This window comes from Arvicanthis niloticus, chromosome X (genome assembly GCF_011762505.2).
Source record: "Arvicanthis niloticus isolate mArvNil1 chromosome X, mArvNil1.pat.X, whole genome shotgun sequence".
NCBI classification, from domain to species: Eukaryota; Metazoa; Chordata; class Mammalia; order Rodentia; family Muridae; genus Arvicanthis; species Arvicanthis niloticus.
The window spans coordinates 91118600-91190688 of NC_047679.1; the positions used below are offsets into that span (position 1 = coordinate 91118600).

At 41.1% G+C, this 72089-nt stretch overlaps 1 protein-coding gene across 4 annotated transcripts; it reads right to left on the reverse strand.

Moving 5' to 3' along the window:
- Positions 1-1908: 1908 nt before the first annotated feature.
- On the reverse strand, positions 1909-60278 carry Amot (angiomotin). 4 transcript variants are annotated; one of them, XM_076918720.1, is made up of 15 exons: positions 59847-60278; positions 52115-52178; positions 45746-45894; positions 42662-43595; positions 35950-36418; positions 32134-32278; positions 31709-31801; positions 26929-27074; positions 17372-17521; positions 15608-15798; positions 8811-8933; positions 7854-8086; positions 6487-6761; positions 5895-6098; positions 1909-5587 (listed from the first exon to the last, which is right to left on the reverse strand). In XM_076918720.1, the coding sequence occupies exons 4-14, from the start codon at positions 43531-43533 to the stop codon at positions 5916-5918; spliced, it is 2880 nt and encodes a 959-aa protein (XP_076774835.1). In that variant the 5' UTR covers positions 43534-43595; positions 45746-45894; positions 52115-52178; positions 59847-60278; the 3' UTR covers positions 1909-5587; positions 5895-5915. The 4 variants fall into 4 exon arrangements, with proteins under 4 accessions (XP_076774835.1, XP_076774833.1, XP_034342005.1 ...); XM_076918718.1 differs by having other exon boundaries at positions 5895-6761; XM_034486114.2 differs by lacking the exon at positions 45746-45894 and having other exon boundaries at positions 5895-6761.
- Between the last annotated feature and the right edge of the window lie 11811 nt (positions 60279-72089).

Sequence of the window (72089 nt, forward strand, 5' to 3'; positions counted from 1 at the left end):
AACAGATTTTCAGCTGTTGTACCAATGTTCTATATAAGCTTTGTACTTAGAAACAGTCATTTGAGTTCACCTTTGCACAGACTGTCCCTGTGCACACAGATCCTTTCACCTGGAATGTTAACAAGGCCCCTAGTCTGTCAGGTTGACACCTAGTTTTCCCTCGAGTCATCCCAACAGCCATTTCCTTCCTTTGCACTAGTTCTGACTTGCTCGAATTTTTTGGTATTTCATGTATCCCATTAAATTTTTAAGTGTGCACACACATGGGTATGTGATTTCATATCATTTCCTAGAATCACAGACTGAAAATTGCATATTCCTGTTTTTCTTTTCAACATGCTAGCATCAAATGAGTATGTACTCAGAAACTCACATATACTTAATTCAGAGGTAACTGGTAGATGACAACAAATTTGTATCTAAGTGAGTACTCGTGATATGCTATGTAATGTTGGTAAGTGATGTGCTATGCAATGTTGGTGTTGAAAGAACATAGATTTGGAGGTGGTAGGGAGTAGGTCCTATTCTTGAGGATTCTTCTCTTAATTATCAGGTAATTACCAGTCAACTCCAAGATCAGAGCATTTACAATTTTTTTTCAAAGCAATTGAGTAAGCAAATGAACAAATCAAGGGACAAGGGCAACTAGAGGTATGAAATGGGATTTCTGATCTCAGCAGGGAATGCCTACACCAAGGGGTGTGAGGAGCAGGGAGATATCAAATTGAATTTTCATACTACCTAGAAATGCTCCTGCATATGTAACATCACATGTTTTGAAGAGACCCTTGAATCACAACCTTTTAAAAACCAGGGACAAGATCCTTGTGAAAGCTCTGGTTGGCAAAGCTTTGTAAAGAGGTAATTATTTTAATACCATCTTCTTTGTGCTGAAAAGGGGGCTGGTTTTAATCTGTATTATTTTCAAATAACTCATCATAAATATGAAGGAAATGAAGTCCCAGCTTCAGACTTATAGTTGGATAAATTCGGCATTCCTGATCATTCTCATTTGTAACATCAATCAAAATCAATTCCATTTTGAGAATGTCACTTCAAGTTACTTCTGGAGCTTTTCTTCCCCAGTTAGGATTCTAACTCACTAGTAAACATGAGGCATAGAAAAGGCAGAGTAAAAACAGCGTTATCACTTTTAATGAATGCCCGACTTATGTGGTTTTTCCCCTCATTATTTTAATTACTTAATTTCATATATGACTACAGTATGGTTTTTTTTGTTTGTTTGTTTGTTTTTTTTTGAGACAGGGTTTCTCTGTGTGGCCCTGGCTATCCTGGAACTCACTCTGTAGACCAGGCTGGCCTTGAACTCAGAAATCCGCCTGCCTCTGCCTCCTAAGTGCTGGGATTAAAGGTGTATGCCACCAAACTACAGTATGTTTTGATCAAATTCACCCCTACTCCCCAACCCCCAAAGGTTGTGACCTTTTCCTCCCAACTTCCTGTGTTCTTGTTTTTCCTGTGTTTTTGCTCTTATTAGTGTTGTCAGTATGTGCATAGATGTGCCTGGCCTTTATAATGAGCCCACGCCCCATACAAAACTAATTGGCACAACTACTACTGTTACAGGAATGGGATCCCAAAATGGGGGAGGGGGTGCTTCCAAAACGCTAACCCCAAAATTAGCTCTCTGCTTGGGATGTCCATCGTTTTAGCTTTCAGAACCAGGAAACAGAAAGGTGCAGAGCTCTTACTATAGCTTGCTTGCCTTTGTATATAAAAGAATTAGAGCATGTGGCCTGCTCTATTGTCTGAAGATGTTTTAATCTCATCCCATACTTTGAGCAAATGCAAATTCTGCTGCTAAGTGCAAGACAATTCCACTGTCATGAAAGTAATTATTAGCATCACACAAAGCCAGTAAACACCAAAGCATTTCCCACACAGTGCTGCATTTTAAAATGGTTAACTTTATTGAAAGATAGGCACAAAGTGGATTTAACCTGCTTAACTTTATTTGATCTAACTCTCTTGTTTACAGAATAGGATCACAATCACTACAAGACCAGGTACATTAAGCCAAAAGTAATTCTTCTTGAACAATCTGCCAACCCCATCTAGCCATCTTTAAACACATGCCATTGATCACAAAGACGGTCAGAAGAATTTGAAAACTTCTGGTAACCCACCCTTACTACCAGTAGAAAATGTACATGCTTTCAACCATTGTCGTACTGTCAATGGGTGGCACTCAAGAGAAGAATTTCTGAAGATTGTGGCAGGCAGAAATCAGTGACATTGAACCCACAGTGAGTAGTTCCCTTTGAAAATATTTTCTGTAAGAAGGAACATATCCTAAGTAACATATTCCATGTATGAGTGAGCATGTAAGATAACAGACTGTATGGCTAACAGACATGAGCATTTATTCAAGTTAGCACATACATCTATACTTTAAGCTGCCACATTATGTAGATTCTTCATTTTTAAAAGTAGCTGGGAAATCAGTTTGTTAGACCCACTCAACAGTGCAAAAGTAAAAAGAGAACATGACAGGTATCTTGCTATGTTTCCTGCCATAGATGATGGCAGATGTTTCAAGTTTCTACTACCCCATCACCCTGCAGCTCAAAAACAACACTGAAAATTAAAACCTTCATTAAGACAACAGTCACAATACATGACTTTCAAAGGAAGTTCAATTACTTCCCCCAACAATGTTAGTAGTTTTTTTATCAAGTATAGTTCCCTCAAATGAAATTTTGCTGGACATGGGAAAATGGGGATAATAACAGAATGAATTAAAAGATCCTCATAGACCACCAGACAGTAAACAACAAACATTCCCTCCTCTTCTGGAAAGTCCAGGAAGAGGCCCCAGATGTTACATCCGCAAAACTGTGAAGACATGGTTACTATGAGATTTATCCCATATACTAAATTTTTAAACTGGTATGTGGTAGAACATTTTCACAAAAGGTGGAGTCTATACAGACTATACCAACATAGTCTTCTTCCATCTCTTAGACATACAAGGTCCTTTGAGCAAATTGCCTGTGACAGAAAACTGTGTGACAGGGCACAAAGGTTCTGCAAAGTTCACACTTCAGCAAGGACTTCCTTTTCTCCCCAAACACATGATTCTAAAGAGATGGCTGCCACAGGGAGGAATGCATCTCATCTGTTACTTTACAGTGTGGGATTGTAATCATGGCTCGCAGAGGCAGCCTAAATTCTAGCAATGTGTTTTCGTCATGAGAGGACATGAAGTTTCTTTCATTTTCATTCATTTGCTTGGACAGAAAGAAGCTCTCCTGGTGTTTGCTGCCTGATTCTTCTACTGTCTGAAGGTATTTTTTCCTTGTACTTTTAAATGTCTATTTGGCATTCACTCTGTAACTGAGGACCAATACACTGGAGATCACTTTGCTATTAAAAATGTGAAAAAAAATACTAGTTAAAAGTTGTTGTATTGCCTTCCCTCATCTATAGACAGACAGACAGACAGACAGACAGACACACACACACACACACACACACACACACACACACACACACGCAAATAAATCTTTTGGAAGGTAATTAGGAACTACACAAGAATACAGGTAAATATAGCACTCTTATACTCACAGAGGAATACATAAAATGACCCAAGACACCCTATTTTATAGTGAAAAACAGTTGGGTTGACTTTTCTTTAGGGGTGCATTTCATGTAGCTCAATGACTAAATGGGATGAGGAAAAACCCCAATTATACAAGGCACTCCAGCAGAGACAAGATAAAAATTGAGACACCCAATCAATCTATTCATACCAAGAAGATTTGTATAATGTAGGGATGCCCTAGACTATGAAGATGTCCTTTCTTCAAAACAGACTCTTCTTTTTTATAAGCATTTCCCAAAATGGGTATGTACTTGGTAGAACAGAGAGATGTGCTGTGCGATCTTGATCTTGAAAAAGTCACTGAACTTTTCCAACGCTCAGATTCCTCATCACTAAACTTAATGCTACATTGCTAAGTAAAGTTCCTCCCAACCGATATAGCCCATGGCATAATACAGGAAGCCCTTGTATCAATCTGATTTCTAACTTAACACATCTCTAAACTTCTAGCCCCCCCCTTACCTAATACCCTCCCTCCCTTAACCTCCCTATACCCCTGAAAACTGATCTTAATGGTACTATCTGCAGTTCTATTACCTTAATGAAGGGCAGAGACAAGGGACAAGGACCTGTGACAACTAACACCCTCTGTGTCCTTGGAGGCAGCTCTATGGCAAGGCCCTCTGTTGGTCCCGCCCATGTATACATTCCCAGCTGCTTCCCAAAGGGATTCCAAGATGGAGTCAATGGTAGTGAGAAGAGGTAGTTGAGGAGATTGCTGCAATCAACCTCGCTCCTGATTGCAGCCTGGTACTTTGGATTTCCTCTGTTATTTTTTTTTTTTGGAGGTGACAGTTGCATGCCTTTGAAGGCACACGCTAAGGATTTGGGAAAACAAAAAATATTTCCAAGTATTTGCCAGAAATTCAACACATTCAATCAACATGGCAACAAAGATGTTTCCTTATCTTGCAAACTACCGGCAAACAAATCCCGGCAAACCAGCCAGTGAGTCTGCACTGTGAGGGAAAAATGCTATGTCAGTCAACTGGACTAATTTAAGGTAACTGAGCCATGTTTATGACTATACCCACATCACAAAAGTCTGCATGCAGCATCTCACGCAGCCCTTCATCAAGGCCTCTAACATCTAATCCCCTACAAGAGAGGCAGTCATGGATCACTGTTCATTTACCTTCCTACTGTCTGAAAGCAATATATTAATTATCCAAATGCATAAATTATTCCAGAGCATATATATGAATGTATCAACCTCCAGGAGGGAACCGAAAGAATCCACTTCCAAAGCACCATTGAAATGGAGAGAAATACCATCAATACGAGGGGGGCAGGGTAACTGAAAACAGGGAGAGAAAATTGGTTCCAGTACCCTTCTTCACCCTAATCCTCTCTACCTTTTCTTTAGCTTCCAAAGCTCCTAAAGCACTTTCTTTTCTCAAGCCCAAAGTAAGAGCTTTCTGTGGCTGTTGTCTAGGTAGTGACTAGACAAAGCAGTAAGTCCTCAAACTCTCCCTGAATTTCCACTTCGAAACTACATGGTACAACCTGCCTTCTACACGTACTGTATTCTTCAATGAAAAATGACCTCAAATAGGGAAACGTATTCAAAACATCAATGGATATCACTACCTGTTAATAGTCCATGAGTTGTACAAAGCCCAACAATAAGCTTTAGAGCACATTCTGCTTAACCTATCTTTTTGAGGTACTCCCTAAGGATTGCAAAATAGATTGGAATTCATGTCTATGGTATTACTTATGTACTACCAGAGTCCAATAAAAAGTCCCTTTAGAAAAATCATCCCCGCCTCCCAAACCCATCTTCACCCCAGATTAAACAAATGAAAGGGAAAAAATATGAAAAAGAACTCTTGCTGATAACTCCAGCTCTTGAGTGTGGTGTTTAGATGAGATATTCCACCATCTCAGCATCAGGCTCTTGCCCCAGGATCTGTATGGGTGTCTTCCTTTCCAGAGTACTGGAGTGGAAAGCAGGACCATCTAAGTGGAAATGAGGGGTTAGAAAAGACTTAGGCACAAAGTGAAAATTAACTTTCGAAAAACAATGTTAAGAACCATCACAAAACTGATTTCTAAATGTGACTTGTAACTAGACATGCCCATCATTTACTTTACCGAAAAATGGCCTCTGCTCTTGACCACTCCCATTTTAGTGAATGACATAACCTCTTCTTTTCTCTCCTCTGACCATGCAATGTTCAACTCTGTCAAAATGGCAGGCCTTAACTAATAGATGTACACATAAGAACAATACCAGAAGATGCCTGCTACAGAAAATTGTGATTACCTGGCTTATCTGGATTGCACATCAGATTTGGGGTAGACAAACGGCATGGTCCGGAACTGGCACCTGGACTTGCAGGACCCTCAGCTTGAACCAAAGCTGGAGTTGGAGCTGGAACTGGAGTAGGAGGTTCAGACGGAGCTGGAGTTGATGCCTGAGTCGGAGTCGGAGCAGAAGTCTGAGCCGTTGCTGGAGCCGGAATCGAAGCTGGAGATGGAACCGGAGCCGAAGTAGCTGGAGCAACCTGAATAGCAGTAGTGGCGGCAGCAGCAGCAGCAGCAGTAGCAGCAGCAGCAGCAGAAGCAGCAGTTGCAGCAAGAGCAGCAGTAGCAGCGGCAGGAGTTGGAGAAACAGTAGCCGAAGTAAGAGATGCAGCAGCTGGAATTTGAACAGCAGCAGCTGGAGAGACAGGAGCAGCTGGCGGCACTACAGCAGCTGGAGAGACAGGAGCAGCTGGAGCGATAGAAGTAGCTGCAGAGACAGAAGTAGCTGGAGTGACAGCAGCAGCAAGAGCAGCAGCATTTGCTGGAGATGGGGTGGCAGGAGCAGCAGCTGGAGCAGTAGCAGCAGCAACAGCAACTGGAGCAGCAGCTACCATGATAGTGGTGTTGGTGGCAGCAGTGGCAGTGTTGGTGGCAGCAGTTGCATTGATGGCAGCAGCAGGAGCAGCAGCAGCAACTGGACCAGCCATTGGAGCCGAGATGGGTGTGACAGCTGCAGTTTTGGTCGATTCCGATCCACGTTCAGTTTGAGTGCTGCAATCGCGACTGCCTGTCTTTGAATGAGCCGAGAGTAGGGGAGTAGATGGAGGCACAGGGGAAGGTGTGGATGGGCCAGGCTCAGCACGGTAGTCTCCACCCAGAAGAATGCCTAAAGATGAAGCAAGAAACAAGAGGATGGGAGTTGATTTTCATCTAGATACTGATTAACTATTTACTCTTGTTAGAGTTCAGGAAAAGAAAATATTTGGCATCTCATTGAAACATGATTGCTTTTGCCTCTAGGGAATCTCTGGGATCCTCTATCTTGCATTCCAGCTAAAAGTTGCTTTTGGTCCCTTCTTATCTTTATTATCCAATATGCAACATAACATTAAACCTCTAAGTGTCCTTGGTATCTGTTAGAATTCTTTTCCATTGGTGATTGCAGAAGACCAACTTGTCAGAGGTCTTTTGTGTAGCAGTAATATCAATACCCCACATTATCCAGAGAGATGAAAATACCTCAGTGGCTTGGGGAACCTGTAGATACCAATGAGAGTAATTTTCGTTCTGTAACCTATGGTACCAAACATGATCATAACTCTGAGAATATCTGCTCTAACTAAAGAATGCTGCAACAGTCATTGGATGAAGAAAGGAGTTAAAAACAACAAAAGATTTGAAATATATATATTTGTTTGCTTCCTCTGGATCAAAAATGTGTCTCAGTATCTATGGTACTCCTAGGCTTTAATCAGGAGATAAAATGGACAGGAATCAAACAAAAAAGTACATTCTGTTCTCACATCTGAACATCCTGGTAACAAAAGCTGCCTCCTGACTCCATTAGCTTAAAGAGAACTTTGGGTCCTCTTCTGTCGGGGAGGAAGGAACACAGTGAAGCTCTAATTTCAAATATTGCCTGAGATGAAGTCCATTTGGGTTTTGAGCAAAATTCCCATATGGCAAAAGTCAAATGCAAGATTTTTTTTTTTTAGATAAATTCAAGTTAGGTTCTTTTCCACCCTTAAAGAATACTGGATTCTCACATTTTTAGGCTTTGGTCGCAGTTACTGTTCTTACTCAGAGACTTCAGAGGTCCTGCTTATACATCTAGTTCCATCAGAGGAAGAGATTAACCCGGAACTATCCTCTCTAGTACCTGGACCATTGTCTCCTTTCCTTGCTGTGTATAAAAGAGTCAAGACACTTTCTAAGTATGTCACTGTGCCACTGCTTCTGTTCCTTTCACTTTCCTTACCTAGGCTCCCCTTCCAGCTCTTGTCATCTCGCTTCTCCTCCATAATGGGTACACCAGTCAAGGTAGATGAGTGTGCAAGCAGGCCTGATCCAGCATTGGAAATTGACATCAGAGACTTTGCTGGCCGCATGGATGAGAGTTGTTCTGTCTTGCTCGGCTCCTTTCTAGAGCGCTGTTGCAGTACCTTGATCATGGCGTCCTTTTCAATAATCTGGGCGTGGAGGGTCTTAATCCTAGCAGTCAAAGAAAAAGCACATACAGAAACTTGGTTGCTACTTCTCTATTGTGATCTCACTGCCTACATAGATTTGCATTCCTATTATCCTTTCAATTAAGGGTTGGTCTAGTTAAGTCTTAGTTGGAGGCAAGGGTCAGTATGTTAGGGCTTTAAAGAAAAAATAGCACATCCTCTGGACTGCCAAGTAGATGTAAGAGAGTATATAAAAATTTTATGGCCACCCTAGAAGATCAGAGTCAAATATTGACAAATAGAAAGACCATGTAGGAAAGAAGTCATAATAACAGTAAGTTCAGTAAGAAGATGGAGTCTTCTACTAATAAAGCATGACTTCCAGGTAATAATAAATGACAGTGAGTATATAAAAGACATTGGGTGCCATATTCCCCAGATGTTTTGTTGACAAATTGTCTGTATTATAGAATTGAGGTATTCTTGCCAAAGAATACGTCAGAGCAGATTGCAAATGTAAAACAATTATAAAATCCAGGAAAAGGCAACCCGGACCTGCAACTCTGTAGTTGGTAAGAATGTTCATTATTAAGGTCATCACATCAAACCTTAGGTAACAGACTGGCAGGAGTGAAGAGTTGGGTTTGGGGGGCAGGCTACACAATCAAGTTCATCACTTATGAATAAACATGCTTTCCCTTCTCTACTGATGTAGCTAGTCTCAATATCAACTTTTCAACCCTTCTAGATCCACATTCAGATTTTACCTTCCCTCCATGTCCAAGCAACGCTTGTTGGCCATCAGGATTTCTTCCTCTTCCTTCTGGATGCGGGCCTCTAAGGCTGTGTCATAGCTGGTGTTAGGAGAGTGGCTAATAACTGTTGTGTCTCTGTGGGAGAAAAAGGACAGTGCTGATAATGAGCAGGCATTGAAATCAATAAATGTTATTCTCTAGCCTAAGTCAATGGAGGCTTTGCTGAAAATTCTTAAGTCAACATTGATCTCAATAGGAATGTTTGATTTGCCAGGGACTTGCTGGAAAGAGCTTTTAGCAAGTATGATTTCAGGAATATGTCCACTTCTGACTTCATTCTCTTAATTCCCACAAAATGGAAAGATATGTTTGAATGAAACCAGAGGATTGCTAAGTAGGCTTTGTGGCAGTTGAGTGTCATTTACATATGGGGGCTAGAAACACACAACAGTCAGAGATATATAAACAACTAAAGTCAGTTACGGCATATGAACTAACAGAAAGGGCCTTTGACTCTGTGCTGTTTGGTTCTTTATCTAATCTGCACCAGAACCATTCTCTCAGTGAATGCATGGGTTTTAAACCAACTCAAGTGACTGTTCTCATGCCAGAGTCTCAGCGGTGCAAGGGATCATCGTGTTCCACCTGGAATTGTCTCAGGCCATTAACTCAAAGACTGTTAACAAGAAGAAACATGTGTGCAGAGAATAACAGAGACAGAAAGGGGTGAGAGGACAAGAGAAAAAAAGACAAGGAAGGAAAGGAGATGAGATGAGGACTAAGAGAAAGAGATAGATATTACAATTAAAGAAGACATATATGGAATTACAAGGGTTATACAAGAAATCAAAACAACAGACTGAAGAAAGAAGTGGCCCTACTTCACTTCAGTCCTTCCAGATCCCAGATACATTGTCTGCTGGAAGCTAAATAGTCATGTTCTCTTGGCATTGAGATTGTGATGAGTACAGATTTGGGGTAATACAAGAACAAGGGAATGACCCCATGGTAAGTTAGCTTTAAGATTAGGGAAGTCTGGCAGGCCTCTATAAAAACCACTGCTGTCCCAATGCCTGCAGCTCATTTGCAAAGTTGTAACCATCTATTGGAGTTGGGAAGAAGGGGGAGGGATATAGCTTCTCTTATCATTTGCCAAAATCAAACTAGTTTAACATTCCAAAATTGTATATTTCTCCAGAGCAATCCATTTGTTCACAATTCTCCTGGATTAACAACACCTTTGCATAGTATTTGATATGAAGGCTATTCCTAGAGACAGCCCCAGGATCAAGTAGTAGCTTCCACAGGGACTCTGCCATTAACAATCTTTCTGACCTCCGAAAGTTAGTTACCTGCTTTTATGCTTACTCTTCTTTATATACAAAATGACAACTGAAGTGACATTTGCTTCCCTTTATATGAATTAAAATGATTTACGTAAAAACATATACCCCTGGGCACAGTTATGGCCCATAACAATGCTTTTAAAAAAATATATTGAAAAGTGTGTAGGTAGAAAGAGAATAGCAAAAAGTCGGTATGCGTTTGAGACAGTCTTCCCCTTGGTGCAATCCTGGAGGCCATTCCCGCTCTTACAGAGTGCCAAGGGAAAAGGAAGGCTAACACTTTAGAGCCAAGCCTCTTGAAAAGTGCATGCTGTCTACAAACACTGGGGGTTTGAACGTACAGTTTGTCATTGGGGGAAACTGGTGCTGGCCTACAGCCACTTTCATTGCATAAAAGACCAGTTTGGGTACACAGAGCCCTGCCAGCTAATTGATATGGACACTGTGAACTGCTCAGGAATGGAGCCTGAAAATGTGGGGCACTTAGTGAATTCCTACAGGGCTGCCAGAACAGGCCTCAACATCAATCTTCCTTGGAGAAGACTGGGGCTATGAAGCCAATGGCTTTGCAAATGCAAGCTAGTACAGCATTTGAAGGAACTACTTCCACAGCTCTGAGACTGCCATCAAGAACACCAGAAGATAATGGCTGCAGGTTGCAGACAGCTTACAAAGCTACATGCCCCTGAACCTGCTATCCCATCCTCTCAAATTCTTAAAATAATCTCTCTTCTTTTCTCTAATAACATAATCCCAATTCTAGTGTTCTTAAGGTTGTCATCCATGGCTTCCTAAATAAAACACCCCATGGCCATTTAAACTTTACCATGACTACTATGGTGATTCAAGCCTACAAATCCTAGCACTCGGGAGGCTGAGGCAGGAAGATCATTACAAGACCATCTTTATATAGAAAATTTCAGACCAGCCAAGGTCAGGGTGAGACCCTGTCTCTAAAGATCAAAAAATAACTATAAAAAAATCAATTAATAAATATGCTTCTTTTTTTTCTAGCTGGTAGCATCCTGTTGCTTATTTAATCCATAAACTTTACCAAAAGTGGAAGATCATGGGAGGCTAGAGAAAAGAAACATGTGGAAATGATTAGGCCCTAGGTGTAGGAAGCTTGCAAGGGTAGACAAGGAATAAATAATTAACTACTACAGGAATGAGTTTGGACTTTAGTCCAACAGGCACTGAAAACCATTAGAGCTTTTTGTGGGGAATGAAAGAGTATGTGCCAAGCTCTACGACAATAGCACTATCTGTTGCTGAAATATAGAGATGGATCAGAAAAAAAAAGGCACTTGAATCAAGCAGACCAGTTAGGAAGGTTATTGCAGTAATCCCATTAGAGGATAACAAAAACCCAAACTGGGAAAGTGGAAAGGGAAATGGGAACAGGCTGGAGGTTGTTGATGTGATTGGACTTGGAGACCATGTCCATGGTAACATTAGGAAGATAAAAGAATGAGTGAGAACTGTACTTGTAATTCAAATCATGGAATAGTGTTTGCTGTCATGGGAAACCAAGGAGAGGATTCTTCCAAAGTGCTATGACAGTTTAAATTACGAAGCTGCTAGAGTAACGCCTTGAGAACAGCTCTATGATAAGATCCAACAAGTTGTTGGAGATTTTTAAGTTTAATCTCAGAAATGAAAGCACTATTATTACAGCATTTTTCTAACCGCAGAGACGGTTAGAAAACAAGGTAACTACAATACAGACTGAGAAGAAAGCAAACTCAGGAAACTGAGAAAGGACATTAAGGAAGGAACAAATAGCCACGTCTGGTTTGAGTCTTCCTCATAGCCCTCAGTTATTTTACCTCTTCTTTTTTCTGGATTTGCATTGCCCAAAACAAACCTGAAACATTCCAAGTACAGTTAACAACCCAATTCAGTAAATCTAAACGAATAGATGGCAGGGTTGAGGGGTTGTTATCGTATTATCTTCTTGCCGCTCCACAGGCATAAATTCACCATTTATGAGCTCAAAACTCAAAATCTGTATTGCCAAATCAGGTCTGCTGGGAATGAACAAGGACTTCTTTTTTTAGGGATTTCCATTCATCATATTAAGTACCTAGATTCTCTAGAGACACAGTAACTTCAGAGCCTGAACGCAGGGAATGACCCTGCAATTATTGATAATGTCTCCAAGTGCCTAAGAATCTCCAACTGATCCTTCATTCAACAGCTAGTGATCGCAAGCTCACCATTATTGAGCTGGGAGACAGTTAAAACTGATAAATTGTTTATTTAAATCCTGCCTCTTGTGCCCTTTAGTATTGATCTATATGATATAATACGTCCGTGCCTGAATAGACTAGATAACAGCACCTACACTTAAAGTATAAGTAATACATTTAAAGTTCTCACTGGAGCCCTGCCTGTTTGAGAAATAAATTTTCTAATAGCCTTTGTGTAACATAGTATTGTATTTTATTTTATACAGGATTTTGCATAGCCTAAGCTGGCTTTGAACTCACACTCTTCCTTCCTGTCCCTCTTGTATAATGAGACGACAGGTCACAACAGGTCGGTGCTACCACTCATTTCAAGTACTTACTTGAAATAAGAAAAAAAAAATCAAACTACCTCACTAGAAAAGCCAAGTTATCAGTTTATTCTTCTTTCTCCCCTTCTTTCTTTCCACTTCATTGTATACAGCTTACCTATATATCAGTCTCACTGTCTATTCCTGGACACTTCTATCTTGTAGCCCCCTATTCCTGCCTGAAACCACTATATGACCAGCTTTCCCATGACAAAAGGTTATTTAGAATTAAAGCACTACAAAACAAACTACAAGGCATACAATATGCCTTCTAATGCAAGAAAAAAAAGTTTTAAAAATAAAGTTTGTATTTTATTATATTCAAAGGTCACACACTGGAAATAATCCAAATATCCATCATCAGGTGAATGGATGAATGATCTATGATACATCCATGACACATTATACAGAAATTAATAGGCATGGGCTATTAATAAGTGTATCAACTGGGATGGATAAAAATTATTATGCTGAGCAGAAGAAGTAAAACAAAGAGTGTAAACACAGTACAACTCCTTTTATATTGACACTCTAGGAAAGAAGTTGGTAATTTTATGACATGAACCTGATGAGTCACTGCCTAGGAAGGAAAGCATCAAGTTTAAGGGCCACAAGGTCATGGGAGAATGTTAACTTCTATTTTGAGTGTTAAAATGTCATGCTAATTACACATTTATTAAAAACCTTGCTTTTTCTCCCACATCCTCCTCTTCTTTCTTTGCTCTCTCCATTTGTTTTGGTTTTTTTTTTAATTTTCCATGTCTACATTTAGGTTGGCAGATGGAAGAGAAGGAATGTGAAGAGCTATTGGCAAGAGAGATAGAAAAGCCTATGAGGTTAAGAAATAATGTTTTCTGGATGTCACCACACAGAATGAAAATAAGGAAACCAATCTGTATAGCAAAGGAAAATGATATTATTTTTGGAAATATAGTGTAAACCTTTAATAAAAGGGTCACGGGGAAATCATCGAGTCTAACTCACTTATGTTACAGGCATTTCAATATAATCCATATCTCATTTTCTCCTGTTGTCTGAATCCATTATAAACAGTCCAGATCAGGAATGTTTGCCTCTGGAAGACGGTGTTCCTACTTGCTGGGAACAGGCTGTGTTCTAGCACATTAAATAATAAATATGCATATTTTGCTGAAACCAGTAATTATGTGGACACGTTCTACCTAGTGATACAGAGCAATTTAATTTAAGTCAACACATATTTTGGACATAGATGTGTAAAGGAACTCTCAATTCTTAATGATTTCCAGAGGGAAAATGGATGTTTTATCTTTATAAAAAGGCCCTTGGGCCAAGCACCATTCTAGCTTTCTTATACTTTACCCTGGAGTCCATTCTGTAGGCAGCACCAAGATGCCTCCTTCAGACATTTTCTCATGCCTTGCACATTTATGAGCTACATCATGCAAAGCTTTTGCACAAAGCAGACAAAATTGCCCTGCATCTCTCTGGCTCACCGTAAGCAAGTTTCCAGCATCAGGCTTTCACAAATACCTCTGAGCAAGAGCTGCACTTCTTTGGAAGCCTGTAGGTAACACGACACTAAATTCTGCTTCATATCTGCCTCCAAGCCTTGTGACCATCTTCGGACCAAGATGGAGATTCATTGGACACTATTATGACACTGGCTTTTCCTGAGCATGCTTTTCTCAGGAAACAAAGCCAGGGAAAACTTTAGCTAATGAAGACCTCAATATTAAGCCAAAGACAGCTTCAGTCTATTAAAGGTGTAGGGTTATCTGGAGGATGGAAGAAGTCTTTCTGGAGAATCATGAGCATCTTCGCAATGTGCCAGTTCGTTCATTCAAGATTTTTCAAGACAGGGTTTCTCTGTAGCCCTGGCTGTCCTGGAACTCATTCTGTAGACCAGGCTGGCCTTGAACTCAGAAATCTGCCTGCCTCTGCCTCCCAAGTGCTGGGATTAAAGGGGTGTGCCACCACTGCCCGGCCTAGTTCATATCTTAAACACTGATTCCTTCCAATCACCTATTACTACGTAATATCTAGCAAGTACTGGACTCTACTGATGTCCCACATTTGCAAGAATATAAAAAGACACTGCTGTAACTAATAACTTTCTGGATAGAAGCCTATTTGGGAACAATATACTCTACATACAATAGAGCAGGGTCTAAAACACCTTCAATACCTAAGTCTACACCTAAATTCTATCCATTATCATCCAAACCAAACCCATCACCTGATTATACCTGAGCTGTTTCTTTCCCAGCTAACTGTTATGAACACAGGCATCATAGAAAAACTATTAAGAACAACTGCTTCCTATAAAAGCTAGTAATTCTTTTCGTAATATGCAAAGAAGGTGCCCAAGAAACCATAAATAAAACTCTTGCCTTCTTCTCTCTCTGGTACCAGATAGAATGAGACTACTTATATGTGATGAGCTCAGGAATACAGAGAATGTAGCCTTCAAATATAGACCTTCTCAAAGGGCAGTGATGGACTCATATTCGGCGCGTACCCAGGAAGAGCCAGACCTATCAAATGACAGCAGTTACTCCTGAGTGACATTTACTTTCTGAGTGGAATTTCTCTAGTGGGGATTTCACTTTTGTCCTGAGACTAAACAGCATGCACATGTGGCTGAAAGGATCTATAGCTAATAGGGAATGAGGTGTCCAAATACTTAGCCAAGCCCATCTGCAATGTTCTGGCTCACTCCTAAGGCAAACTCAATTATGATTCTAGAAAGCCCATAGTTTTGAAATCCTTAAACTTCTGTCACCAAATCCATCCAGTGCACGCAGAATTAGAAAAAGGAAAGCATATGTAAAGAGAGAGTAAAGCACGGAAGATGACTAGATATTGGGAAATCTCTGAATGTGCTAGCATACCTGGTTTTCCCATTCACATCAATGACTTACCTCTGCGCAGCCACAGTTGCAGCAGCATCCAGAGCAAAATGTCTCATCACATTCTCTTCCAAATACTTTTGCTCCCACTTTGTCATATCTGCTTCCAGGGCCAGAATTCTCTCCTCCTTCTCCCGGAGGAGCTCCATCAGTGAGGCAGCATTGTATTCTGAAGCATTAGTGGGCTGAGAGTTGCCCTGGCGCTATTGGGGGAGATGCCAAGACCCCTCAAGTTAGTGAAAGAAAAACCATAGTGCACAAGTCCCCAAGATTGATTATCTATCTATGCATCTATCTATTCATCATCTATCTGTCTGTCTATCTGTCTATCTATCTATCTATCTATCTATCATTGCTGACTTTCTAAGATAGGATTTCACTATTTAAACTTGAACTCATGAATCTTCTGACACAGCCTCCCCCACCAGATCCGGTTGGAAGAGCTTCTACTTTATAAGAAAGGGGTTTCTCCTGTTACTTTGTTTCTTTTTCTGCCTGTTTGCATAGTAGCAAAGATCTAACCTAGAGTTTCATGCATGTTAGGCAAGCACTTCATTACTGATTCCTATTTCCAGGTCTCAAACAGAGCAGTGTTATGAGCACTGATGAAATGTTCATCACTAAGCTATTCCAATCCTCAGCTCTTAGTTTGGATACGATGCTTATCAAAAAGAAGGAAGGAGAATTTACATCTCTACATTGCCATGTTGTTCAGAAATTAGATTTTAATGAAATAAGACCTTCAGTCCTTGGCTAACAGTAAAGACTTTAAGGAAAATGGGAGTTTTTTTAAATTTATGATTTGGTTCTAAAACTGACCCTAATTTATGAGATCTTTACTGAGTTGTTCAACATTTGGGAGGCAGGGAGGTGGCCTTGATTTTTCTTCTCCTCTAAACCTCAATAAGTTGCATGACCGACCAGATGATTTCTAAAAAGCCCTTCCAGCTGCAAGTCATGGTGTACACCTGCCCAAACTAAGTTGTAAGCCAGTCTGGAGTATATCAGACCCAATCTCAGAACAAAACAGAAAAACTGCCCAAGAATCCCACCAGCTTAGATTCAAAAATATCAACACAATTTAGGTGTACAGCTGTTTCACTTCATAGAGTCTTTTTTTCTGGTTCCTGTGAAAAATAAAATGATGCATTTTGCTGGAATAGAAAACTAAGGAATGAGGTAGGCTATGCATTTGTACTGGCAATGCCTTTTACTGTAACATGGCGAAGTGGTGAACATGTAAAGATGGGCAAGCATTTAAGGATCTTTAGAGTCTTTGCCAAACACAAAATCAAAAATAAATTAACAAATAAACAAACAATCACCCAGGAATAATGGGATTTCTTTTCTTCCTTTCCATCATTCCACAACTGGTAAGTAAGACTTGGGAAATAAATGACACTTATGATCCTCAAGAATTAAAGAAGTAAACAATAAAGTACTTAGCACAAGATTTATACGTCCCTCTCCCCAAGATTATATAAGCAGTACAATTGCTGGAGAGACAAAATTCTGATTGGTGGAGCAGCCTGGAGATTCAGCGGAGGTCTTCAGTGATTCAGCTATGATGACTCATCAGCCATGCTGAGAGAGGGAGGACCTTTACAGCTGCATTTGAGTCACCTATACTTCTGTAAGCAGCCCCCCTCCCCCCCCCCCGCCAATATTTCTGAAAACAACCCTAAGAAACTTACTGCTTCATGACACCAGACTTGGGTAGAATAATTTCACAAATCTATCATCTCTGCCCATCCCCAGGATGTCACAAAGAATTACCTGCTGGATTCTAAGGGATTCCAGCTCCCTCTCCAAACGTGTCCGGAGTCGGTGCTCCAGTTGCTCACGCTTCTCACACGCTGCCTGGAGCTGCACAAGGGCCTGCTGCATCTTCTCCACTTTATCTACATACACTTGCTTCTTTTTCAGCTGGAAATCCAGGTCAGGAGATTTAGGAACGGAGAGGAAAAACAGTAACAGGGTCAGTTATGGCATTTCCAAATCCAGCCTTGTGCTGAGATTTCTTCCAGATTCAAGAAGAAAGAACAGTGAGATGGATGTTTGGGATGCGCATTTTGCTTGCCATGCATATCTTCTCATACAAATAATGTCAAGAGTGATAGGAGCCTCTCTTGTATCCCTTCCTTCTTCCTAATCTCTATGTCTTCAGCAAGGCTTCTCCCCTCAAAACAATACCTTAGAATGCAAGATGGTCAATTCCCCACTTATGGTTGCCCTCAGCCCTCTTCTTTACTATAAATGAGAATGTTGGAGGGAACTTTGTCTTTGTGTGTAGGAGAGAGACAGAGATACTCATCCACACTCACACGGTCATATGCCACAATGGGAGTATTGAAGTCAGAGAAGACATTTTGTGAGACTTGGCTTTCTCCCTCTACCATTTGGGTTCCAGGGATCAAACTGAGGTTATCAGGTTTGGTGACAAACCATTTACCCATGGAGCTATCTCACCAGCCCACAGCCTCTTTAAAATACTGTCTCCTTCCAGGGCTGAGGTTAGAGAAAGCAGCTACTAAGGACATAAAGACACCAGAAATGTCTTTCTGAAAAATAGCCGTGGTCATTTTTTCAAAATAGCCTACAATGGCTCTCTTGGAAAACTGTTTCTCAAATTGGTGATGCCAAAAACTGGTTCAATTCACTTTTGGTGTCCTCAGGACACCAAAAGTTTTTTTTTTTTTTATTAAAAGACTTTACAAATTATTTGGGATTTTCATTTCCAACATTGAGGCTGATCGACTGTGAATTGTATATTCTTTAGTTTTATTCTGGAGACAAGGATCCTTTAATGAATAAACATATATCTCAGAAAATTATTGAGTCAGACATGATTCTTCACCTTTGCAAGTCTATAAGCCATATACCTAACCTAGTTGAGATAACTGGGGAGAAGAATATGCGTTCTTTGTACCCTTTTATCTTGCAAGCTAAATCCTGGCTCAGCAGCAAAGATCAAGGAAGCAATTGGACAGCCTTAAATAAGACATTCATACTCCAATATCCAATGAGGTTGGAAAATTGGGAGGCAGCCTTACCATTTTGCTTGCAAAGAACAGATTCTGCTTCCTTCCCACACTACCTGTATAGCTTCCCTCGATGATAGTAAATCAACTGTAGTCTCTGTCTAAAATAAAAATCCTCCCGTGGGGTCCTCCTACCATTAGCTTCCCCTCAGTCACTGAGGTTAGAGATACCTCCACTGAGATTAAGAGTTAAAATATTATTGCTAACAGGTATTTTAAAAACATAAATCCAGGTAGTTGACTGCAGGGAATTCCTAAGCCCTCAGTGACTTTAGAAGGTAGCTGCAATGGAAGAAGTTACTCATTGTACCTATATTGTTCACAGCCACATAGACCATATCATTGGTCAAGCCAATACATAGGACCTATCAAATCTTCTCAGTACAGAAACCAGGTAACTCCTTCATGGTAATGAGTCGAAACCACAGTTGTTTTGTTTCTGCTTCAACAGCACTACCACTTACTGGTGGGGAAACAATATTTGTTCAGAATCTTCCCATATCCAGGTCAGAATTACTGAGCTTTCTCCAGGTAGAAGGAAACATACCTTACATTTTCCTATCACCAGACAGTTGGCATAGCCTTTGACCATGACAAAAGAAAACATTTTAAATTGTTTCAACGTTCTGTTGGCATTCTCTTTCAAAACAGGCCTCATTCAATCTAGCACTGTAAACCAAGAGAGGTGAATTTATGTCTAGATGTTTTGCTCTTTATGAAAATTTCCTAAGGTGTACAATGAACAAAGAAATCATTGTATTTTGCTTCTCAATAAGCTCAAACCTTTCCTTCCTGATGAGACAAATGAGAGACTGAGGTTGGGGATGCTTCTGCCTTGCTTTTTGTTAAGCTTTCAGTACTGGCAAAGAAGGAATCATTCTGTCGCCTTCACCTTGGGGGTTTTGTAATGTTCGTGAGCTATTTAGAGCTGAATGCATTTATTTGTGAATCATGCTGAAAACCCTATGGGAGCAGTGCAATGGTGATGCAGAGAATGTGAACTATAATTACAAAGGCTTACAGCAGTTATACTTAAAGGCAATTAAACAGACAGCATGCAGTTCTTTGCCTTGATGGCAAAGTACAGCAAAGTGAGCTCTGAAAACTGAAAAGCAAGCAACCCAGGATCATGCCAATCTCTCTACATCCTGCCTTTCTCAAAAAGGAAAACTAAATATCCCATGAAAAGCACCCTCAGAAAGAGGAGTCACTGAGCCAACCCTCTGAATGGGAAAGGCAATGTGGGATCAGTGAGTTCCCCGAGTTTGTTGGAAAACGGGTGTTTAGACAGATTCTGCAGAGCAAGCCAAGAAAAACAAAGACCATTATTGCTGGCATAGTTCTACATCTTTTTTTTTTTAAAGAAAGATTATAACTCACCCACAAATACCACAAGCACCTGGGAAGTGCTTATCCCCCTAGATATGTCACAATGGAAAGTGACAATTCTTGGATGCTGCCCATGCTAGGCTTTATGCATGTAACTTACAAAACTCAGCCATCTTCTACGTTATATACTCCACATTGTATAGATATTTCTAAGTACTCTGGTCTATGTGTTCTAACTTCATTACTCTGTTAGATTTTATGTGCTTTAGTTTTACTCTCTTTTCAGCTATGTATGCCCTTAAGCTCCTCAACATAGATTACTGGTTGGCTATGAATGACAGCTTTCCGACTCTGCCTCAGAGTCTTGATTTGTTAACAAACAAATGTGGGCAATAGGAGGAGAAGTTCATGAATCAGCAAAGCTAAATGACCAATATTATGCCAGGCCTGTAGAATGTGAACAGTTGTCTTTTCACCCATTATGCAACCTACACTACACTGCCCTCAAAAAAAAAAAAAAAAAATAGAACGACTTACTATTTAGTGCCAGCCATGATATTTTATGGGGTGGGGGTACCTAATCAATCTCTGAAGGTTTTCAAAATTTCAAACTGTATTCCACAGATCTGATATTTTGTAGGGAGCTGCTGTTACAGATTGGTCGGATCACCTATCTTCTCCTCTATTGTGTATTCATTTATGTATTTAAGGTTCTACATAAAACACCCGAATACATACATACATACATACATACATACATACATACATATGAATGTGTATGTGCACGTGTATGTCTGTGTTTTTCATAAAGAACTGACTGCCTATCTTATACAACTCAATCATCTTGTTTGTTTGAGACAGTGTTTTTCTGAACTGCCTAAGCTGACCTCAAACATAAGATCTTCCTTCCAGAATGCTGGGATTAAAGGACTACTCCACTATATCTAGCTTGACATTTATCTTTTTATAACAGACACTATCATTGTTATACATATAACACTTATGGGTCCCATAGACCCTTTGGAGTTTCCCTCCTCATTGCTTAGGAATTCCTTCTCCCACAAAGTTTTAAGAAGTTTAAAAAGCCCTTCTAAACTAGTTATCTAATTTACAATAACTTCTACAGGTCTTTAAACTCTCAAAGTTCACAAATCTAGGAGTCCTCTTTTCATATTTAACAATGAGCTCAGAGGGCTAAATAAAATAAGAACTTAAATAGGGTCCTAGAATATTATATAGTTATAACTATGGAGGTTAGAATCTAAGTAAATGCCTTGTGTTTTGTGTGTGTGTGTGCATGCGTGTGCGTGTGTGTATAGATGGATCACAGAGAATGTACTTTTTATAGAAATCTAGATTATTTATTTTTTGATGTCTTCAGTGTTTAAGGAAATGAGGGTTCTCTTGATAAGTTTTCAAATCCACAAGAGTGGCTCTTGTCTTTGTTTGGAAAATGAGTTCAGGACCACGGATGAGTCCTTCTGAATGGCTAATCAAACCCCATACCCACGGGTTCCTAGAAGAAGCCATGCAAATCCATCATTTCAACCTAAATCCCTTTGTTTATCCAGTGAATAAGAGACCATTCCATCTATTTAAGTTCTTAGTTAACCCTGGTTCTCAAAACTTGATGAAGATTTTTTCCCTTCCCTTCCTTTCCTCTAACCCTTGTTCTCAATTTGTCTCCTGAACCCATTATTATTTGCCTTTGCATTCATCTTCAAGTCATCTTCTCCTCACCCCAGAGGATCTGTCTAGGACAACTTCCATTTTTGTCTCTCCACCAATAGTCCTTAAATATTTACTTTGCTTGGCCAAGTCATGATCAGGGTATCAAATCATTCCTATTCAGGATAAATTTTCAAAGGAGAATCTTAGTCAAGTGTCATGGTGCAGGCCTGTCATCCCTACACTTTGAAAACTGAAGCACTTATCTTTCTCTTCCTTCCCTCCTTCCCTCCCTCCCTCTCCCTCTCTCTTTCTTTCCCCCAACAAATGCACAGACACACAAAAGGAATCTTTAAAATTCATAGGAAATAGGAGAAAGAACAGTAGGAAAGTAATCTGATAGAGAACAGAGCAAATCCTCTAAGTCAATCATCTTTTCCACTGCACTTCTGTAATAATTTGAACCCATTCCCAAGAATTTGGCAGATCCCATAACCTCTTCTGACTCAGGAGAATCTGATCCGTACCAATGAATACCATGTGATGGCATCTCTTCCCTCCTTTCAACAACTGTGGGTGTCTTTCAAACTGACTGGTTTTTTTTTTTTTTTTTTTTTTAAAGATAGCGATATACAAAACTAGTTTTAGAGCACCTTAAGCTAACTGTTTATTTCAAGCCTTTATGAGGAAGTTCCTTAATCCATCAGTTTCCCATTGATTTGCAGGATGACAAGTAATAGTGTGTGTGTGTGTGTGTGTGTGTGTGTGTGTGTGTGTGTTTCCCTAGATTTCTTTCTAACTGGCCTGCCTAATCTGTACGTACTTTAATATTCTCATTTGTGAAAAGGTCCTAATACTTGAAAGGTCCCTAGAGGATATGAGACATGTCTGTTGTTGGATATGAGACATGTCTGTTGTTGTGTTTTTCCTCTTTTTTTAAAAACTAGTCCATGTGCATCCCTACCACTGAGCCACATCAACCACTCTCTAAAAATACAAATCAGAGATTAAAACTACAGATGTAGGTAGAAGGAATGAATGCTGACATATACAAACTTCTCAAGGACACTGAAGCTGATGCAGAAGTAAGGTCAGTGTGCCTGCATTATATTTGCTTACTCTCTTGCCTTCCATTATCATCCTTTCTAAAATGTCATGTCTACAGTATATTTTCTCTGCTCTACTCCTGCATACGAGGAGTTTTACGTTGCCCTGTGAGCTTTCAGTAATTGTAGTTCGATCTGATTTAGTTTTACCCGGGTACACTGCTCTAAGTCAGGGTTCACACTGAAGCAATTTGGTAACACTAGCCTGCTATTAGCAAGCTGCCTCTGTCCATTTCCAAAAGGTTATGGTAAAACACCACCTCTGAAAATTTGCTACCTTGGGAATAAAGAAATATACCAGGCTTCTACCTTGGGAATTTAAACTCATAGTGATAAAAAATGGTGTGTAGACATAATTTCTTCTTTTTCAACATGTTGGCTAAAACAGCCAACAATCACTATGAAGAAATCCCACTGTCACGGGCATGAGAAGTGTCATCTTTTGATAAAATGCCTTTCAAATGAATTGATAGTTCATCATTAGAACATCCCAGGAAATGCCTGAGTGCATATGTACTGCATCCTATCAACCCTCTAAGTGCACACATAATTCATACTCTTAGACTTCCACTAACTTAGAACACACTCTAATAACTATATAAGCTTAAACTTCTTAATTAAACTTAAGAATTCCTACTCTTAGACTTCCACTCAAACTTATAGCACATTCTAGCTATTGTATAAACTTAAACTTTGCCCATAGAGTCCAACTGGGTCAAAATTATTGGAGAGTATTAAACATACAAGTGTGTATACAGATATCTTCCTCTATTACCGGGAAGGAGGAAACTGGTGTATTGCCTGGTAGATAGCAAAAATTATCTTTTAGAATAAAACAGACAAAAAGCCTAGCAAAAATCTAGTAGTGAGGGACATAGAAAGATTGGAAAATGCAAGCCCTTAAGAATGCTGGTGGAGATAGAATAAGAGAAGTTAGGTACATTGGGAGAAGTGGCTGAGGTGGCAACAGGACTTCGAAGGTGACATGAGGATCTCAACAATAACACTGTCTAAACCATCACCAGTCACTGTGATTCTGAACACGTGAATACTTTAGCCTTCTCTTCAGTCTGTATAGTGCTCATTCCAGCCCCAAATATGGCTCACTGGCTCTTCCAGCCAGTCCTCTCACCTCCTGCTTTCTCCTCTCCTACACACTGTGCTCATTAAGCAGCTTGCCCTCAGCATCTTCCTGTGCTGGATTTGCCAAGTCTATTTTTCCCACCATCCCTGAAACAATTACCCAAGCCACTGCTTCAACTCTGTATTCTCCTGATGTAGCAGTCGGCCAGAAGCCCGGGCTGACTTGAGTTTTGTGAGAAGATATGCCAGACGTCCATGGAAACTCCCCAGTGAGGTTAACTTTGAGGGGATGGGAGGAAGCTCTCTGTGAATGTGAGAGTACTGTGGTTGCTTTAGGACACAGAGCTCTTTTGACTTGTTGAATCAGCGCCAACTTCAATAAGACCCATGTGTCCCAAAAGGTAAGGGAAAGGGGGAGTAAGGAATGCATCATTTGCCTCCTCTGGCTGTCTGCTACATAGGATGTAGAGTGATTTTTAAGGTCTGTAGCACAGTGACTTGTCAGGCAAAAAGAATCTATTCATCCCCACCCTGATAAAAATATCTCTGTAGGTGTCACGAGACCATACTTCTTAAAGCAATCTGCATTAACTTGGGAAAGATTGCAAGTTATGGCTTTAGGAAAACAGTTCTTGCCTGAGGTGGCCCTTCTGTGGAATGCTTATGAGGGTGACTGCTGAGACCCACAGGAGGCTCATTGGCTTAGAAAAATGAAATGACTGTCAAGGAATGTACCCACGAGAGCTTTCAAGAGGTGAAGGTCCAAAAGAACTCAAGGGTCCTTGAGTCAATACAGTTAATTCCCTGTCATCTTGATGTAATGAAAACTAATTACCTGAGTGCCCCTGAACTAAGAAACCTGAAGAAAATATTTCCCTCACAAAAGGCCTGTTTCGAGAAAGCTCTTGTAAATCTGATTTACTAAATAAGTAAGAGAACAACTCTTTTTTTCCTGGAAAACACTCCAAAGTTCTAAGCAATAAAGAAAACTCACAAAGCCAGACATGAAACACACAATGTGTATTTTACACAGGACACTGGTGCATCTTCCAATGTTATCTCTTTGATTTCCAACATGGCCTTCCTTGAGCCATGTCCACCAAGCATAAAAAGTCTTATCTATCTCTACCTTCTACTCTGCCACTCTGTTTTATGAGACAGGGTCTCACTATGTAACTTGGTCTATTCTGGAATTCAATATGTAGAGTGAGTTAGCCTTGGACTCAAAGAAATCCATCTGCCTCTGACACCCAAAGGCATGTGCCACCATGCCCAGCACAGAAACCACTCATAAGATACAAATAGTCGCTGATTTTGTGACAGAACCACATTAAAGATCCTGTATCAAACTATTACAAAGTTGGTGAATCCTAATATTCTATGTCAAGCAGTTTTAATCCTGAATAACCAAGGCCTCTTGCGGGACTCAATCACATCCTGAAGTAACAGTATGTTTTTAAGATAGAGGACTGAAGAAGTATTATGTTGATTCTCTACCACTTGACATTAACACTTGGGTAAGTCAGGATGAAGAATATCATGGATTACATGGTATTATCTCCTAGGAAACTGTTAACTCACAACCTAACTCCAAACAGTCTTTAAGGCTCAAAAAGAACAGCAGAGCAAATCTGTAAGTCTGGAGACCTCCAGAAACCATGACCATTCTTAGTGAAGGTCAAGTAGTAGGCAATTAATGGAGGCAGGGACGACATTGCTCCTACAAAAGTTATACTGTCTTTAGTCTTGAAAATTACACTTTTATTTTATTTTAGGTTCATAAGGCTTTCAACTTGTAAAATAATGGAGGGTATTACTTCTGTTTTCCAAAAGGTTTTCACTGTACAACTTGGGCTGGCTTTGAATTTGCTTTGTAGCCCAAGGGGTTTTCTAGTATAGATCCATGAAAGGTATTATTTCTCTTAAAACAATTCAAATTTCAAAATAGAATTTAACAAGCTTTTCATTTTTTTTTAGTCCATTTACACTTCATCATCACATCTTTGTTGGAATACACTCATTCCCAAACATTCAAAACATTTAAGAGTTAATTTTACTCTAATGTCATCACAACCAACATCCAGGATTAATTAAGGAGCAGTACAGCAGCAAAGTTCCCTATTTTTCATAGTAAGACAGTTTAGTGTGGCAAGAGAGCATCTTCTACATGGATGCTAATCAGATACATATTTAAATCCTATTCTTAATAGTTCAGAGGCCCTTGTATTTGTCAAGGGACAGCTCCATCAACTCACACAAAGAGCTGACAAATTCAACCACACAAGAACATTCTTTAAAACTGGTCTCTAAGCCACAACAAAGATCTTTACCAATGCATTCTCCTGACATAAACTATAAACTCTCCTTGGGTCTTATTTTTGTCCCAGACCTCTGAAGACTGATTCCATCTCCAAACAGTATTGTAAAATTCAATAGCAAAATATGTAGCTGTCAAGATTCATTTCTGACCTAGGACAAGGGACAGGCTTGACTTTCCATTGAGTATGGGGAGAACAGGACTATTACAATTAGAAGATCATTGGAGGATTTTAAAATATCCAGAATCATTCTATAGTCCTTTGAAAGGAAATGTTTAAGGCTTGGTAAGAAGAGACTTAAAGCAGGGCTAAGGTACTAGGGAGAACTTATGGTATGGAAACAGTTTATTAAATAAATGGAGAATGGAAATTGCCTCCTTTGTAATGACTTCATATTCTGGAGTATGTATGTATATCCCTGTGTATGTACATTTGCATAGATACAATCTATGTCTTTACAATGGAAAAGTCACTAAAAAGTTGTTCTAATTGTTGGTCACAGTCAGAAGCAGAGTACTGTTCATAAAGAAGAAACCACTGAAGAGTTTCTGTCAAGTAGGATAAATAAAATATATTAGAAATAAACAGGAGAAAGAGACTCTGAAACAAAGAAAGTAGAATCCAAACAGCATTCAATCCCTTATCTCTGTTCATAGAAAACTGAACAGCCAAAATCTGTCTCTGTTGGAATTATTGTACACACTGCATATTTAAATGAATGAGAAACGCGGTGCTACGAGTTCCAACTCTCTTACTCTCAGGCTCATATGCTACCTGAGGACACCTACCTCTTCTTCCAGCTTCACCACCTTCGCCTGGGCATTGCTCAATGCCTGGTCTCGGATTTCAATGTGTCGCCTTTGGTCTTCATTGGTAGAGCGGACAGTAGCCAGCTCAGCTTCTAGCTTTTCCTTCTCCCGCTGATTTTCTTTATCTGTGTAGACATGAAATGTCAATAGTGTCAATCCAGAAGCTGAGTCCAAGCCTTAAGTGGGCAAAACTGATAGATCATATATATTACTTGACAGTGTGCACACTCCTGGCACATGGCTAAAAGAATCAAACTTTATAACATCTAGATTTTGCCACTGGATTGACTACTAACTTGTCAGGTAAATAAGAATCAATGGTAAGAAGATATAAAATGTCATGGGAAGAATTAAGCATTACACAAAGAGGAACAGACATGTATGCAGATATACACATACAGGACAGAGTAAGTTCATCTCCTCAGTTTTGTTCTTACAAATTGCCCTTATATTGACAAAAGAGTAAGCAAGCTGAACAAAATTTCTGTCTGTTTCCTATGACAATGTACCAAGTACTCTAAAACCAATACTTCATGAAACAGATACACCTTTAAATCCTACCCCCTTAGCAAGGACATTTTCTGAGATAACGACCATTAGAAAACATGTGCTTTCTAGGGAAAGCCCAATCTAAGAGCATGCCCAATCAAACTCACTTTAGCTCATTGTCTGGTTCTTGTGGAAGCCCAGAGTTTTTAAAAGGAGAATGGGGGAAAGCTGGAAGTCATCTGATATTTTTTCCTACCCTTTCTCCTACAGGACACATTGGGTATGGAAGAAGTGTGAGAAAGAACAGGGAAAAAATTCAGAATCAGAGAAATATAGGCATTCATTTTACCTAAGTAATGCTTAGAACTTTTATAGTAATTAATATGTATTTTGTATATATATGAGCATAAACACATACACATATTTACATGTAGAATGTATAGGCATATATCTACTCATGTATGTATAGGCATGTATCTATGCATGTGTGCATGTATATTCCTGTGTATGTACATTTGCATAAATACAATCTGTCTTTAAAATGGAAGAGTCACTAAAAACTTGTTCTAATTGTTGGTCACACTCAGAAGCAGAGTAACATAAATAAAAATGAAAGAAACCACTGAAGACTCTTTGTCAAATAGGATAAATAAAAGATATTAGAAATGAACAGAGAAAGAGAATCTGAAACACAGAAAATGGAATCCAAAGAGCATTTGATGTCTCATCTCTGTTCAAATAAAACTGAACAATTAAAATATGTAGTAAAATATGTCCCAGGAGATGAGGTAGCAAAATGAAATGGCGTTCATCTCAGCCCTTGAAGGGTAGTTCAATAAATATCACAGCTCTGAGCATTAAATCTATGATTCTCCATTTAAACAGCGTCTTGATTCTAGTTTCTAATCTGCCTTGATCTTCCCTACTTTAACCTGAAAAGCAGTTAGGTCAGTGACCAGCCACGTCTTAATTTTTTTTTAGTAGAATAATAGAACTTCTGGTTTCTAATACCACATGAGAGGAACTTAAAAATTGAGAGTCCAAATTATCCGAGGTTTAAAAGGCTGAATTAAAAAAAAAAAAACAATTGAGGAGAGCTCTATAGAGAGCTCTCAGAAGTGAAGTTCACTGAAGGAGCTTCTGCCCTCAAAGACAGGTGGACAGGGGATCACAATTTACCAAATTAGAATTCCATGAGCAGGGACCATGGAAACCTGAAGCTGATTAGGAAACTCTGAACTATATAATTGATTAATTGCTGGTGGCTCAGTGTGCACAATGTGAGAGCTAATTCCTGGGAGAGGCACTTAGACTGGAACACCCACATTTTTGGAAGTTTTGCCCCCAGGTCTTCAATGCAGATTCTTCTAGAAGATCAGAAAAAAAAAGTGTCCTCTTGTTATTTGCAGCGGGAGGTGGGGGGAGAAGAAACAATTATGAAATATCCCAGAGCATTTTGTTCTTCTCAACGAGGCATGCCCTGCAAAGAATCTTTAACCAGAACCTAACTTATTGGACAATTTTGGATACTAACCAGTCTGGAGAAGGGATAACATTTTAACATGTTCCAGTCTGGAGAAAAAGAAATACCCTGATTCTAGGCCCCTCTGATCCTAGTACAGTAAACAAAAGTAGGGGCTGAGCCACACTTGCAAGGCCCATAGTCCAAAAGCACAGAGTCACTAAAGCTAAAATCTTAATCTCAGGGCTAGATACCATTTAACTTGCCTCACGCTTTATGCCATATCAGGAAGGAATATTGCCCTTAGAACAACAATGCAGGACAAGTGTTATTCAAATACCTGTCTACTGCAGTTCTTAGCCACTATCTAATTCCTACTACTCAACAACAACAATAACCAAATTATTTTTAACTAAAAGACAAAATACACAGCTTTTTCTGCATCAGGACCACACCCAGAGAAGTCAAGAAGGTTGGAATGATCAGATCCTAAATCTGAAACACCTATGAATGATATGCTTACATCTCTAAAAAGAAAAAGTAGAGACGACATGGAAGGACAGGGGAGTTATGTAAGTAGAAAAACGGACATCCTATGAAAGGATAAAAACACTCAATTATGCAAGCACAAATAACAATACTAATCCATATTTCTTAAGGACCCTATGAGATAATGTAATGTATTTAAATGAATGAAACAAAGAATATGATAATCACCACCATTAATGATGAAAGAGTCATAGAGCTTCAAAATATGTCTTTTAATTAAATGTGACTGATTTTGTTATATTTTAACTAATATGACAGCTAAGTGTCACCAGTTCTGTAACAGTAGTAATTTCGTTTCTGAATTTAATATTAAAGTTCAGCAACCTTGGCATATACAGTATGTCTCATGTTTTCCAGGTACCTCTCCTGTGACCTAGGACAACCCTCATGCCAGAGACTCAAAGTTGGAAGTGGAGGTGGTCTTCCTTTGAAGACCTTGAACATTATCTCCACAATGCCAGCTTCCCACAGATGCCTATCTGAATAGATGTACCTTGAAAAGAAATGAACATTTACTGGCCACTCATTACACAACAGGCACTGTGCTAGCTTAATCCTCGGAACAAGGATATGAGGCATTATTCTTCACTTCTCTATTTTGCATATGAGGAAACAAGACCTGGAGAGTGAACCCGACTAACTTGCAAGAGCTCCTGGAAAATGAGGGGTGGGTTCCATACTAGAGCTAAGTAAGGTACCCAGCTGCCTCCTGGCTTGAACTGCTTCTGTCTCACTGAGGTTGCTGGAGTGAGTGCACTCCCAAGGAAGGGTTTTTAAAGAGCCTTCTTTCTTTCTGTTACAATTCCCATCTTTTAGGGCCCCTTGGATGCCCAAGGGCACAAGAAATAAAGGGGTCAAAAAGGCATGCATGCTCTTCTCCACCTAGTTTTAGAACCACTGACAGTATGACACCCTGCTATTAATGTAATTCCACTTAGTAACTAACTGAATTTTATAAACCCATGGCAGAGCTCTGAGAGTACCTGAAATACCATTTCTTCACACAGAGTAGTACAAACTAGAAGATCCAGGGCAAGAATCCATATGTCTTGTTTTATTCTGGGAGGCCGCCACCGTCTTCCTGCCACCGAATTAGCTTCCAGGGTAACAGTGACACCACAAAAGCAACTTCACAATTTACCCTGGGTTCTGATGACACCAGAAAAACAACATTCCTAGCTCTTAAGAGTCCTGACAAAGGAACAGGAGGCTCAGGGCCAAGAGGAAGAAAAACTGTTGTGAGGCCAGAGTACAACAGAGCAGCCCAGGCAGGGAAGGGAATATTGTAAATGAAGATCAAACAGACTTGTAAAAGCTAACTGGAAACTGCACAGAAGGACATGAAAGGGTCATTGGGAGTCCCAGCAAAAATAGAAGAGACTGACAAGTCCCCAACTAGGACTTCAGTGGGAGTTGCACTGAGGGAGGCTGGGGTGGTGGTGGTGGGGGGGGAAGCCAAGCTTAGGCATCTGTAGAAACAAGGACAGTTCATCTGTTCTCAACCCAATTCATTCTCCCAGTGGACTCCATCTACTATGAAGTTTTTATTGCTGCTTTTATTATAGCAATTGGAAAGAATTAGGCATTGTCTAGCTGGGTGGAGACCATTAGGGACTCGATAAAGAGGAGGATTAATTCATTGTTACAGTCTGAGGAGTATTTCCAAACAAAGGAAACACTATTATGAGGAAAGCCCAGCTCTGCCCAGTTCCATACCCTCCAACTCTGTAATCAGAACCATGAGTTCAGGTCATAGCCAAGGCTTTTCATTCTCTGGCTATCGGACAATCTGCCACTGGGTAATACTATGACACAGCAATAAGTGTTTAATAGGTGAACCCATGGTATAGGCTGGGGACTTCAAACATTAATCATTATCCACTATGTTCATCCCATCTACCAGAGCCAGCATATGGAATCGCCTACAATAATCCCTTTGGCATTATTGAGGACAATATTCCCTAAGGTCTTTTCTTCAGCTAGCCTTGACAATGGCAGGAATTCTAATGGGTTTTATCTGACTGAGGATGGAGAACACTCCTTTGATGTGACTAGAGTTGTGACAGAACCGTCTTGATCTTTCAGGCACTAAGAGGAAAAAGATATTCATTCTCTCCTGGTTGTTCTAGAAGGCTAAAGAGAAGAGCCAGGCAATATTTTCATAAACTTTACCTCTCTCCATACCTGCAACATTTTCAGACCAGTTACTACTACTATGCACACATTCATTCTGCCTGCCTCTGGAGTTTGCAGACTTACGTTTGGCAAAGAGCTGAGAGATGGTCTTCCTGGTGTCCTCGGACCCCTCGTACTCCTTCTCTGCCAGCTGCTTGTTGGCAGTCTCTAGACGGTCTGTGGAATGTGAAGACAATTAACGTACCTGCTCTTTGCCTTCTAAATGCTGGCCTTTGGCAAAAGTCAGCATCTTTATTTTATTTTATTTTATTTTATTTGACAAACGGGTGGGTGACACAGTCCCAAATTTTCAAATGTGAATCTTAAAGTCATACTAGGGCTACCCTAAAGCAAGGGCCACATGTAGGGGCACGTGCTTTGATCCCCACTGCCTGGGAGGGAAAAGCAGGGCAACTGTGGAATGCAAGGCTGACATGGACTGTGTTGTGAGTCCTAGGCCAGCCTGAGCTATGGAAAGAGACCCTGTCTTAAAAACACTTGTTGCTCACCTCGCAGATCTCGGTTGAAGTCGTGCATCCTTCTAATCTCGCCTTCCAGCTTGTTCCTCATGGCTTTCTCCAGAGTCTCTCTTTTGGAAGATGACTTCACCAAGTTCTCATATGCCTCTGAGACCCGCTGGATCTCTGTCTCCACCTTAACAGAAAAAAGGGAAGAAAGATGCTATTCATCAGTTTAGAACCATACATGCAACTCTTCAGCGGCATCTTCTTTCAGATTGACTCTAAGCTCAGTAAATGACTCAAATGCTTTCTGGGATTTCCTTAGGACAAAAGCAAAGTCTCTCTTTCTCCATAGAATAGATTTCATACAGGATTTTAATTTCTACGTTATTTTCTGCTTCTAATTCCTACATTATTTTCTGGTTTGGAAAATATTATTATGTATTATCTAGCAATAACTTCCTTTTGAAGCCCTCAAAGGACTTCTATGCGGTTCTCTCATTTTGTCCTGACATCTGTCTAGGCAATTTGCCCAATTTTAGTATAAAAGAGTACTTAAATTATCTATCCCAAGCGTAGAGAGTAGGTAAACTACCTATCCCAAGTACAGACCAACAGCAAATATAAGCCCTAAACCCCCCAATTGTCAGCCTCCTTCAGTATAATTCAATTCACTCTCACAACTATTTAATCAAGGGTCAAATTGTTAAGAAGATCTGATTAAACTGTGATCCGTGCAAACCAGAGTGAGAACATGCACATTATCCGTGCCTCCAAGGAACTTTCAGTATAATTAAGTGAGAGAATATAGGACAAACTACAGCTTTAAGAAAACAAGGAATAACAATATAAAGCTAAAAGAAGGAGCAAAATTTTTCCTGGTTGGGGGAGGGGAGAAAATAATTTCAGGGAGAGATGGCATTTAGAGTCGGATCCTGAAAGCTGGATTGGATTTCAATGGGCAGAGGTGAGTGGAAGGGTATTCTATTCTGAGTAAGCAAATGCATTCCCAGAATGACCAGGAGTCTAATCTGGCTGGACACTGTGTGGTAGCCACAGGGAGGCTACAGGGATGTGGCTGTGAAGATGGACCGAAGTCAGGTCATAAAATGGTTTTAAATGTCAGGCATTTGGATTTTATCCCAAGTCACCATAGTCAGTGGGGAACTAGTACAAATTTCCAGCTGAAATTCAGGATCTGTGTTGTTTTATGACACCTCTCTGCAAATCTTATAAAATGAGAAGAAAAAAAAAAACCAAAAACAAAGACTCTTGTCCAGAAGTAGACAGAACCAGGAAGAAAACAAGAAATTAGACTCCTGAGTCTTGCGACCAGTACAGCTCTGGTGCATGTGTAATAACCGCAGAGTTTATTTGCATATAATTTGTATAAGACAAATAAACCCCATGGCCTATTAAGCAATTTTCAAATTAAGTCTGACTCCTCCAACCACTCTGCATTTCTTCTCAGTTTTCCACTCTTCCTGAACAAAGCTCAGGGTGCTTGGGGGGGGGGGGGGTGAAATAAACAGGTGCCCCAATTGATGGTGGGGGAGGGGAGGGAGGATTTCAATCAACTCCAATTCCAGCTGCCCCCATCTTCAAAATCCTGCTGGAGACAGGACTGCCTGCAAACAAATGAGGCTTACACCACTGAAAAGAGCAGACTTGAAAGTGTTTTTCTCCTTGCAGATGGCACCAAGATAGCAGCACAGAAGGTGAAAACTGGTGAATGGCATTTAGAGACAAGCTCCTGCCGGGCCTGCAGGCTTGGTGGAGCTTTTGCATGAAATTCAACTGCTGGAGAGGAGAAAAGAAACACTTCCTTTTGAAAGAGCAAGCAGGCCGGGTGGTGGTGGTGTGAAGGAAGCAGCCAAGAGCAAGTGAGGCTTCCTACTTAGACAGCCCAGAAGGCCACACCTAAGAAGACAGTCCCTTTTCTCAAAGTGCACAGCCTGCTTGTGAAGGATCTGGTGCTAAACGTTCCCCTTCCCCTCGTGGAGAGATACTGTCCCCTTGCAAAGAGCTATGTGATGAAGCCACAGAGAAGGGCAGATCCACTGGTTGGGCGTGTCTGATGGAAGAGGTGAAAGAGAGGGAGAGGGAGTGCCCATGGGTTTCCAGACTTGCTCATTCTACTTTCTGTGCTTTACTTTCTGTTTCATTTTTCCCTCTAGCTCTACCATCTGGTGTGCATCTTATTTTCCCTGCTTTATTTTCTTCTTCTCCCCTACCTGTCTCTACCTCAACCTTGGCTTACACAGTGCTTCTGCAGCCACTCCAGCTATGATGATTGTACTTCCCTGACGGATTTCTGCCCAAAGAACAAACAATCAACAAAATTCCTATTCTGCTACCTGCACTAGTTTCCCAGCCCAGCTCCTGGTGTCTATCATCAGGGAGCCTTTGGCAAGGAAGATCTGAGCTCAGTCACCACGGGTGATAGTGTCAAAGAGGCCAGGCCAAGGCAAATTAAAAGTAAGAGGAGGTCTACTCAGCCGAATGGGGTTTCTAGTCAATGAACAACATCTGTAGACAGCATGAAGGTGATGTGAGTGAGGGGTATCAAGACAAATAATAGCTTTCAATCCAGTCTAAGAACCACCTGACCAGATTTAAGGAAAGTGGGAAAGAGTATATATGTGTGTGTGTGTGTGTGTGTGTGTGTGTGTGTGTGTATCACGTAACTATGGAAAAATAAGCCCTCTTCTCCTTTAGGTAAAAGATCTGATGTCAGTGAATTCTCAGCATCATGATGGTCCCTGGACCTTGCATTCCTAAAGACAGAGCTGCTGAACAATACACAAGAACCGTCTCTCTGTCCCCACCTTCAGCCTCACCTTCCCGGAACAGTTTGCAAGGAGATCATGCCACATGAACTCCCTGATGGACAAATGCTTCAAAAAAACTGCACAGCCATAACTCGCTAAGAGCCACTAAGGCAAGAAACTAAGGTTTGGGCCTTGGGGGGTGCTGTTAAACAGCTGCAGCAGACAGTGGATGTGGGGGAAACAGGGAAAAATGGGAACTGGGGACACCTTTTTTCTTCCTTAAATTTCCTCTGCCTATGGCTGTCTGTCACCTGTCACCCAGCTGTGATGCTAAGACCCTTTGTGTGTGCTTCAACACACACACACACACACACACACCAGAGAAAGAGAACAGATGTTGAACTGGATCTGTGGTCAAAGAGCAAAGCAAAAGCAGGGAGGAGGGCCAGTATCAAAAGAATTAAGAAGAGAACTCCCACAAGGAAAAGCACTGTCAGCCTTTTCATAAACCATACAAAATCTCAGCTGGTGGGATTTTTCTAGTAACTATGTACTATGGCTTTATATTTTTGAGGCAAAAATCATGTGGGGAAACCATAATCAAGACAAAAGGCCTTTAAATGCTCTCAGGTTTTTTCCACAAACAGAAATAAATTCTTTGTGAAGAACTATCTCTGATGACTTTTTGAATAAAATAATAAACTAAATTTTCTAGGATTACAGATTCTGAGAAATCAATAGTATATTTCTTTTAATAAAAATGTAAAATGTTACTCCTCTTAAAAGAAAAAAGGGTGCCAAAAAACTTCCATAGTGAATATACATAATAGTACATAATACATTGCTCACTCATTTAAAATTCCTATAAAAATTTCACCATGAAGCTCATTGTTTTATATAATTAATATATGATAATAAAAAGAGAAAAAACTTAGTTATCGTAGACAGACAAAGAGTTTTTTCTAAAGTTTGACCAACATCAGAAGAAGAATCTCAAGGATCTACCCACACAGATGAAACCTTTAGACAGGCATTTAACAAGTCCCACTAGTAAGAATCAAAGACTTGAACTGAGCCTCTTGGGGAGCCATACCTTTTGCAGTCTTGCCACTTTCTCATAGCATCCATCCAACTCCTGCCTCAAGTTGCGATTCTCATCAGAGAGTATCTCAACCATCTGCTGAGCTCTAGAGACGATGGCAAAAGGGTCAGCTGGCATGGGCTGATAAGAAGCAGACTGCTGAGCCCGAGGCATAGCTGAGTAGGCTTCTCCTGGCTGCTGTTGCTGTTGCTGCTGCTGCGCTGAAGTCAGACTGGGCTGGGAGTGACGGTAGTGGTCCCCCTGATGACTCTGATTCGCCAGAAGATGCTGCTGATGCCTTGGCAGGTGAGCAGAGTGATCACCTTGGTTGGAGACCAAGGCGTGTTGACCAGGAGACAATCTAGTGGATGGTGGAGACTGCAGCAAAGGCAAGCTGGAAGCCCCAGCTGTCAAGGAAGACGTCGGGCTATGAGGCTGAGAGTTCCTGGCTGACAAAGACAGAGAGATGTCCTGTGTTGCCCTGAAAAACACAAAAATTCAAACTCTGATTAAATTCACCCCCAAGGCACAAGGAGTTATCCCCCCCCCAAAAAAAAAAAACAGGGAAAATGAGAAGCAGGCAGAGTTAGATCCCCACCGACAACCTCTAGAGTTCCTTCTTACCGAGACATTTTGTTGACTCTGTCCAACTGCTACCGCTCACTAGCTATGCTCTTCTTGGATATGAAACCAGATCACTTCTGAGGTAAGTATGAGACTCTTAAGATGACTATCTCCACATTCATTGCTCACTCGTTTAAAATTCCTTTTGTACAAAGTAATGCTCATGTGGCTGACTGAAAACTGAACCTGTCTGAAAAAACTGTATGTATGCAACCCATCACATGCAGAGACTTAAATGTAAAAAATGTTTACTGGCTTTCTTCAAACAGTCATTCCACTGCCTTTCATCTTCCCACCTGTGACTACCTTGGAGAATTCCTACACTCAAGAATTACTGAAGGATATGAAGACATTTCTTGAGTTTAAAGACACCAAATAATTACTGCTCATCCCACTTTTAATAATACAGGAGTATTATTATTATTAATCCCACAATTTAATAATACAGGAGTCGGCACTATGAAGGCTTGGCGACACAATCAACACCATCATACTACTTGATACACTGAATCACAACATTCCAAAATTAGAAAGGCTTTAAAGAAATTATTATAGTGGACAGAGTGAAACAAAGACCCAGGGATGGAAAAAGATGTGCTGAGGATTAGGATTAAGGCGAAAACACAGGCCTGAAGGGTGTAAGGCCCCGAGTCCTGTCCTGAAGGAAACAGAAAGAGACAGAAACAGAGAGATTGGGGAGAATTAAAGTGAGTTAGCAGTAAAATCCCAGTCCCATCTTATGGCTCCACTAATTTCTGAGCAGCGCTGCACAAATCTCTGACTTATTGCTTGTAGAATGTTTCAGAAAGAATACTTTGGTACAGTGATTTTGGATACCTAATTACCAAACACAAAAAGTCTCTAAAATCCCAATAAAGGAACTTCAGAGACTTTTGTCACTGTGTACTAGCTGTGCAACCTTGTTCAGTTACTTAATATAGAAGTTTGAGAGGCGGTTCAGTGGTTACGATGTGACTGCTCTTTCAGAGGACCTAGGTTTGATCTTGGACCCACAGAACAGCCATGTTCCATCAGATTGTTGCATTCTGGTGGGTATCAGGCATGCCTGTGTAGCAGACATATATGTCATATATGTCATATATGTCAGCAAATTACCCAGACATATAATTTTTTTTAAGTTACTTTATCTTCTGGGCATGGTGGCACACGCCTTTAGTAGCAACACAGGAAAAAGCAGAGACAAGAGTTCAAGAGCAACCTGGTCTACATAGTAAGTTCCAGAGAGGCAGGGCTGCAAATGAATTGCAAAAATACTGAGACCTTGACACGTTTTGACTCTATAAGAATTATAGCTTCTTATCTACCAGTGAGATACGTTGGCCTTGTTATTATCTTTGAGATGAACTAACCTGTTAATCTTTGTGCTAATTTGCATAAAATTCTTGATAGAAGTTGGACAAATAACCAGAAGCAATTAACTTTTCACCACCAGTCCAAACACTCTAACACATTTCTCTTCCATACACTCCAGTCACCAGCATCCAAAATCTCCTCCCTGTACAGGCTGTTTACAACAACCAAATCATTGCAAATATTGGCTTACTGACTCATCCAATGACCTTGATACTCAGAAAAGTATTCAAACCTGTTTAGATGCTAGGGTCTGTCCCACAGTCCCATATGTGGCTCTAGCATACACATATTTGTCCAATTGTATACATATGTCACTGGAAATAATTGTTTAATATTGAAGAAATCATACAAACAACTTGTGTATAGAAGACATGGCAAGCTATTAAAGACTACAACTGGAAAGCTGGTGCCATACATAACTTTTCTTTCCAAGAGCTGAAAACACTCAGTTGTTCTAAAGCCAGGGAGCAGCTTATGAAAATACTAGGTGAAGGGTTCCCATGTTTCTATTCTGTGGACCTTCAATTTCCATACAGGTCAAAACAACTACATGTTCTCTTTCCAAGAGCTGTTTTAATTAACTTTCAATATAGAGTTAGAATTTCCTGGGATTTGGGAGGAAGCAGAGGGCTTTGAATCTCGTGGGCAGAAAGAGGGTCTTAAATTTCATAGTCTCCAATCCTGCTTTAACAGTTTTAAGAGGAAAGAAATCACTTCACTATCTTATGCCTCTGTTCTTGGGATATGGAAGCTTCGGAGATGTTCTCTCTAAAAGACTGAACACACAGTTTCAAACTGAGCACACGCTTTGAAACTGGGTTAAAGGGCCTTTCTCTAAACAGGGAGGCATCTACCTCCCTCCTTCCTGAGGGTTGAATGGCCTGTCAAGGCCTGGACAGTGCACAGCTTCTCAGGGGTCTAGGGAACCATACTGAAAGGTTTCCGGAAGGTCTCTAGGGTCAGATAAGCCCAGGATGAAGATAAGCAAAAACAAAGCAGCTGGCCCTTGATTCCCCAGGCTACAAAAGGAAGCAGAACACTGTGGTGTTGAAAAATCCTTCAGTCCTTCACTGGCAGATTCGCAAACAAGCAAGGGCTTGAGTAGTTGGGGGGCAGGGGGGCAGAGTAGAAACCCTCCAGGCAAAAGACATCCATCTGGGTTCTAGCATCTGCCCACCATCAAAAGTCAGGACAATGTTAACACTGGAATGAGGTTCCCTCTGAGAACAGGGGGCTCTGGGAAGAATATATGTATTGGGGAGAACCATGGCAATCTGTCAGGGGAAACAAAAACACACTGAAGAGTAAATAATAAAAGAAAGAGTAATGACAGTAATAAAGGGGCAGACAGGAAAGCAGAAAGGAGAGAATTCTACAGGTTCTCCCACCCCACAGCAGCTGGAATCGCTCCTCACTGACATAGCTTACTGGGAACAAGAAGCCACCACCAGGAGACAATAGAATCACATGATCCCATGGACAATCTGGTCTGCCTTTCTGCCTGTTCTCCCAAACTCTGTGTTCCTTCCTAAGACTCATGGGTTACTAGTGTTCTACCAAAGAGAGGACTTGGCTATCTATGCTGGAGACAACTCCTCCAAAAAGTAAGACAGGACATATTCTCAAAGAGAACTTATAAAGACAAAAGGGGAAAGTAAAACACACACAAACACACAAACACACACACACATGCAGAGCAAACACAGACCTTTCCACCCTGCTATTTCCATGACTAGGGTCCCCATCCTCCTCTGTCACTCTCACACACACACACCTGCCAATAGGAGTGCAAACTCACACACGTGCAAGCTCTCCCCGTCCTCCAGCATACACTTTCAGAGCAGGTGCCACCAACAGCCTATAAGCCAACTTCTCACCACTGAAATGGTGCCTCTCCCAGGCTCTGTGACAGTGAATGCGAATCATGGAGCAGCTTGTAAATAATTCCGAACTGTTCCAATTGCACAAGGAGCTCTGTTCTGAACTACAAATTTAGGTCACCCTCAGATTCTGCTCAAAGAGCATTTCAAGAAACCTCAAAGCTGGGCATGATTTCAACAATTGAAAAGGGGGTGCCTGCTTTAAAAACAGAAATAATTTAATTTTTTTACAAGCACTTGATCAGTGTCTAAACCCAGGATGGACAAAAGGTTCAGCACTTCGAAAGACAAAGATTTAGACATTAAAAAAAAATTTTTTTCACATGGTTTGGCCTTGTTTCCCATCTGGAGTTCTGAGCATTTATACTATTTATTTAGGTTTTTTTTTAAGTAGGGAGGAGGGCATGGGAATGATGAGGTAATCAAAAGAAAATCAACATTTCATTGACTTTTTGAAGGCAAATGAAAATGACATCTTCTTTTAACAGAAGTTTGTTAAAAAAAAAACTTTTCATATCTATCTATCTATCTATCTATCTATCTACCTACCTATCTTTCTATAAGCTACAGTTACTTGGGAAGATACTCACTTGCCATAAAGGACATTAAGGAGGAAATGTGTCTCTACCTAAAAGCAGTAGACTTTTGGGAAGATGTTGGACGGCCTCCTTTTGCCAAAGATCTGTGCCACTCCCTGGACCCAGTGCATGCAAACAGTTTGTCTGATGTAGACCCAAACTCCACAAGGAACACTTCGAACTAACGACAATTTTATTATCCATTTAGAATATCAATCACACTGTTCCTGTCCTATAGCCAGTCAACTGTTGGCATATGTCTGTGTCAAAATACTTCCCAAGGGCGGTGGGAGGAGTTCAGAGGTAGGATATTTGTTTAGCATGCTCGAGGCCCTGGATTAGATGCCTAGCACCTTGGCCAAACCCAAAAACAAACAAACAAGACAGAAAACAAAAACAAAGGCAGGTCAGGAAGGGCTCTGTAGTTTCAAGGCACAGAAATGGAGTGAGATTCACAGCTAATTTAGAAGGAAGGAGAAAATAGACCTATCTTCCTATAAAATGTGTGCAGCTTAATTTCTTTGGTTGTTTAATCAGTATGAGAAGGAAAAGCCCCCTCTTTGTCTCATTATTTATTTAGGCAGATCAAAGAGCTTTTCCATCTCACTTCAAACACTGTGGGAGTCATTTCAGATCACAAACAATACTGGTGAATGAGTTCAGAAAATAGCTTTCCTGGGAAGGAGGGGCCATGTGCTGAGCGGGGCCTTGGCTTCAGCTCCACACCACAGCCAACAGACTCTTCCACAAGGCAACAGATCAGACGTCAGCCCATCTCCAGGCCAGAATGAAGGGGAGACAGTGTTTCAGATGCTTCCATACTGAAAAGCAAAACAAAAGCCCTGGGCTTCCTTGACATTTTCCTAGCTTGAATGGATTTTCACTAAGCTATGCAGTCAGAGGGTGCTTCGGGCTCTCCCTGGATCTTCCATTTCACTGGGCAGATGGGAATAGGGTTCTTGCACTAGTTGAAAGCTGAATGCGCCTGTTCTGATCCCATTTCCTGTTCTGAGAAAATTATCAAAAATTAAGCTTTTGTTTTCTGGAAGCTTCTGTCTTCTGGAAGCTTCAGAGGATCTTGCAAAGGGTTAAGAAATCACCCTGAGTTAAGAAGAGAAAAAAAAAAAGCAGTCCTAAACCGGTAAAGCAAGGGGAGGAGGTTAAAATGAATTGCCTCTGGAAAAAAAAAAAAAAAAAAAAAAAAAAAAAAAAAAAAAAACAGGACCTGGGGGTGGTGAAGAAGAAAAACCAGGAAACTCTAAGTGACTTCTCTGACCTCCGCCCTACCCCACCCCAAGTGCCTTATCTCCTGAGTCACCACCTGCAAGCCAGGAGGTTCTTTCCCAAATGAGTGAGTAGACACAGGAGACAAAGAGGAAGATACCAGTGATATCACTGTCTTGGACTGCGAGCCACCTGGGGCTTCAACCCTTCTGGACACCCATCATTACCTACCCTTCTCCCCCGGGGAAGAGGCCAGGATACCATGCATAACTGTTGCCATTTCTGTCATTAGTTTAACCCTTTCCCTGTACCATGTCCTGAAAGTCCAAATGGTAAAAATACGAATAATATAAAAAAATGAGAGGATCTGGTGGGTCGTGAAAAGGACAATGGGTACTGACTGACTAAGAAGTAAGTATACTTAGAAAGAAGGAAAGACACAAAACAGAAATGGTCCACATCCATTGGAGGAGATATCTGGAGGAACTTCTACGGAGATAAAGTGAATTTAACCTAGATGCTTAAAAACATGAACTGGGTGCGGGCAGCTACCTAACAAACTCTCAAGAAAAACCAAGAAGCAGCTCAGACATTTCCCGAAACTGGACGTGAAGTTCAAGGCGAGAAACATTCTGAACCTGCATATGTCTATCATTCTTCTTCCACCAACAACCAGTATCTCCCTGACTATTTAGCATCAAAAAGTATTCCAATAATTCTCTGAGAAAGTACAGACAACAGGAAACAGATAGATCGATACACACAAAAGTTATTTGTGAAATCATAGGAGTGATTTGATGATTTGCTTCTGCTTTTTAAGGAAGGCCCCAAGAACTCAGAAGATGAGAAGCACTGACCACTTTTCCGCAGGCCTAGAAGGTAAGAGAGCAAATCAGTAGGAAAATAAAGCATTGCTCCTCCCTTCAGCCACTAGATAATTCGTTGAATCAAAACACCTGCCCGTTCCTTCCCTTAAGATCCAGCAGACAGCAGAAGAGGCTGATTGGGGATGAGGCCAGGAAATGACAGAAAGGGAACTCTTACCTGGCTGCCCCATACTCAGGGGGGTGCTGATACCTCATCAGTTGCCCCTCTGTTCTCCCTGGCTGGTTCAGGCGATGCTCACTATAGAAGTGCCCTGGCTCTTGGGACTTGCACACTACAGACTGGGATGGCACGCCCTTGAAAGGATATTCTGGTGGGGGGCCTCGGTGTTCCATGCCCTTCAGACTATGTTGACTTGGAGGTGGCCCTTGGGCCTTGTAGAATTCACTGGAACTGGTGGGATTCTTGTAGAGGTCATTGGGTTGTGGTGGGGAGAGAGGAGCACTGGTAACAGGTGGGTGGGCTTTAACTCCACTGGTAGCCAATGACATCTGCATCAGTCTTTCGCTCAAGGATCGGACATGCCCTTGCTTAAGATCTCTAAGGCCTTCATCTTGGTGCATCTTCCCAGGAGTGAGTCGCTGGACTGATGGGCGTCCCTCCGTTCTCATCTTCTGGTTAGTGACTCCTGTGACATAGAAAGCAGCCCCAACACTAGCGTGCTGCTGGCCTCTGAAGTACTGGGACTGGACCTTGGCTTCTTCATAGGTTGGGAGTTCTTCGTTATTCTGCATTCGAGGGGACAGCTGCTTCTCCATGACTCCGTTTTCTGACTGGATTTCCTGACCCTGGGGTTCTTGGCGAGCAGGGTGTGCCACAAGCTGTTGGTGGTGATCCTGGGAACTCAATACATCATTCTGAGGGCCTGGGTTCCCACTGCCAGTGGAGAATGGAGAGCTATTCCCTGTGGCTTGCTGGTGGATGGCAAGCAGACTGCGGTTCTCACTGGGATTGCCATAGCGAAGCTGCTCTTGAAGCAGACGTTGCAATACCGTTGTTCCTCCGCTTGGCTGATCTTCAGAATTTCTCATCTCTATAGCTGGCGGTGCTTTGTGAAGAGAGAGAGAAATTGGGCACTTGGGCTGCCCTTGACCTGGGAAGGGGAAACAGGAAGCTTAACATCCAGCTGATGTATAAATCAGTCCTCTAAGGGGGAAGAAAAGGTGGTCTTTGAAGGTGAGGAATCCATTACAGAAACAAAACAGAGAAGTGGATTCATAAATCATAGATTAATTCCATGATTATTGTCTTTACCACTGATATGTTGAAGAACATTTAGCCAAGAAACTGTTTTCTCTTTTCTTTTGATTTAAACATCCTGACTTAATTTCAAAAAGGAAGAGGCCAACAAGGGACAGTCAAGTAGGGTGATCAGAGGGGGCTCATCTCTCTGTACTCTGTTTAAATTAAAAATACAAACCCTATGATTATGGAGGTGCAGACAGAAAAGTGGACAAAGCTACCCCCTCCCCCGTAAGCATTTATCAAGCAGTTTCAGCATGTGACCAGAGAAATAAAATACAAAATAATAACTTAAATAAATAATGGGTAAAAAGAGCTTAGCTGGCACCAGGTATAATGGAACCTGCTTTGGTGTTAAGTTTCTCTCAGATTGCTTGTAACTCCAAAATATAATCTTAAAAAACTTTTTAATTAAAAATGCCACTGTGTAGTGGTGGCGCACGCCTTTAATCCCAGCACTTGGGAGGCAGAGGCAGGCGGATTTCTGAGTTCCAGGCCAGCCTGGTCTACAGAGTGAGTTCCAGGACAGCCAGGGCTACAACAGAGAAACCCTGTCTTGAAAAAAAAAATGTCATTGAACAAATGTTACTGACACTCTTCTCTTTAAGCCATCAAAGGATAGATATGAAGACAGTTTGCTGCTGATGTTGGGTAGCACAAGTTGATTTGAAATATTTCTCTGACAACATTTAGAAACTGAAAAAAAATCAAAGTCCACGCTTCGGAATCAAGAATGAAGAACACACCCCTAACTACGTAAAGAACTACAATGGATCTTCTAAAACAGATAATGGAAGTCTAAATTTAGATTCAAGTCCTAGTAATATTATGGTACCAGGGTAGCCATACCCAGTACTCTTCTCTTCAGACTTCTATTTTCTCAATTGACAAACAGAATTGGAAGGCACATGCACCACCCCCATCTCTCCCAACACTATCCTACTCGGATCAATTTATCAGGCATCCAAAGATTCTTTTGAAAACAAAAAATCAGTCATGTTAAGTACAAGTAAGCACTAATGTTAAACAGTGAACTTTTCATTACATCACACACAAAGTCACTGTAAAACTCAACCTACTAAGTCTTAGGTTTCCAAAGGAATCTTCTAGACTCTACCTACCAGGTGCTCTTTATCTCTATATTACGCCATCCTCAAGCTCTCTGTAACTCCCTTTCTTTTGTGCTTCAGGGCATCCAGATGCACAGCAGATGGCCATATCAGCCTCTGGCTTTTCTTATTTTGCGATGGTTATCACAAGGTGCCTTCCAACTGTTCTATGGGATAATCTGACCCAACAGTCACCCTTGCAAAAGCACGTTTTTTTTTTTTTTAATTCAGGTAAGTAATTATCTTATTGATGGGTTTATTTGTGCTGTTAGAAATGGAACTCAGGTTCTTAGGCATGATAGGCAAACATTCTACTTCTGAGCTACATTCCTAGCCTAGAATCAATCAATTTCTCTCTCTCTTTTCTCTCTCTCTCTCTCTCTCTCTCTCTCTCTCTCTCATCTCATCAATATTCTTTTGACAAGTAGAAACCAACCACCAAAAGGCTAACTAACTTAGCCCATAATTGCATTTCTCTCCACTCCAGTAACATTCTGGGGTTGTTAGATTTGGACTCAAGAATCAAATATAAAAACCTCTTCTGTTGCCTGAAATTGGCCAGATGACTACCAAATTCTTTTCTTCTAGAAAAAAAAAAAGGTGGAAACAAGAATGTTTGTAATTAAAGCAAATACCACTTCGACCCCTCTCCTGCAAAGTAGGAGAATGTAGACATTGAGTTGTCCCAGACCCCATACCTTCAAAGGTATGCCACCCCCTCCCAGGCCACACCCGCCCATCCAGAACACACACGTAAGCACCCAGTCATGTGGACGTGTGGGCCATCACACCACAAACATAGGGCCCGTGCACCCAGGTGCACAAATATACACACTCAAGCAAGCAGGCATACACACACACATACATATACACACACACCAATGGTTCGTACCTATTTCTGCTTTCTTTTAGGCTTAAAGCCTTGATCAGGATAGGGAACTCTTGCTTATGAGCAGCTCCAGAAACCGCAGCGGCAGATTCCCTCTCCCCTAACACTCAGGTTCAGGGTAAGCGCCGGCAAGAGTCCAACCACCGGTCAGTCTGAAATGTTCAGGAGGGGTGGGGGGGGAGAAATAAAAATGTCGTTTCTAAGTTGCCACCAAGAGCCAGCAGTTAACCAAAGTACTCCTTGCAAGGGAAAGTGTTGTCCAGTGTTGCTTGGCTTTTTAAATGAGTGGCAAAGGCTATCTACACTAAGACAGAAAGCAAACCTCACTGTTCATCAGGTGTGTGCAAGAGGTCATTCCAGTCTCCAAGAGACAGAAAGGTGTGACCCTAGAGAGTGCTGCTGCATTCAAGTCTCATGGCCTTGGAACACCAAGCCAATCAGAACCCTGGGTGATGGTAAAGAGCCACAGTCACTGTTATCTTTGGGAACAATGTTTAGTTGGTATCAGTAGCAGGATAGGTTCATGAGTTTTTAATTGTCTTACAAGCTAGAAAGGAAGACAGACATCATAAAATAGATCCGAGATTTAAAAAAAAAAAAAAAGCCAAATATCAGACTCCTGATTCTACTGCCTCAGCCTCCAGTGAGCAGAAGAAAACAAAACTTCAGCCAAGTCATTTAATATTTATTGAATATTGACCATTCCAGACATTTGCCAGCCTCGTGCTAGACACAATGAGTCATACAAAGATACACACAATGAGGTCCCTGCTCTCTCGGAGCTTACACTCTGATCAACAGCTAATCACTTTCGCAAGAGTAGGAAATCGGAACATCCTACCCAGTTCAAAACAGCAGCCCTTCTCCTCAGAACATGCCATGGTTTGCTTTCTCAGCACTTCCTCTGACCCAGTGTCTCTGCAGAAGGATTCTACTTGTTAGAAAAGCTAAGTACAATTACAATTGGAGATGAGATACAAACACCCCACAGATACAGATTTTGAGGTTATCTTCATTTACAATTTCTGCTTTGAATCTTTCTAAAAATCCCTCCAAGTCCAACCAATGCTGTTATAAAAATGCTGTTATAAAAAGAGTGTGTGTTTAGATAAGGTTGCACATGAACCACATCCTGGCCTAGCCATGACTCATTCATATCACTTTAAAGGAAAAAAAAAATAAAAGAAAACTTTAATCCACACCAGAGGCTCAGTAAGCTGCACAGCGATGCAGAAGAAACACATAAGCATTGTATTTTGGGAGCTTGTCCAAAATTTTCAAGTTTAAAAAAAAATCCACAAAACCACACAGTGATTAATTTAACATTATTTCCTTGCAATGTTGCCAAAAATAAACTGAGCAGATAAAGAGTTCTGAACCAACTGGGAAATTTGTCTTTCCATCTTGTTTTGGTCCAAAGTTATGATCACGATCAAAAGCAAAACTGTATCCAGTCTGCAAGGTAACTACGTCAGGGCGTCTCTCGCTCATCTCATAGCAGAGAAGCAACTTTTAATTGGAATCAAAATCAAGACTGTGTGCAGAACTTGGTTAAGAACCACCATGCTTCTTTTGTCCTATTCTGAACAAAACAATTGTTTCTGTTTCAACTGAAACATAAGAAAACAGCCTAAGGCTTTCAAGTGGGAGCCTCTGGAGAGAAAGTGTCACAGGTTTTGCCTCCAGAACTGCTTAGATTCTTCATGCAGATTGAGAATAGCTTTCGTTGGACACCCTGATCTTCACTAGAGAAAACCTTACTTTGTCTCAAATCTTTTATCCATAATTTTTTCTCCTCTTTCCTGAATCCCTTTCAAACCCCCAATCACTTTACAGTACCCACTGTGCTCTTCCACCCCCATACCAGATCCTTTTGGTTTCTGTCTAACACAAAAGCAAATCAGTTCAGGAAACAAACAGATAACACTATACATAGTTTCTGCTCAGCTATGGCTCTGTTCTTTATGTCCATCTGAATGCTAAAGAAAAACATGACATTAAAGACATGGTTCCTTGCCTTATGCACAAGAACTAAAATAGTATGAACTCTGCAACTTTTAATTTGCCCACGCTTTTAATCATGCCACTGCCAGGGATCTGACATCATCTTCAATCAATAAAATAACCTTGTTGCTCTTGGACACACAGAGTGCCTTTGAGGATATTGGATGGGAGAAGAAAGGAAATACCTACCTAGCTCTGTCTTTAAAGGTGCAATATAAATCCATATATTTGGCTCTCCTGAAACAGCCAGGCAGCAAGGTGAAGCTCAATTCTTACTTTATTTGCAGTAAATTATCCTCTCCCCAGGTAACTAGAAGTTAAGCCTAGCACATCAGTGGGAGCTCCGATGTTGATTTAGACATTACCAGGTGGCCAGAACACACCATATTTTTGCCGTTCAAATGAATTTTGCAATAAGCCTATTACATATTTCTAACCCTTGTTCTACTTCCTCCTTCCATTCTGCCTGTACTTTACTACAAACAAGGATGGAAAACCTAGTCTGGGAACCTTCTTCCCATGTTAAATTTGGATCAATCTATCTCACACTTTATTTCCAGATAAAGGGAAAACATCCATGTCAAAATTTCTGTGACTACGCCGTTGTGAATAAAACATCACACAGACACATGCACAGCCCCATTAAAAGCTAGAACCGTGGTTAAGAGCACTGACTGCTCTTCCAAAGGACTAGGGTTCAACTCTCAGCACCCACACAACTCACAACTGTCTGTAACTCCAATCCCACAGGATAATATGCCTTCTCCTGGCCACCATGAGCACTACATACATATCATGCACGAATACATACAGGCCAAATATCCATTCAAATAAATCAGGTACCTAGTATATTCTCATGTGCTGTCAAGTTGGGCTGCTTACTGGCCTGATCTTTCATAGACACAATCTTTCCCAAGAAATCTTCTGACTACGAAGCACACATTCCCTCCCTTGCATAAGATATCATGAGTTTAACAGGTAATGGCGAATACATAAAACCATCAGTGGCAAGGATTCTATAATCTTATGGCTCAACTTCAAATCTCAAATCAAGGTCTTTATTAATTGCTCTCATCCTTGTTTCTTTATGCCCAGGGAGCTCAGTGGCATCACTTACAAATTAGGAACAATGCTGTACACAACACATAGCATTATTATAAACACTAAGATGGGTAGAGGTGTTCCATGTAAAATATTGGGCATGGATCCTGACACACAGTAAAGACTCCAGAGTTAATGATCACTCTAATTATCATCTCAGGGTTTTTTCTAGTGTGCTTTAAAAATTTATGGTTGCTTTATTTTAAAGTCCCTATTTGTATCTCAGTTATTGGTGCAGGGTTTCTTAAGCCATCAACCTTCAAATTTGGAAAGACTCGTGGGAGACCACTCAATGCCATGCACTCCGGTGATAGCACCAGATTGGCATTTGCTCTTACTTAACTCGTCACTTGCTTAGAAAACTCGTAATGGAAGAATGAGCATCAATCCTTTTCACCTATGTCATTCATTGCTTAGATCACGCTGGAAAATAGTTGAAAGGCCTTGAAATTTTCAAGGCTTACCAAGCATCTCGTGAGAGAGCTGTTTCTAAAACACGAATTCACTTACAAAAGTTTTATTCCATTTTCACTTGTTTAGTGTGTGTGTAGGAAAGGGCGTGCATACCATGTTGTGCATGTACAGATCAGAGGTCAACTTGCAGGAGTCACCTCTCCTTCCACCATGCAGCCCCTGGGCGATGGAACTCTGGTCTTCCTAGGGACAAGCTACTTTAACCCATGTAGCCCAGACCAGGATTGGTCATTTTTTATTCTACTTACACTTTTCAGTTAATCTTGCGTTGAAGCAACTAGACCAAACATATTGACAGGCAAAAAATTTATCACATAGACTGTGGTGGGGCCAGCAAAACACAGAGTAGGGTGAATTTTGTTGCCACCACTCTATTTTCTGATATATGTCCATTTCAAAAAAGGATTATTCATCTATTTTACCACATTTCAGTGCTTACTGCCTCAAAAAATAGTATAAAGAATCCATAAAATCATAATGACATAAAAAGGAAAAGAGTTTGTACCTGGATACCTGTTGCCTTAATAATCTCCTCCCACTATGGTATTGTGATTTACACTTTATTTTTATAAACAACATAAACACAGCAGGCAAATATTTATAATAAAGAAGACAAGTCACTTATAAGTCCAGTACTTCAACATTGTTAATATTACTGAACATATTATTTAGATCTTAACAAAGCAATGAAAAACAACCTGTTTTTGTTTTTAGAAACAGGGTCTTCCTGTGTAGCCTGGACTAACCTGGAACTCACTATGTAGTCCATGATTGCTTCAAACTCTCGGCAAACCTGCTCAGTTCAACCAATGCTGGGACTACAGGTGTGAGTCCATAATATAGGCTCTTACACTTCACTTTATTGTAAGCCTTTTTAGCCATTTTTTTGGCATAGACATCCTCTTGTGATAGTCCATTAACATGCACTTACGGACTTTCAATGGTTAAGATAGTCAAATGGCTTCCAGTCTTGTGTGACTTTAAATAATGTTATCAAAAGTCTTCATGATTTACCCTTTTGCCATATTTTGGAAAATCATTCCTTAATGATATTAATAAAATCTTAATCTTAATAAAACATATTGTTTCTTAGTGCTACAACAAGGAGCACACGTTTGTAGACAATCCATTAAAATAAACAAAAAGTAGCAAAGCATCAAAAGCCCCATGAAATCTTCCTTTCACTTAATATAATGTTCTTCTGCTCCTATTTCTTTACCAGGTCAGAGCAGGGCTCTGGGGACACTGGGAAGTTACCGCAAAGAGAATCAATGTAGGACCTCAGTGGCTTTTGAAATGGCAGAGAGTGGAATGTGGGCTCCCCTAGGAATCTAGCTTGCATGCACTTGCCCCAAATTGCCACTTGGCCAAGAAGCTAATTAGCAAAAACATCAGATGGGTGAGAACAGGTTCATGGCCTGTAATGGCTTATATCATCTTTCATTTTTGCCCTTGGAAAGATCTGACAGTCAGCTTGAAGACATTCAGTTCTAGTGACCCAGCCTGTTACGTTCTGAGAATGGAATTTGTTAGTTTTGAGATCCCCATCTTCAATCTACTCTAATAGGCATGTTGCTGTGTAAAATTGAGTGTACATAAGCAAGGAGTCTGTGTGCATGCCTCTATTTGGAGACTCAATGAAAGTAGCACTTTAAAAGGGTGACCTGATTTAATAAAATATGAGTAAGTGGCACCTGCTTAAATGGTCAGTGTGACAGAGGTTTTAGATAGTGAAAGCAGCAGCCAGAGATGTCCCTGGCCTCACAAGAATAGACATGATGGTCTATTTTTTTCTTCAGTTCTTTTTCAGGACTCTCAGAAAAGTGCTGTTCTGCTTTTTATCTCCTGCTTCAAAGATTTTAACTAATTCTTCTCCATTTCTTCCCTGCCCTGAATTTGACTCAATATAGAAAACAAATTCTGTTCCCTTTATGTTGCTATTGTACTTTGTATATAGCTTAATTTAGCACCAACCACAGTGTATTTTTCACCAACACTTAGTGAGTGTTTACTCTAGCGAGGTGTTTAGCTTTAGCTTATACTAAGTAGACATTGGGGTAGGAAAACAACAAACAAATAATTTGAGCCCAGGCACCAGGTGCCCCTGGGAAAGTCAGGTGTGTCTAATATAATATTTCTGCAGAACACAGAGCTAGGCTCTATCTCTCTGATAGCACAGAAGGAAGAAAAATCTCTGAGCTCTGTAGAAGGCCCTCAATTTGTAGATCAACATGATTTCATACACATGCTGAAATATATCTTTGTAAGTCATTGGTTTATGGTTAACTGATAAAGTCATAAGAGAGAGTTGGGCCATACAGAGGAGGAATTCGAGTTCACCTGAGCTGATAGAATGATGGACCCCAGAAGAAAATGATCATGTGAGGATCAGGTATATTGTAAATGTGAAACTAATTCCTTTATAAAATAAAGTCCTCTCCTCTATATAGCTTCAATGACAAAAAACCTTGCTTCAGGGATGGAAGTTCCCAGGAGTAATGTGGAGACCTAAAGGAAGGTAATTCACTACTTTTGTGCTTCTAAGAGTCCAAGCAGAAATCACAGCAAATTGAGCCAGAACCAGACGAAAAGTGTAACTTGCTAGGATATGAGATCTTGGAGACTATGGGACAGGTGTATGCTATTTCTATCCCAGAATGTAAAACACAAACTCATGCATTCGATGCTCTCGATATGTGCATAAAGAGTGAATGATGACTTTCCAAAGACTTGGATAGAAGCTAAAGTAAAAGAAAAGGAACGAAAGCCATAGAATGCTAACATGATTATTACCTTTCGTTTCCTGGCCTTTCTAAGGAGTCGGTGGTTCTTTCCCTCCTGCTGGTTTTCTCAGCAGCTGTGAATGGAAATAAAGGCAGATATGATTAACTCCACTTTACAACGAGAGAAACACTGAGTCCAGGACAGATAGCTAATATTAATCAACTAGATCAGTGTTTCGCCGTTGTCCGCCAGCAGGGTTGGGATCCTGTCCTATGTAGGTAAAGACAAAACCTTGCATGCTTTCCTTGTCTGGTTTTCAAAAAGACAATTCACAACAGAATTGTATTAAATTTTAATGTAAAAAAAAGAGAAACCCATTCAAAAGGACAAACCCACTTCAATAGTATGTCTAAGTATGTTCAAAAAAGGATTTAAGAGCTTTCCCCAAGCTAACACAGAGATAACTGGTTTCATCTAACTCTCATGGGGTGTTCTACTGACATAGTTCAGAGTCTCCCATTTTGTGATATGACTCTGGAAAGGAGCCCCATTTGCCTGGAGTCAGGGTTTTGTGTTTGAGTGAGGCTCAGGTGCTCACTGCAGGTGTGGCATCATCCAGCAGGTGCATGGACAAGAGCCAATGTTTCATATCATCATGCCAAAGAACCTGAGTCACTCTCCCAAGACACAGACAGCCCCTCCTCCCGCTGCTGACCTGCAAGCACCAGAAACCCAGTTTGGCTGCGTTGCTTGATAGAGCTGAATTTAGACCTTGCCTTCTCAAAGTACTTGAGTAAGATCAGTTATGCCAAATGCCATATAGCGAAAGTAACTGCCCCAGTAACAGACACTAAGGCAGGCATTGCCCGTGGGGAAAAAAAGCACCAGAGACTATGTATAAAGAATGACCATCTCCTACAAGTTATGAAGGGAAGCGAAGCTGAAAACAGACTTATATTGCATCCCTCTATAGAACATCTATCTAGTCTTATGCAGATGAATCTGAAATCTCAGAAACCAAGAATTATTTCCCTATAAATGAGGTGAAGCAAAAATAGAAACTATTAGGAAGCATCTGCTCTTAAGGTTAGTGGACCATAACCCTTCCCCTTCACACTACTAAGAGAAGTGCTTAGCCTGATCACAGAAACAACCAGGTCAGAAAATCTGCCACACTTCCCTACACAATCCCAGTCAGCACCATCGGGCAGAAAGAGTACTCTAGGGTGTGAAATAGGTCATCAATATTTTTCTTAGCTCCAAATACTATTATGATAAGCCACGATATTTCCCCAATTCACACAGAGAACTACCCATTAGGGAGTAAAGCAAAGATCTGAACTGAAAACCCAAGTGTAACAGAGGTAAATCCTATGTTTTCAGGACTGGCAATCTAAATGGTTTTCCTCATCTGTGATACTTTTTAATCTTAGATTGCTATCACATGAGCAAAAATGTCACCAATCAATTCATTGCAAACCGGTGCCCCCTTGAAAACAACTGAAATGAGTAAAGGATGCACTAATTAGCTTCCTAATAGGGACCGTTTTAATTGAACTTTTCTATAACAACCTTCTTCAAAGTTTCCAGGACAACTTCATAAAAGATGTCAAGTCTGGCCCATATTTGCATCGCCTTAAAATAATTCTCAATACACAGAATCAGAAAGCTGATTTCTCTCCAATGCTGTTAACACTCAGGCCACTGCATTTTCTGATGTCAGCAATCCCCTTCCCACAAATATTCCAAGTATGCACCACCGTCCTTCTCCTTTCAATTATGTGGTTTCTCTGCTCTTTTCCTGATTGAGACCAGGCCTCTCGGATAATGAGAAGCATGTGTTGGGGGAAAAAATGGTCCTAAAAAATACATACATCAGTTTCATCTGCATCATACATGGGGGAGCCAATCACTTGTTCTTATCAAAAGTATCAAAATGTGAAGTTTACTAAGGGATATTAGAAGATCAGCATCAATGTGTAAAGGTGATCAGTTATTGTAATCTAAATAAACACCAATAAATGTAAGGGAGATTCCCTGTAAGTCTACTCTTTCTAGCTTGGCCACATTTATATTTAATGTTATCTTAATGTTGCCTTTAGGGGTATTTAAATTCTGACATACACATGGAAATGAGCCACGAATTGTACAGCAAGCATAAATATTCCATCATTAACAAAAACCAGCTGGGCATAAAACACCACAAGAGCTGGGTTTCAGTCGCTGGCTATCAGTAGTATTTGTCACAGGCAAATATTACTCAAAATTTTCTCCCCTGAAAACACAGACCCATCCTCATTTGCTTTTCTCTAACATTTGAAGGGACTTTCAAGAATTCACTGGTCACTTGGGTGCATTCCAACTAACATCTCTTTCTCAAACTGTTTTTCCTCACCCGAGGAAGTCACTACAGTCTGTCTAATAATTTTTTACCTCAACCTATCACAAAAAATGAAAATATTTAATTTTTTAGAAAAAGGTTGAGAGGGTCAATAACACAAATGTAGGGTCAATCTTAATTATAGTCAGTAAGGCAATAGGGCACCAAAGGGCACTGTATGATATAAGAGAGCAAAAGCTCATTAAACAGGAACACCTGCTCAGGACCCTATAATAAGCCTGCTCTGCCATAATACAAACACCTTTCATCCAATGACCTCAAAGCATGTGCCCAATATGAAGCATGCCTAAACACCTCTGTGAAGTATTAATATCCTCACTTCCCAGAAGGGTAACTGAAGCTTAGAGCAGCTAATTCAGCTACCCTTGGTCACATGGCAAGTCAGTGAGGGGCTGGGTAGAGAATCCCAGATCCTGGCTTCAAGTCACACAGACTAATGCCGTTTCAGGCAGCTGGAGAAAGAGTGAAAGTGAGTTCACAAATGTCAAGTAAATCTGCAGGGGAGGGCAGAAGAGAGGGAGAGATGAGGAGAGAGAGAGATGAGGACAGAGAGAGATGAGGAAAGAGAGAGAGAGAGAGAGAGAGAGAGAGAGAGAGAGAGAGAGAGAGAGAGAGAGAATTTTGATTGATTTGCATTAAAAACTATTACCAAATATAACCCTCCTGTATTTTACCCCCAGGAGCCCAAAGTAGGAAGCATATTCCTATATTTCACTTGGAAATTTGTACATGCTACAGAATTAGATTTTAGTATTTACATTTTGGCTGAAGAAATTTCATTAAATTTGTGGAGAAATATTAAGTCTACCAGGTATCAAAAATTAGACATCACACACAGACACTATTTTATTTATTAAAGGAAAGTTAAAGGCCTGTGAAACTTAAGATTCACTACGTACTAAAGTTCTCAGATAAAAGAACCCTTTGTGTGTGGACCACGCTACTGTACCTATATGCTATGTATTCCATTTTGCCTACAAAATCGTTTGCTTGTTGTTTCATTTTTCCCTAGTCTGGCAAACATTATTTTTTGAAGCTATCAATCAAGCCTATCTAGGCCTTCCTGATCCCCCTTCCTCATTTTGGATCCTTCACAGTTCATCCAAATGTACACTATCTTAATGAAATATCAATGATGCAGCAATTTTTAAAAATTTCCAATCAATTAGACAAGTAAACACAACACTGGGTTCTGGTTTGTTTTTTCTTCTTGTGGAAGAGTGTAAGAGGAGGCCACAAGAATAGGCTTGCTACATACATAAACCACTTCTAAATCAGGCAACGATTAGAGCTCACTAAAACCTATCTATGCCCCCTGGCACACCAGGGAAAACACATATGAGATTTTTGGCATGTAGTCATTGGTTCATACTCCACTATACCAGTTTACAAAGCTTTGTCTGTGATGAGCTCTTATTGAAAAGCAACATTACCTACGCTTATGACCCAAAGTATGGAAGCTTCACATTTGTAGAGGGACCAGGACTCTTGAAGTTTCGTAGAGACTCTTGGGCTTATTATTTGATACTTCTAAAATATAAAGCACATTTCTGTAGATGCATTATTACAGGATCATCCCCCAACCCACCCCTAAACACAGGACGAGTACAGGATTGTGTTTGTCATAACTATTACACACCTCACTCTGATAGCAATCCTTCAAAGGCACACCCGATATATGAGGCCTCAAAAGACAAGCAGAAACTTTTGAAAATTGACTATCAAAATCACTCTGCCCACTCTCCACAATTTACAGTGGAGGAGGAAACGTGCCTAAAGCCCAGACTCCTCCCACTAGTGGGCTCACCCAGAAAGCCTATGATAAATTCTTATATGTAACATGCTATCAGTGGCCACTGTTTGCTAAAATAAAAAAAAATCTAGGTCCTTGTGTTAGTCAAAATATAATTAAATGGAAATAAATATTTTACCAAAATGAGGTGGACAAGCTTAGACTTTCAGAATCTACAGAGTTAGATTTGTTTCTGGAAAGTAATGCTAAAACCTTTCTACAAGCATGTGTGGGCTAAATCTACTGCAGCCAGCATTATTACAAGCCAGAATGATATAGACAGTTATCTTCATCCCATGTAACAAAAGGCATCAAGATCCCAATAATAGCCTCATTTAGTTCAAGAAATAATCAACACAGCAAATGCTAATGTAGTCCTTTATGCAATAAATATGTTCCCGAAAAAGCCCAGATATAGTGAGGTTTTTTTTTTTTAACCTATCAAGCAATGGTTTAAAGACACTAAGAAAGCTAGTTCTGTTCAAGAACTTTTGCTTTTATAAGGCAAATGACCTTCTACTTTCTTTTCTTTCCTTTTTTCTTTTTTTTTTGTTCAGATTGTGTGTGTTGTACGTGGAAGGGGCAGCTTCCTTAAAAAAGGGTCAGAAGCCCACCATGGAGGCGAGTGCTTCAGTATCGCAGCCTGTTTAATACCCCCTTAGTTCCTGCAGCTAAATTCTAACCTTTGACTTGGGGGTGGAAACCTAGATTTTGGACCAAAGTCCACAAAAGGCAAGAAGGAACGAAAAGTAAGTAATGCTAAAGACAACACATCATAGTAAAACACTAACAAAAATTCCCAGGGACAGGAAATCAATAGATCACGATTCTAAACAAATTGGTTTAGGCCCCAGCTAATTAACTTGTCACGCCGATCTCTAAACCCACTGAATCCATGGGAGAAAGAGGTGATGTAATAGGAGATTTGGAAACATTTACCATCCTAAAAGGCTAGCCCCCCCCCCCCCCCCCCCCGACCACACACACCTCTCTCCACCCCTTTCAGTGGGTTTAAGCTGGGCTTAATGGGTGCAAAGGACAATTTCTACCAGACAGTCCTAAAGAATAGACTGTTCTCATGCATTCCAAATGTTCAGTCTCCATGGATGAGGCTACCTGGCCACAAGCATTTCCCAAGAAGGAATATATCCTCCATTCCTCCTCACTGGTAATACTGCCTCTGTCCCAAACAAAACAAAAGTGCTAACCATCCTGAGAACTTGGGGGGGGGGGAGGTGATTTTCTGGAATAAAGGAAAAGAATAGTTAAGAGGGAAGCAGGAGGGTGTGAGAAACTCCTCTTGTCTCCAAATGGAAAATAAGCCTAAAAAACTGGATCAAAAGAAGAAGGGAGTTTGGGGGAAGGGCTGCTTAATTACAAAGACACCCTTTTAAAGAAGGCACAGGCCCTGGGAGAGAGCTCTTAGGAGAGGCCCAGAAGCAGATGTACCCACAGAATGCTGGCACTCAGTGGGACCTCAAAGTCAAAGTACCCATCCCTCTATCTTCTTACTAGTCCATTCTCAAAAGCATTCGAAAGTCCGCCTCATTCTGTACAAAAGTAGAGGAAAATCAACCTCCGAAAATGCCTTAGTTATGCATTAGTCTATTAACCCTTGCTTCAAAAATAAAAAAATTACATTTGATTCTCCAAATCTCAAAGACAAATATGAATTGCTAAAATCTCCTATTAAACTTTTTTTTTCCGGTCAAGTTAAGAGATTCAGGATGTCCATGTAAAACTTACTGTACTTACAGGTGGAGTTACAGGATTACTTTGTACCTAGGCTGTGAATTAGAAAGAAGATTAACTTTCAATTTTACAGAGACTTAAACTTTTTCAAAGTAAGTGAAGTAAGATGTAGCGCCAGAAAGGGCTCATAATCGACACCAGGCAAACCCGTATAAAATAGCTGGAACCTGAGTTATCTTCTGTAAATAGATGCAACTATTCCACAACCACCTGGCTATTAAAATGTCCTAGGCCCCGTAGTTTGGTCAGGCCAGCTTTTCTCTCCCAGCTGATCTGAAACGTGATAGCCTTTAAAATTGTCACCATGTAACACTGTAGCATTCTGTCTCTACCTTAAAAACCACTCCCAACCCCCTTCCTGCATCTTCCGGCAGGCACCCCCTGTTAAAGTCAACCAAAGATTTTATGTAAATATGTCAATTATTTATTCCCTAAAGAATAAGCAATTGCTTCGGGACATCTCGGGAACAAAGTCTTTCAACTCAATTAGTCTAAAGCCTGTGGCATTTGCTCAAGTGAAGAGAGGTAGGAGACAGGTAAAACTTTACCGTGTCCAAAATGGCATTTCGAACTTTTCTTAGCTGTTGATGGAGGGTACTGAAAGGTCTGAGGTAGTTTCCCAGAGCTGGCCTGAGAAAGAAAGGATTTCACAAGGCCAAACCCAAGAAGAGTTCCATATACCCTTAGTGCTTCATCACTAAAGATTATGGTTGATTATCTTTCTCTCTAAATGAGAGAAAAACGTTATAGTATAAGCTTTAGATTGTCTCCCCACGTCTGGAGGCAAGGAGGAGTAACTGAAAAGGCTTTCTCAAATCTTCCCCTTTCACCTTTCATTAATTTGTATTCAGTCCCTTGCTGCAAATTATTCGCATATTATGATTTATTAGCTGCAATCGGACTGCTCGCAGTCTATAAAACCCGTCATTCTCCCACCTCGTTTTCCTTCTCTTCATCTTCACCTATCTATGAAGATGGGTCTTGCTGTTGATGAACAAAAGTGCCGTGGCTGGGCCTCGGACCTTAAAATCAACCACCTTCGTGATATTGCACAGCTACTTATTAAAATCTTCTGACCTTATGAAGCAAATAACGGCAATCTCCGCCTCCAGAGCCTCACCACCACCACTACACATGCGTGCATAAAATGAATAGTTGTGTGGTACATTACTTCCACATTTTAAAACTTGAAGAATTCATGGCCTTGGGGTCAGGGAGGGTGAGCTCCCAACCCAAGCCTAAGTACTTAGGAGAAAGCCATCTAGCTGAGATAAGGGCAATTCCTCAAGTGGGACTTAAGGTAGACTTCCAAGTCTCTAATTTAGGAACTGAAGATAGACCTCAGAGTCCCTAACTTAGTTGCGGGACTGAAGGTAGACCTCGGAGTCCCTAACTTAGTTGCGGGACTGAAGGTAGACCTCGGGAGTCCCTAACTTAGTTGCGGGACTGAAGGTAGACCTCAGAGTCCCTAACTTAGTTGCGGGACTGAAGGTAGACCTCAGAGTCCCTAACTTAGTTGCCGGGCTGAAGGTAGACCTCAGAGTCCCTAACTTAGTTCCTTAAGCGATCAAATCGGTAGGGATCTACAAGAACCCGGGGAGGAAGTAGCGTCAAGCAATGGTACCCCTTCCAGCGTCTTCTCCTTAAAGTAGGACAGGAACCCATAACTTTTAAACTGCGTTAAATAAACTTCTTGCACATCTCAAAAAACTCAAGGCCAGCGGCAAATTAGTAGGACATACAAGCAGCCCCACAGGCACATACAACAACCTACTCACAAATAAGGGCATGATCAAGTTCACAACACCACAGATTACTGCCCCAGTTCCCCGCAAAAGTAAGGACGCTTCTCCTACCTCTGAAAGCAATGAAGACAAGGTGAGGACTCTCTTTCTGCAGGCTCAAGCAGTTTTCGTCCCGGGCCGGAGGCCAGGGATGGGTAGGGAGGAAGCCCCAGGTCCCGGCTACTCCGCACCTCGCTGCTCCCTCGGGTCTCTCCTTGGTGGCAGTGGACGAGCAGGATACCGGGCCGGAGGGTGGAGCAGCGGATGGTGAGAGGCGAGACAGGCTGGAGGTGGTGATACTGGGGGAAGGCGATGAGAACTAAGAGAAGGGACGGAAGAGAGGGGAGACGGAGGGATAGTTCAGGGGTCTACCAGCGAACGCAGCCAGAATGCTCCTCGGAAGGAAGGGGCGTGACTGCGATGAAGGCAGCTCCTGAGAGAAGGATGAGAGGTAGAAGCAGGGGAGGCACGGTGGCTTTTCTTCTGGCGGTGAGCAGCTAGGACCGCCCACAAGGAGGGGGGGTGGAAGATGGAATGGGCAGGGCCGAGGGCGGGGCCAGCAGGGCGGGAGGCAAGAGGGAGGCCCGCAGGACCCCAGCGAAGGGGCGGAGGCGGCACCCCAGGAGGCCAGGAGGCCAGGAGGCCAGGAGGCCAGGCGGCCTTCGGGCGGGGAACTTTCAAACAATTGATCTGCTACGTTAGCTGGGTTCAGGAGTCTGGGAGAGATCTGGGATAACACGCAGGCTCTTCCGTCCTCCCACGCGGCGGACTCTACTTGGTGATGGTAGTTCCCATAGCGTGTACAGGAGTTAAAGCGGGAGAAAGAAAGGCACAGGGTTTGATTTTTGGTTTTGGTTGTTTAGTTTGGTTTGGTTGGTTTTTTTCAAAGACTTCAATAGTCTATGGCAGCAGAACAGCAGAGACGCGTGGGAGAGTCAGAGCAGCTCCCAGACCCAAGGCGGGAGGAAGAAAAAATTATAGAATGCATTTTAAAAAAAAACAGCACGAAACCAAAACTTCACAAAATTCTCCTTCGTTTTTCCGCCCTTGTTTCCTTTGACCAGCTGGCAGCCCACCCAAAGCAAAACCCACAAGATCCCCCTTTTACTTCTGTCACCCTGCCCCACCAGCCTCAACTTTCTTACGCTTTCTTCCCCAGCCTCTTGCCCCAAATTTCTAGAAGGGTCCATGTCCCCCTCCTGGAGGACAGTCACTAGGGCGCCAAGGGATGGGCGGGACTCAGGAGAAGCCCCACCTCTTGGCCAGGCTGGGCGTGCTTGCCTTGACAGAGCCGGCCCTGAGTAAGACCCACCCATCATTCTTTTACATCTACTTATTGGCCAGTCACGCCAGCTCCTGGCCTACGATTGGTCTTTTCAGTTGCCAATCCCATGCTTTGATTCCACCCGCCCTTAAAATTATTAAAACTAAACAAGAGACTATTGTCTAGCTCTCTGTCCCCCCCAGCTTCTACTGGGGATAGACGGAGACGCTAGACTTCTCAGTCTCGTGAAAGGGTGCAACAATGTGTTAGCCAAACGAGCGGTAACTTTATATTTAAAGCACTGTCCAACTCTCTGGAATAGGTAACTTTTCCCTCTTAGTTCATTAAACCAGGAAAAGGAAAGCACATGAAGTGTCATTGTGGTGCTCACATTTCCTACCAGTGGAAAAAACTGATGGTGCTCAAGTACTCGGAGAGTTGAGTACTACAGCATCCCAGAACACGGGGTGGGGGTTGGAATCTGCAATTTAGCATCTAGGTGAATGAAAGCGCAAAGAGTAAAGGGGAGCAAAGTAACGAGGAAGTTGGAACCAAAGAAAGAATTTGAGGAAGTTGGAACCAAAGGAAGAATTCGCTGTGGGCTCTAGCACAGATTACTTGGCTGTGTGACTTTTACAGGACTTTAATTTCTCAGCCTTAACTTTCTTATCTGTAAGTAAATGCTGTAAGGCATGTAACAGTGTTCTAACTGGCACAGATGTGAAAGTAAAATGAAATGTATGCACTGACTCTCTAACTCACTCCCCACTTGTGTGACACAGAGCGGTGCCTCTAGCACGTGATTGTATTTGAAAGTTCAATCTCCTGCTCATCTGTTTTAAGCATTTTATATCCATGATTGTAGAGGTTCTGTGGTTTTACTATGAAGAGGCAACTCTTTTCCTATAGTTTTGAGAGTGAATATGAAGTTGGCTCCCTGGAGTTAGAATAATAAATCACCCCCTCTTCTAACCAGAGTGGGTGAGATTTCTTTGTCAAACAGTTTTACAGTTTCACCACCATGTAATGCTATTGTGGTGCTGATGCTGAAAGAGGAAAACACAGTGTATCACCAAAGTGAAAATGTTTTGAATTGGAAACAAGTATAAGTATTAATTAATTCACAGTTGTTATAGTGAACCCATGCTAATAAGAAAGGCACATCTGATCCTAGCCTACCCAATGGGAGCCTTAAGAGGTACACAACCCAAGGAAGGCACAGGCAGAAGAAACATTGTCTCATGATAAATAGGGTCTTCAAATATCTCTCTGGCTATAAGAGAGGTAGTGGGTGGTGACTTGCTGCAGAGTGTACAGTATGTTCTACTAGCTAAGCTGAATCAGAGGCTAGGATCGTGACAATGAATTCTGAGTCTGATTCACTCTATGTGCGAGAGGAGGTTAGCCAGGTGATTTTTTCTCCCGTGGGGAGGTAACATTTTTTGAGTGCTTAAACATAGAAACATCTACCTCGGTGAGGTTGTTTTGTATTTAGAAGGATTCCTGCTGATCATCACCAGGAGAGGAATCCTGTTTCCACAACGCTGCTGTTTACATGGAAATGAAGTAAAATATACACTTCTAAAGATTAAAGCCCCACAATAAAGAATATTGTTCAGTGGTGAGTTCTTCATTTGGTCTCCTATAAGTGAGGTTAGAACTCACAGCATACCTTAAATTTCTCTATTCAATGATATGTCTGAGATGTCTTTCCATATCAGGAAAACTACTTTTATCTCCTCTTTGTTCATAACCCATCAAAAATACTTTCACTCAGTTAATTATTAAGAGGGCCCTTGCCAGTCTTGTGTCGACACAGAAAAATAAATTGCAGTAGCCAAAGGCTGGGGGATTCAGTGTGATATGGTTGCTCATAATCTTCGAAGTTGCCACAAAATCACTTTCAAAATGCCTTCCCGGAAGCTGTTGGAGCCAATACCTGTGAACCTTGGATAAGACTCTCCAGCCAGCTGAAAATTTGATGGTGAATCAGGCGATGAGTGAGTCACCTTTGTCTTAGCCTGTGGCAAACAGGTTTTTAGGTAATTCTGTTTTCCCCAGAGCAGGAGTGGGGGAGGTCTTCCAAGTGTCTTAAGGTCATAGGTGTTCCTCCTCCCCTGCCATGCAAGACTTCCTCTGTGTTTTTACCCTGAAAACCTTTCAGCTTGTTTAAATTGAATTTGAATTTATAAAGCCCCCTCCCACCCATTGGCTGCTGTACTTAAAAGGGAGAGAGAGGGCAATATCAACAAACAAAGACTGAGCTGCTATTATGGACAGGACTAAAAAAACAAAAAGGTATGAGACTTGGCTCCTGCCTTCCAGCATATACACATAAAAAGACAACTAACAAGTGTATGCTAAGTGCTAAATGAGTGGTATTGACAGTAAAAGCTGTGGATGTTAAGAGCAGGGAGTGAAAACTAAGTTTCAGAGAGGAGTTTATACAGCAAACTATGCCACACACATTTAACTAATCCCCACAGCATCCCTAAGTCTTCAAGACTTGCCTATAAAATATGGAAAGCCCTCTGGGGGATACCAGGAGAATTAGCCACTAGCTGTAAAACACCTGTGTAAAGACACTTGGTTACTGAAGTACTACCCATTAAAAACTCTCATATTAGGTGAGGGGAAAACAAGACAGTTTTCATCTGAGAACTAAAGATACATCGTGCCATACTATGTACCCTGTTTGACCTTCTTCATAAAATGAAATTCCTACTTTGGTGTACAAAGTCCGTGCTGTAAAAATAGTCTATTATTTAAAAAGAAATATCGGGCTGGAGAGATCGCTCAGAGGTTGAGAGCACTTACTGCTCTTCAATTCCCAGCAACCACATGGTGGCTCACAACCATCTATAATGAGGTCTGGCGCCCTCTTATGGCATGCAAACATATATGCAGGCAGAACACTATGTACCTTTAAATCTTTTTTTTAAAAAAAGAAGTATCTGCCTTGGAAATATTACGTGAGATGAAATGAACCAGACAAAAAAGTACAGATGTGTAGTTCTACTTATATGATGCACCTACAGGATATAAGTTCATGAGGCAAACAAATAGGAGAGCAGTGCAAGCGTGCTCGTGAAGACATTGCTTCGGAGAGTTTCTATTTAGAAGAAGGAAGAAGGTAGGATACATAGATCATGGTGATGCCCTGAGAATCTGTAACTTTAAGTATCTTTAAAGTCAGTATGATGATGGACACTACCAAGAATAGAAAAAGGAGTCATGTAAAAGGGGCAACGGGAGAGCTACCATAGGTCACACAAGTCCATGTCATCAGAACTTCTGACTTCTCAAGAGAAAAAAAACCGTCATGGAAGTTTTCATTTCTAAATTGTTGTCAACTAATGAACGTCTTAATTAAAAGTTCGTCTTTCACTGTGAGTTTTCCCTGACCTACTGGTCAAGCAGAAAGAAGAGTGAGGTGGATAGTCTATCCCTCAACGCCATAAAACCACAGTGCTTTGGGCCAAGGGGCATTGTCCTCCATCCACCAAGTAACTGGGTGTGCAAAAAGAGCACATCTTCCTCTAACTGCCCCATGAGCAGCCAGATCATCGAAATGTGTTCAAGAGTAAGAGCAGAAGTACACACATGCTCTAAAGCAAGTAAATCCTGTGAATATGGCATTACAGAAAGTTCTGCCCCTTTCTCCCTACAACCCCTGGGGGGAGGGGAGAACCCTACAGACATATTAGAAAGAAATGTTGAAAACCTGCCTTCACTAGGGCAGCTCCCTAAATCTCAGGTTCCAATTGATTTCTGAATACCCCATCCCTGATCATACAGATCCCAGCAGACCAGGCAAAAAAAAAAAAAAAAAAGCCTTGTGTGAAAAGAACAGGAACCAAAGAGGACACACACGCAAGACAGGGGATTACAAATTCTTATTTTTGGACCTTTCCCCCCTTCCCAGACACATAAACACACACACACACACACACACACACACACACACTCCAGACACAGGAAGTTTGAAGCCTGATCCATGTAAAACAGCAATGTGGGAATTCAGGAAACAACACCAGAACTCTGCTCCAAGACTGAGACCTGCTCAGCATTTGAGAGCCAAGTTACTCCTGGGGTACTTGTGAGTCTCAGGATTTTGGAAGTAAATCAAATGTAGGAAAATAAAACTGCCAGCAAGTCTATTCCCCAAATACCTCCTAGGGTCCTGTTTGACTAACCTGGGTTCGCCACTTTATGATTTATGCAGGACTTCACTTCAGTTTAACTAAATACCATATCTCCTTCAGCAGTTTGAATTTCTGCAAAAGTCCAGGCCGACCATACCTCAAAGTAGGGTGTGCTTGTAAATTCCTAGGTTATTAGACCGAGAGGGATGTGTGGTGTATGAGAAACACACATTAAAGCCTGGACTGTAAGAGGTGGTGGGCTGTGATGGGGGGCTATTTTTGGAGTTACTGATGAAAAAAAAAATCTCTGCAAGTGAGTCAGAGGGAAGTTAAACAGCTGAGCCAGTAAGCATGTTAAATGTACCGAGTTAACAGGAAGTTCATCCTCTGACATTACTCTTTGCAAATAAACTCTTGATGGATTCTGTGGGTCTGTTTTTGTAGTTACCAGAGTGTGTGAGACTAGTTATCCCAGTTGGAGGCGAATAATGCTAAGGCTGGAGTCAAGATTTATCTTCCCTGGCTTGCTGCTTTACTTTTGGAACTTTAGGGAAGGCTACTCAGTACCACACCAGTGTGATTTAAAACAGGCCTACCTTGCAGGCCTCAATCAGCCCTTTTTTTTTTTTCAGGTCTGCCACTGTCCTGTGAAATTCACACAGGAAGGCCATTGTTAAGGTATAAATAGCTAACCTAGGAAGGGTTAAATAGTAAGCCATAATGTTGAGCTCTGCTAGAAAAGGCATAGAGATTTTTCTCTAGTCACCCAAGCCTGGATTCCAACACAGAGCCACAATTTAATGAGGAGGTAAATTACTTAATCATCATGGAGTTCAACTTCCTCACCTTTAAAACCAGGGCAAATTCTTTGCCATAAGGGATCGTTGTGAGGATTAAGTGAAAGAGGTCCTGGCCATAAAGCATTCCAGAAGGCAGGGTGATGGACGTGGTCTGGTGCTTTCAGGAACTAAGAGCTCCTAGATGTTAGGCTCACCTCATTCTCTCTTATCAGCAGAGTAGGTGGATGTTTCAACATCCCAAAGATGTCTTTTCCGTTGTTTTTGTTATGCAGTTCACTATCTCTGTAACTTTGGGAAAGGTTTGGGTTCTCATGTCTTCAGCTCTAAAATATGGGTACCAGGCCGGGAAAATGGCTGTTACAGCACCTACTGAATAATGTTACGACTCGAGTTTGTACTCTTCCCCTCACACCCATGTAAAACTAAATATGCAGCATGCATCTGTAATTCTGGCACTCTTAGACTGGGATAAAAGAAAATAATTTTGGCTCTCACATACCATACCCACAAGCGCAAGTATGCACGCACGCGCACACACACACACACACACACACACACACACACACACACACAAAATAAAATAAAAATAAAATGAGTTAGGTGTGATGATACACACATTTAATCCTAGAAGGAGACAGGGGCGGTTGCATCTGTATGATTTCAAGACTAACCTTGTCTAAAAACAGAATTCCAGGCCATCCAAGGCTATATAGTTAGACCTTGCCTCAAGCAAGCAAACAAAACAAAATACAATGAAATATGAATGATAATAGCACCCATGTGAGAGGATGGTGGCAAGGATAAAATGATATGTATATATACAAATATTAGCTCACACAGCTGTTTGTAATAATGTGCACAACAAGCTACCCAGAGTGCATGTGCTCTATCTATCTATCTATCCATCCATCCATCTATCTTTCTCTCTTTCTCTCTTCACATGAAGCAGGTTTTGGCTGTGTACCAAAAGCTAGACTGGAATATTCTATGGTGTCCACACTGACCTCAAACTGCCTCTGAGTTCTGCAAAACAAGGTATTGGTCACCATGGGCAGCCATGAAGTTTACTCTCCCTACTGAGTGGTCTTAACTCTAAAGCAATGAATGGTTTTACCAAAGCGTTGAAAATTCTTAAACAGATGTCATCTATAAGTTACTAGATTTCCAATTACTCTAAGAAATTTAAGGTCATGTGGGAACAGCTGTACAAAGTTTTTAAGTGTTGGCATACATCTCTACAAGTTTTACAGTGTTTTGCCAGGACCTGAGTGAAAAAATGGAGTCTTGAGAGAACCAGGCATCTTGGCATATTTAGAGCACTCATGCTGTGAAGAAACTGAGAATGGGTGGTCTTGGGGGGTCATGAGGGGGGCAACTTAATAAAATGGAAGGAACTGCATGTGAAAGGTCCGGGACTCCCCAGAAAGGGGTCCACTTAAGTCACAGGATAACACGCACCCAAAGGACACACGAGAGACCGTTTTGCTGTAAAATACATGAGGTGGTTTATTAAATCAGAGCTCTGGGCCAGCCCATATCCCCATATCTCACATAGGGGATAGAGGGACTGACCTCGTGGCTCAGGGGCATAGCGCTTATATATGGGCGGGGTAGGGAAAAATCGAACTTTCGCGCGGGTGCACAGGATTGGTTGTTTTACCTTTTTTGAACACTAGTAGGCCGTACCATGGGGCAGGGTGTAGTTCTTCCCTTGGCCAGTCAGTTTCTGGGATGTTCTTAACAGGCCTTTGTACTGTAACTCCCCCCTCCTCTGTAACTAATTAGATGGACCCAAACCTGCTGGCAGGTGCTTTTCTGCCCAAGGTCTAAGGCGAAAAATTTATACATATTTCATAAGATGGCCTTTATAATTTTTCACTCTACATCATGGAACTAGATTAGGATCCACATAGTCAATTAGTTGGGTGAAATTCAATAGATCAATATAATCTTTTAAGTCTCAGTTTGCTAGCTTCCTGCCTAATGTTTACTGACCCTCCACTGTGTACTGCACATTGTTCTGAACATGTGGGATGTTTGGTGAATACCATGTCCTTATGGAGCTAGCATCCCAAAGGGATGTTGAAATGGAAGGTAGGTATTTGAGCACTTGTAAGGATTCATGGTTTCTTGAAATGGAGTAGCTATATTAGTAACAACAGTACTATTGTGTGTGTGTGTGTGTGTATTTAATTCTTCTTATTTATTCTGTGTTTGTATATAAGTCTGTGAATATGCCTGTCTAGTATCCTTATAGGTCAGAAGAGGATGTTGAATTCCCTCATCAATTTTGAGCCTTGTGGGTGATGGGAATTAAACCTGGTTCTTCTAGAAGAGAAACCAATGTTCTTAACCATTGAGCAATCTCTCCAGCCCTAGTACTGCTATATTTTAATAAGGTAATAATTTCTGTGGTAAAACTCAAGCAAATCTGGGTCATTTCTGTACAATGGACCGTAAATGGCTAAAACAAAGTATTTGGGATTCTTGTTATATATTCCATTCCATCCAGACAGTGTGCTCCTATTATGGTTTGCTCCATAGCAACTACCTGCATGGTAAAGGGCGGTCCTGACCAGTACATTTCACCTCATTTGGGTGAACTTTCCTCTCACTATTTCTAGGGTCAGAGAGCATGAATGTGGACTCTTGACATTCCAAACAACTCCTCTTGTCATGTTCTTAGTCAGGTGACATTAACCAACGAAGCATTTCTCACAAGCATGAGATCCCATTTCTTTAGAGTTTTAAATTGTATATATTATTTTAATGTGTGTTTATTTTATGTATATGGCTGTGTGTGCCGAGCGTGGAAGCATGAAAACAATGTAGTGGTGAAGTGGGGTTCTTTCTATCTTTATATGATCTCAGGTGATGAAAGTCAAGTTGTTAGGCAAATGTATCCCATCAGACATCTCACCAGGTACAACTCTCTACTTCGACAGACTGTTTTAGCTTGGGAGAGGGGGATGCACTTCTTAGTTCTCCCTGGTTCGTTATTTTCTAGTTTGATTGCTTAAAATGGCAAGTTTTACCTTCCTACAGAACAATAGGACCCTGACTTATGTTTCACATGTTATGTGCTTAATTTCACCGAGTGTCGTGTTTCCTGAGATACCGTGTTTCCAGCATTTCAATGATTGTGTCTCTCCTCCTACAGGAGTAGTGCAGGCATTATCAGAAGGTGTCCAAAGCTCTGAGTTAGCAACACTGATCCTACCTTGCTTCCCTTTTCCATTGTCCTTTAAGTTCCTATCTCTGTCAGATTACGCTGCTTTGGGACAATTATTTTGCATAGCCAGCTTAACTGCAGGTTCTCCTGAGGTGCTGACAATGTGTGCTTAGCTGCTGTGTCTGCTAAACCTAGAACCTGTTATTTGTATCATATGCTAAATAGTAACTAAAGGTTTGGGGGAATAGAGGAATTGTTCCACGATAACACTATTACTGTTTTATTTTGTTGGAACTGAGTAATTCATAATCTTATTTTGCATGTATGTCAGATTTGAGGCAACTACTCTCACCATGAATGACAAAAACAACTCTTTTTCCTGGTTGTCCTCAATGTGCTTTTTAAACAATAATAATAATATTATTATTATTATCATCTCAGGTTCCTGTTTCCTTGAAACACAGGCACTAGATCCACAATAGTTTCAACTTAAAAGCCTTTTTCATGAATGTTTCTTTCCCCCCACCTTTCCCACCCTTCTTGTCTAGTTGGTCACTTGATCTTCTCCCAATTGGGTTATTTCTTCCAAGCATGTACTCTGTCAGTCATTTCTTCCCCTGGTGAAAAAAATCTGTATTGTATTGGCAATGTAGGGAAGCCATTGTGTATCATGTACAAAGTTAGATTTAGATAGAATCTGCCTTGACTATCATATTGCACAGTGGGATAACTGTAGTTAACAGTAACACCTTATAGAGTTCAAAATTCCTAGAAGAGTTTTTTTGATGTGCTTACCACACAGAAATGGTAAGCGATCGCTGTATTGAACAGCCTGGTTTGATTATTAAACAATGTGAACAGATGTGGAGGAAAAAAATATATTCCATAAATATGTATAATTAGAATGTCAGTTAAAAACTGAACTAAAGCCAGGGTGGTCATGGGCACCTATAATCCTAGAACAAGGAAGGGCGAAGCAGGAGAACCAGGAGTTTGGGTGGGGGGTGCTATTCTGGGCTGTATTAGCAAGAGCTTATCTCAAAACAAACAAATACAAAACAAACTGAACTGAGAGAGAAGTGGGAGACAGAGACAGGGGGCACAAAGAAGGGATTTGACTCTGGTAATAAGCTGTGTAGACTTAAACAAGTAGCTTAACCCTTCTGAGCTCAACTATTTTTTTGGAAAACAAAAACTGAGAAAATCACTGTCATGTCTTGGTATTGTACTGTCTTGTTGTGAGCTTCAGATCAAACAACAGTTAAGAAAACACCTTAGAAAATGAACTCAATGGTTATTTTCAGGACACCTGTGGTTAGTGCGGTTACCACCCACGCTGCCCCTCCATCCCCTCCCAGGAAGACTCCAAGAATTGATCCTGTCTTAAACCCCCAGCCTCGTGCTATTGCTGGGTGGGGAAAAGCATTGTTCTCCGTATCTTGACAAGTTGATCTTGGCTTAAGACTTGTTGCCCTCCGGTCTTTTCAGTCAGCATCTGGGGAGCCCCTCCTTTGCTTTCTCAAAAGCTTATTATCAAGTGTTTTTTTTTTTTTTTCCATGCTACCTTGCTTCTACCTTCCAAGCCTGCTTTGTTGTCCCAGTGAAAAGTTGTTCTCGTGGCGGGAGGGGAAAGGGCACACTGCCAACCTCTCCATCCTCAGCACCAGAACTCCCGGTGTCCCCAGACTCCAATTTCTCAGGCATAATTTCTTTACATGCACCAAAGTTTACCTTATGAGGTATTTTAGATGACTCCCAGGCAGGTAAGTTACATTTTGCAGAGATTTCATTTATTCCCAAAGCTCTGCCTCCAATTGGTAATTACAATACAAAATCCAGAACTTTCTCTGCCTTTGTGGTTAAAAAAAAAAAAAAAAAAAAAAAAAAAAAAACCTCAGCATTTGCCTCCCCTTGACCTCAGCTTCCAGACTGTGCTTTTGGGTCTGTGCTCAAGGTTCCCTGGGGGAATTCTCCAGCTTGAATCTGGCCAGATGCTCAGTGTCCTGTTTAAATCACACTCAACAGTTGGTTTTTTTTTTTTTTTCCTCTCCACATTGTATAGCTTTTGCACAGACCCTTAGATTTACTCAATATGTTCTCTCCCCAGCTAGTTCTCCCCACTGGGAACAGTCAGGTGGGGCCAGAATAGGTCTTTCCTTCATTCTGAATTATGACTATTTGTACCCTAGGCTTCCAATGCCTCTTTTGCCTATTGGACTATAGCTGTTCAATGAGTTATTCTTCAAGTTGAAATGGAATCAAACTTTCAACAATCTCTATCTTCTTAAACAAGAATAGGTCAAAATCATTTTCTCAGTGGCTGTTGTTTTAGGCAACGTTGTTCAAGATTATTTAATTCATTTCATGCTTTAAATGTCTGGAGGCATCCAACACTAAATCATGCCAGAGATTACAGAAAAGTAGCTGACAAAGTCTAACATGTTTAGTAGATAGTGCTTCCCAGAGAAAGCTTTCTTTAATGTCTTCAAAATGTTTTGAGCTGGTGGTGACCACCATCACCTTCCCTTCCAACATTACAGGAGAATTTTGCCCTCCTTATCACCCTGTTTTTCCTTGTCGTCCATCCCTTCCACTCACTTGCTACTCTAGCCACAAAGAGTTTAAAAGATTTTTTTTCTCCCTGAACTCATGTTTCGCTTCTTTCCCAGAGAATAAACTAACTTCCTTTGCAAACCAGCTCCCTGCCTCCTTGCCTTCCTGCATCTAATTAATGTCCCTTTGGCTTTGGTGGACACTTTACAAAATGAGGGCTCCTTGCTCATGTTCTCGGAGTCTCTGAAAAATGCTCAGGGTAATTTGAAGACAGAGCAGATGTTAAATACAGGGAGATTTTTTTTTTTTTTTTTTTTTTTTTTTTTTTTTTTTTTTTTTTTTGCAGACAGCTAAACCACAGAGACGCTTAAAATCCCCTTG

Bases quoted from the DNA above. Each gene is read 5' to 3' on its own strand.
- Amot (XM_034486114.2), bottom strand. From the start codon at position 43,533: ATGAGAAATTCTGAAGATCAGCCAAGCGGAGGAACAACGGTATTGCAA. The intron at 27,075-31,708 runs GTAAGTCTGCAA...ATGTCTACACAG, and splicing joins CTCTCAGCTCTTTGCCAAAC to ATAAAGAAAATCAGCGGGAG. The intron at 6,762-7,853 runs GTAAGGAAAGTG...CTTCATCTTTAG, and splicing joins GAGCTGGAAGGGGAGCCTAG to GCATTCTTCTGGGTGGAGAC.